Source organism: Pinus tabuliformis, chromosome J (genome assembly GCF_031772625.1).
Source record: "Pinus tabuliformis cultivar Carrire ecotype Pingquan chromosome J, CPIR1, whole genome shotgun sequence".
NCBI classification, from domain to species: domain Eukaryota; kingdom Viridiplantae; phylum Streptophyta; class Pinopsida; order Pinales; family Pinaceae; genus Pinus; species Pinus tabuliformis.
Window position 1 is genome coordinate 894,954,236 of NC_142295.1, and position 72,089 is coordinate 895,026,324.

Here is a 72,089-nt window from a genome sequence, read left to right on the forward strand (position 1 = left end):
TCTACTCTTTAATATAAACATAATTTTTAATGATGATACCATCTCTATTTTTGGTTGGTAGCATTGTTTGTTCCCATTCAAAGCCCAAAAATGTCATGAATACTAGTGAAAATACAAGGTAAGTTTCAAACCCTTTTAAAATGAAAGTAAAGCACCTATTTTTCTCTGCAGTGGGATGGAAAGTCTTTGGAAAAATCTTCTTAGAATAGTGTTTTATCAAGAAACTGATCTCTGCCCGCAACCTATTGCCTGATTTCTCTATCTTAATGGATCATGTTATGTTTGAAAACACAGATAATGGTGCACCTCAAATCTTTGATCTTGATATCGATCTTCAGATCGCATCGCCGAGGTGGATTAAATATAGGATCTGAATGCGACTAAACTTGAAAGTGAATATATTCTTGGTTTTTTTATTCGACTCTTTTATAATTCTTTGAATCTATTATACCTTGGAATTCATTGTTTTAGGTTGGTAGTTCCAGTGGTTGGTTGGAGCTAAGGTTCGTTTTTCCATTCACCATAGTTTAACTTCAAAGCCATATTTCACTGTAGTAATAATGATCTCTCAGCATCTGCTAAATCAAAATTACTGATATATGTAATTTGCCAGTTTTGGAAATATTTCAATAGTATCATAATAGCCTGTTTAAATATAGTTTTTTTTTAATTGATATATGTAATTTCAACAGCCTAAGTTATTAATAAATAGTATATCTAAATATATAATAAGTGAAATAACTACCATGACCTTGCCTCTACTTCCATAAAATCAATTTTATGGAACCCATTTTCCTTTACTCCATCTCACATGTTACATATCTGTAATTAGGATCATAAGGGTAACATAATTTATACATGAGTAGGGTGAAAAATAATTTCTACCCAGGTTGTTACTATCCCTGACCAAGATTTAAATTTCCAAAAGACATGTTCAACATACCCATGTATATGGGCTGGGCTATATGTTCCAATTAGAGCCAAATACATATCTTGTGGAAATAGATATCTATAGTAAGAGTTGCTTAGCCAACACTGAACAGTTTTCAGAACATCAAATTCCCTCTTCTTACATGAGAAGTAGTCCTTTACTCAACTGAAAAGAAAAAATTGTCAAATTATTCAATGCAATCCTTCACTACTATACCTAATACATGAACGTGCTTTTGGTTGTTTAATATGCCCCTTTGTACAAACCTCTAAATAAAGTAAATGAATTCATTAATGGTTAGAGAACTGGAATAAAAAGGAAAAACATATATGATAAGCAAGATAGCCTTACAATATCTTCAATATAACATAACTCCATGCCTATTTGAATTGTAAGAAATGTAACAATTTATTCGTACAAAAAAAAAATTATGGTACAGAGTATATTCGTGCTCTTACCTGAGAAGACTACCCTTTCCATGTCAGACTTGTACATGTTGAGAACGGCATCTCCATGTACAAAACACAAAAATCTTGATACACTAAAAAAGAATTCATGAATGGTTAGAGAAATGGTATAAAGAAGGAAAAACAGTTATATTAAATAAGAGAGGCTTATAGTATCTTCTTTATTTATAATATTTTGAATGCAATAAATTATTCTTAAACTACAGATAATACCCATGTGCTCATACATGAAGCGGAAAATATTCTTAACAAATTTACTTGAAATACATGTTTAAAGCACCAGCCACATCTTTACACTTAATCATCTTTAAGGTATCAAGAGCTGCAAAGACTTACCAAATACAAAGGAAAGACTGTCATTGTGTCAACTCAAAAACAAAGGAAAGACTATCAGCACAAAACCAAAGACTTTCAAAACAAAATCCTTTTAGCGAAAGATCAATAGAATGAATACCTCTCCCAAATGCAGCAATCTAGACATCTAACCTGTAAAACTCTCTTATCTTAACCATATATGGATATTTCCATAAGGTCAGTTGGTTTTAGCTAAATCCATGTGAGAAGATAATACACTTGTTCTCATTGCTGAAGGAGGAAAATCTGCTTAACAGATATGTGAGAGATACATGTTAAAAGCACCGGCCACATCTTTACTCTTGGTCCTCTTTAAGGTATCGGGAGCTCCAAATACTTTCAACAACCTAAGAGTCTCAACCCCTATAGCCGATGCAATAGTGTACCCATCTCGACTTTAAAAATACAAAACAAAGGAAATACTATCAGCAAAAAGGCTAAGAGTGTGAGCACAGACCCATTTAGCGATAGATCAATAGAATGAATACCTTTGTTAGATGTAGTACTCTAGACGTGTGACCAGTAAGCTCTACTATCTTAACCATAGATGGATATTTCCATAAGGTTAGCGCGTTCTAGCTAAATCCATGTGAATTCAATATCTCACACTCATGCTTATTCCATAATAATGAGAAAACCTTGGAGTGAGTGTCAATGGTATTTAGGAAAGCTTCTATATGAGTATTCCAAAACTTAATGCAACGGTCAACACTACCTCCACCAGATGCCAAAATATTGCTCTCGAAAGGGCACCATGCCAAGGCTTTTATTGCAACACAATGCTCATCAAGCAGGTGAATATACCGAGTTACAACATTAAAAGACGTCATTCTCTTGTCCCATACATGAAGTGAATTGTCATCCCCCCACTTGCAAGCTGTTGGCCAGACATAGACCATTTCAAACCACACACTTCTTGCACATGTCCTCTGTATGTTTGAACAATGGAATCATGGATGTAGACATCGTGATTAAATATTAAACCATCAAGGCCACCAGTTGTAAGAATATGACCATTCCAAGCAAGCGCACCTACACGGGATTGGTGACCTTTTAAGGCTCTCAGCTGTGTTCATTGAAAAACATTACCAAGTGAATGAGATTACATCTAGAAAAAAATAATGAAACTGAAAATATGAGAACCAAAATTTATTTAATATACTTGTCTATTAAATGCAAAATCCAATACATGTACAACAGAATTAGTCAAGCCAACACGAATATGTCTTCCATCAGGTGCCCATTTAACACTGGTTATTTGACCAACATCATCATCGACTGTTAGGAGATTAGAAGTTGTGCTCTTGGAGGCATCCCATAAATACACCGTATTATGGAGGGCTATCGATAAACTGTTATTCGAACTCTAGTCCAACAAATTCAAGTAATAATGATCCACAAGCTCAGGGGCATCCAAAGTTCACTCTGCACACTATAAGTAAGGATATGAAAGTTAAAAATAGAATACAAATCTTAAAATCAACAACTGTCAATTTTTAATTATCTAGGTAACATCCTAACATCCCACCGGAGTGTGGTCTTGGGGCAAGCAATGAGGTACTCAGGGCTTGGGCTTGAATTAAGGCAGAGATCAGTGTTCCACAGCTGAGGCCAGTTGCAAGTCGTAAGTGATTGACCTTTGTCGATACATCCCAGGGTAGCAACTTTTCTATAAGCAATATTTCTTAAAAGATAAATTATATAGTTGACAAAAAGGTAGAACCCCTGCAGAGATAGATATAGTAGTGGATCTCCATCATCTTGACTCCAAGAGAAACCCATTTAGAGATAAGGGAGGATTTGTAACTTGTCTAGTTGTCAGTGCCAACCTGAGATGTTTGCTCAAATATCAAAATCTATCTGTTACAAGCATTAAGAGACAAAAAACCCGAAAACAAAACATGAAACTAACATGGAAGTATAACATTGTATGTTCAATATACAAAGACAGAGTCGTAAACTGGGGTTGGCTGAAGGATCTATCCAACACTAAACAGTTTTCAGAACATCACACTCACTCTTCTTACCTTAGAAGTAGTCCTTTATTCAACTGAAAAGAAAAATTGGCCAAATTCATCAATCTAATCCTTCACTAATATACCTAATACATGAACATGCTTTTGGTTGTTTAATATGTCACTCTGTACAAACCTCTAAATAAACTAAATGAATTCATGAACATTTAGAGTACTGGAAGAAAAAGGAAAAACATATATGATAAGCAAGATAGACTTACAACATATTCAAATATAACATATTTCCATGCCTATTTGAATTGCAAGGAATGTAGCAATTGATTCCTACAACAAAATCACAATGGTACATAGTATATTCGCTACTCTTACCTGAGAAGATTACCCTTTCCATGTCATACTTGTACATGTCCAGAATGACATCTCGATGTACAAATCACAAACCTCTTGATACACTAAAAATGAATTCATGAATGGTTAGAGAACTGGTACAAAGAAGGAAAAATTGTTATGTTAAACAAGCTAAGCTTATAGTATGTTCTTTATTTATAATATTTTGAATACAAAAATTATTATTATATTGCAGATAATGCCTATGTACTCATTCCTGAAGCAGAAAAATCTGCTTACTGAATCAGCTTGAAATACATGTTTAAAGCACCAACCGCATCTTTAATCTTGGTCCTCTTAAAGGTATCAAGAGCTCCAAAGACTTACCAAATACAAAGGAAATATTGTCATTGTGTCAACACAAAAACAAGGGAAACACTGTCAGCAAAAAAACAAAGACTTTCAACACAAAATTAATTTAGCAATAGATCAATAGAATGAATACCTCTTCCAGATGAAACACTCTATAAATGTGGCTTGTAAATCTCTCTTATCTTAGCCATATATGATATTTCCATAAGGTCAGCTAGTTCTGGCTAAATCGATGTGAGAAGATAATATCCCCTTGCCCATTCCTGAAGGAGGAAAATTTTCTTAACGGATATGTGTGAGATACATGTTAAAAGCACCAGCCACATATTTACTCTTGGTTCTCTTTAAGGTATCAAGAGCTCTAAAGACTTGTGAGAACCTAAGAGTCTCATCTCCTGTAGCTGATGCATCTATGTACCCATCTAGACTCTCAAAATAAAAAACAAAGGAAAGACTGTCAACAGAAATCCTAGGACTGTCAACATAAACCCATTTATCGATAAACAAACATGATTGAACGATCTCATAATACATGGGAAACAATCCTCCACATAATATTTCAATAATTTAAAAAAGAAAAAAAATTAAAAAAAAACAATTAGTTGATGGAACATTGATTTTTTGGAGAAGCCATCGCTAACTATCCTTAGAACTTCCAAACCATTTGGTTAGGGGAAAATAAGTATATTGGACCCTCAAAACAACAAATAAGAAAAACATTAGTTTTCTACACAACAAAAATCCTATGATAATCTGCACTTAGCAGCCTCATATTTTTCTTTTCAGGAATATGCAAGAAATACATTCTGAAACTTGCATGTTCATTCTCTAAAACTTTTGATTGCATAAAAATGAGATCTCTGAAATAGAACCTGGAAATTAAACCCAGAAACTACAAAGGAAAATAAAAAAAAACTCTAGAATTGGAGATCTGAAATATTAGTTCTAATAACCCGTTGAAACTAGAAAATATTTGGAGAATTAGGTTCTGAAGCAGGTTGGGTCAATTTAGGAAAATTAGTAGACACTTGAAATAGAAAATGAGAAAAGCATTAGTTTTCTATAGAACCAGAAGCCTATGATAATCGACACTCTGAATCCTCATATTTTTCTCTTCAAGAATACACAAAAAAACCTCTCAAAAAATGAATATATATTTTCCAAGCCTTTTGATTTCATAAGAGCAAGAATCTTGAAACAAAACCTAGAAATTAAACTCACAAATTAACCAAGAAAATAAAATTAGAATTGGACATATGAAAATCTAATGCTAACAATCCCTCAAAACATTAATTTTCCCCTCACCCAAAACATAACTAGAAACTAAACCCACAGAAACCACATAAGTTTCAATTGGGCATCTGAAAAATTAGTTATAATAACCCCTCGAAACTAGAAACCCTTGACCGTATGCACTAAAATATTTATAGTAAAACCTTTAAGATAAACTCATCAGGAAAACATTTTAGCAATACTAAATTGTCAAACCCTACGAAGTACCTAAGAAGACAATGAAAATAAAACCTATAGCAGTACAAATGTGCCGAGAAAAGCATCAATTAAATTAAAAGAAAACCATATAATTTGGGCACCCAAGAAAATAATTAAATTAACCATTAAACTTGAAAAACAGAAAGTCCAAACTTTAAATAGAATCCAATTGAGCATATTGTATCAGATATGGAAACCTTAATGAGACCCCAAAAAAATTCATTAAAAATATATCCTTCAACAATATCCAGAAGACAAAAATAATGCCTCCATAGCTCTCCATCTGATCGCGTGCTTTGCTCCCGTTGCCGCCTGCGGACTTTAGGTCTGAACCATTGTTTGGCCGCTTAGGATGGCCCCTCCGAAGTCTTTACTGGAGGAGGTAGCCCTCCAACACACCTTCTCTGCCTTGATCAAGTCCATGCCTCAGCGAGCTCGCCCTTCAGTCTCAAAGTTCGCGAAAAAACTTGATGGGTTACAGGAAGCTTCTCTCCCTCCAACTTTACCCAGAATGGCTGAACTTGCCTCGGCAGAAAAAGGACTTATTGGGAAATTTACAGGACTTTGGCCCTCTCCAAAAATAGTGTAGAGGTGGGTGGAAAGGATTTGCGCAGACAAAATACAAGGCAAAATCTCTATTAGATTTTGTGGAAAGGGATATTTTACATTTCATTTTGAGAGAAAGGAAGACAAGGATTTAATCTTCTGTAATGGGCCTTATTTCATGGATTCCAAAGCTTTATATTTAAGCAAATGGACTCCGAATTTTGACCCGGAGCTTGATATTCCTAATGCAGTCCCTGTTTAGGTCCGACTTCCTCACCTCCCCTTGCATTGCGAGGGAGACAAAACTGTGCGTGCTATTGGTAATGTTGTTGGGAAATACATTGATAGGAGTGAACCGAAAGATAACATGCAGGCCTGTGCCTGCATCTGTGTATAAGTTGATTTGGGTAAAGGCTTGCCAGAAGCCATCAAGCTTAAGGTTCATGACTCGACGCAGATTCGGCAAGTTGACTATGAACAGACCCCCTTCAAGTGCAAGGTATGTCACGAGTACAGTCACTTTGATAATCGTTGCACTAAACTTTATAATGTAGAAAATAATTCCCAAGAAGAGCAATGGGAAACCATTAAAAAGAAAAATACAGCCCCCAGTCTTAAACCATCCCATGAAGCAGGTCCTTCCTCTCGACCTCCCCCACTTTCCCCTCCCTCTTCTCCCCCGTCTTCATTTCCTCCCCCTTCTTCCCAAAACCTCTCCTATCTTCTGATCGGCAGCTAGGTCCCCTTACCTCTCCTCCCTCTTCCAATCCCTTTCACATCCTCTCTCTTCCTGAGGAATCCCCTCCCTTGATTCAATGTGATCCTACCTCTTCTCCCCTTCCCCAACTCTTCCCTCCCGTCTGATCTTGCCCCTCTCAGAATCACTAGAAGCAATTCCAAGGAGCATGGATCCATTCTAGACAATCAAAAGAAGCCTGGAAGAAATTCTACCAAACATCACAGGGATGAAAATGCGCAAAAATACATAGCATTGGGGCTCCAGAACCCCATTGAATCATATATTCAAGGACCAATAGACAAAGACATAGCAAAGAAAGATAAGGGAGGGAGAGCAACTTCTCGCACCTCTCACCTGAAACGATTAAAATCCTCTCATGGAATAATAGGGGACTAGGGCACCCCTCCAAGGTAGCAGCCCTAAGGGATCTTATCATTTCTAAGAAGCCAAGAATTATTATGTTACAAGAAACAAAACAAAATGAAAAGGAAATGAGTAAAGTCATTGAGCAACATAGACAGTATAGAGGAAGCATTAGTGAGGCAAGAGGAGCCTCAGGAGGAATAGCAACAATGTGGAATCAAGGTATATGGAACTATATTCTAGAAACAATAAATCAACACTGGATCAAAACAGCTCTAGAAAATAAAGCAGATCAGCAAGCCATTATCATCTACAACATCTATGTGTCGAATCACTGCAAAGATAAGGATAATTGTTGGCATGATCTAAGAGATAGCCTGCATGAAGAAGAGAACACTAACATTATTCTAGGAGGTGACTTTAATTTAGTCCTCCATGCCAATGAGAAAAGGGGAGGTAGTTTTACACCTGATCCATATAGAATATAGTTAAAAAATATCATGCAGGAGCATGATCTTATTGATGTCCCTCCAAAAAACTGTAGATGCACTTGGAACAACCGCAGGATGGGTGCAGGTAATATCATGGAGCAGTTGGACATAATTCTCATCAATATTACACTTCTCTCTACTTTCTCTGTTGGATATGCTAACATTCTAACGTGCTCTACCTCCGACCACTTCCCAATAACTCTATGGCCGGAAAATCATAGGCCACTTGGGCCCATCCCATTCAGATGCAGTTCTCTCTGGAATGATATACCAGCAGTTGTAAGAATTTTATATAGCTCTTCGACCCAACACGTGGAAGGATCTACCCATTTCATTTGGGAAACAAAACTACGAAAAAAAAAACAAGCCATCAAAGAATTGGCTAAAACAAAGTATCAAGAACCAGAGAAGGTAAAAAAAGAAATTAAGAACAATCTGCAGAGTATCCAAAGAGCAATAGAGGAAAATGGCCTTTCCCAAGAGAACAAACAGCAAGAAAATGAACTCTACTTATAGCTATACTGAGTTAACAGAGAAGAGGAAACAAAACGGAGGCTCAAGTCGAGACAATTATGGTTACAAGGGGGTGACAAGAACCAAACTTTTTTTCACAACAAAACGACACCGAGAAAGATAAGGAATAATGTTAGCTCCATCCTAGATGTAGAAGGTGATAGAAAAATCACTCAGGAAGCCATTCGAAGAGCTGCTACAGATCACTATCGAGACCTACTGACTGAAACAAAGGAAGCAAAGGATTATACAGATTTATTGCAGCATCTCCCAATAGGTATAAGCAGGGAAATGAATGACATTTTAAGAAAGGAGATAGATGAGGAGGAAATCAGGAGATCAATTTGGACTCTTCAACCTGATAAAGCCCCAGGACTGGATGGCTTTCCCATCTGCTTTTATCGAGAATTCTAGGGAATTATTAAAAGGACTTTACAAAAATGCTCAATCGGATTCAACAAAAAGGAAAAATAGGAGGATATACCAATGCTACTCATTTAGCACTCATCCCCAAAGAAAATAGGCCATCTTCATTTGCTCGTTTTAGGCCCATATCACTCTGTAACTCCTCCTATAAAATCTTGACAAAAATCATTGCTACCCGCCTAAAGCCTTTTCTCCCTTCTCTCATTTCCAAAAATCAAGGGGGATTCTTAGCCAACAGACAAATATTTGATTCCATTTTACTTGTGCAAGAAGCTATCCATTCGAGTCAAACAAGAAATGAGAAAGGTTTTATCCTCAACCTTGATCTGGCCAATGCATTTGACAGAGTTAGACACTCCTTCCTCTTGGCAGCTTCGAAGAAGATGGGATTTGATGACCGCTTTCTCAACCTCATTCGAGCCTGCATTACGAGGCCATGGATCTCCCCTCCTATAAATGGCAGACCTGGAGAAGCTTTCCAATCCTCCAGAGGCCTTTGACAAGGTCGCCCCATCTCACCTTATCTGTTCATTCTAATGGCTAAATCCTTCAGCGGAGCGTTGGAATTCAACCAGTGAGTTGGCTTAATCACGGGAATAAAATTTGGAGACAGGGTCAAGAACATAAATCATTCACAATTTGCCGATGACACCCTGTTGATTGGAGGGGCCTCCACCACAATAGCCAAGCGTTTCAAATCTCTCCTTGACAAATACATGATCTATTATGGCGGAATGGTAAATAATTTGAAAAGCTGCATATATGGCTGGAAAAAAATAGTACAGGTGCTTCACAATATCACGAACATATTTGAAATCACATGAAAGTATGATTGGACTCACCTCTCTTACTTGGCCATGCCTGTAAGTGTTGGACTTTTGAGAGTAGAAGTCTGGGACACAGTAGTCGACAAAATGAAAAGAAAAGTGTAGCAGTGGGGATCTATTTGGCCCAACCCAGCTGGTTGTCTCACTCTTCTTAAGTCAGGTATATCTTCTCTCCCCCTATATAATTTTTCTCTTCTTCAAGCTCCAGCCTCCTTCCACAACAAAATGGAAATCGTCCTTCGCCAATTCCTATGGCAGGGAGGGGGAATGATAAAAAGAAATTCAACTTTATTAATTGGAAGCAGGTGATCCAGCCCCAAGACCGAGGAAGTCTTGGAATTAGATCTCTTGATTTTCCTAATTTAGCCTTTGGAGGAAAAATTATCTGGAGACTCATTACTGGACTCCCAGCATGGTGGAAAAAAGTTCTGGAAATTAAATACCTCAATTTTCCTAGACAACAGCTTCTTGATCGAGATATTCCCAATAGAGGATCCTCCAAAATTTGGGGATTATTCAAGAGAGAAATCCCACTAATCACTCAAAATACTTCAAAAATCCCCAAGGGAGGTGCAAGCATCAATATTGGAGTAGACAGAATCATGGGTCAGCAACCAATAAACAAACATGGGGGAGTCCACCCTATCCTTTCCTTTTTTGAAAGAATAGGCATTCATTACCTGGACCAAATCTCCCAATGGGATCCTCACACCCTTCTTTGGTCAGGTTGGGCCTTCCCAGCCATACCCAACAGCCTTAACACAAGTCTTTTTGTCCTTCAATCCCATTTGCACAGTAGAGCCCCTATCAAAAAGAACGATCTTGATGGGTTTCATTGAGATCCATTCAGATCCTCTTACACCATCCAAGTTGCTCACCATTATATTTGCAACATCAGCTACCCCATTCCAAGTTGTCACCACTAGAAGGTGGTTTGGAAATCCGAGGCAATTCCAAAAATCAAGTTTTTTCTTTGGACCCTCCTCAAAGGGAAAGTCCTCACACCTGAAAACTTTCAAAAGAGGGGAATTAATGGCCCCTCTTGTTGTGATAACTGCTTAGTTGCTGAAGAATCAACACATCATCTCTTTATTGAATTCCCTTTTGCCATCAACTACTAGAGGAACTTGTCTCATAACAATCAAATCCCATGGAACACCCAAAACACCATAGGAGAAATTCTTTACAAATGGAAAAGTAACTACCCCTGGTAGAACAGGAAAAATAACATAGTGAAGAGAGTTTGGGACATTCTTCCCCACAATATACTATGGAATATTTGGCTGGCACAAAATCGGAAGGTTTTTAAGGATAAGGACTCGGCTGTTAGAAGCCTTTGCACCAAAGCAAGGAGTCTCACCCTTGAGATCATCTTAGTTAAGAATCTAAGAAGTATAAATGTCAGTGAACTCAACATAGAAGAACGCATTTTCATTGGACACCTATTAGACCAAAACACCAACAATCAGAAGGGCAGCATTGATAGCAACAGAAACAACAATGTTTCCCCTAACCGGAAGATCGGGCTAACAGAAGAAGAATTTGCAGGTTGGCTCAAAAATAGAAATAGGCATTATCTCTGTTTCGATGAGGCCTCAAATTTGAATCCTGGGGTAGCAGGGGTCAGAGGAGTGATTTTTAATGCTAATGGGGATACCATACACTCATACGAGTGGGGTCTTGGCCATACTTCCAATAACAGAGTAGAAGCCCTAGCCCTTTACCAAATTCTTATCCAACTTGGGAAGTTTGGTATAGACACGGTCACGATATTGGGAGACTCGGCGATAGTCATTAGTGCAATGGTTCAGAACAGGGATCTTCCCAATGATCTCCTTCAACAGATTATCAGATGGTGCTAAATTTTAGGACACACCATGAAAGATGTGCGCTACTATCATGTTTTGCGATTGCTCGATAAAATTGTTGACAGTCAAGCCAACAAAGCTTGTGCCAGATCACTAGGCTTCCTTATCTGCAATGGCGTGCAATCATTTTAGCATATACCATAATGAAGAGACCTCCTAGATCTCAACAACATCTCAACTCATCCGATATACCTTTGGTTTCTGTTGCTCCCTTTTCCCGAAGAAATAGCAGAAAAGGAACAAGAAAAAAGGAAAAACAGAAAAGAAAAACATAGCTCCAACAAGTTTGTCAAGCCTGAAGCAAGTCAGCGCCGATGAAAAACCTGAAGAGTCCACTACTCGACACATCAACCACAGTAATATAGATTGATATGCTTTGTAAATGTTGTTATTTACTACTACAATTTGTTAGGGTTTACCTTTGGTCTTTGGTTTTTAGAAGCCCAAAAGGTAGGATGAAGGAGGAATTTTGTTTAAGCTGTAACTCCTTCTTCCCTATCTCTTCTTGGCACCTCAGCATGTTTTTCAGGAGCTCAATCTCCCTCTTTTTTCCAGATTTATAATAGCAACCGAATTTGTGAAAAAAAAAAAAACAATATCCAAAAGACCAAGCGTTCAAATAGGAGTAATGGAATAAGAAAATTATAAGTTTTTGATGAAATTAGGCCCAAAACTAAGCAAATACCAAAAATAAAGAAGCCCTAATTTGGGTGAACAAAAGATATCAATGAAATAAATGATCAAACCTAGTATCAAAAATAAAATATTTAAAAACCTTTTAGTTCAATCACTCAAAGGAACCTCTTAAAAATCTGTCCAAATAGATTGCAAGAAACCTTGAAAATTTTCATAAAAGTCTCAAATTTCATGCCCCAAAATATCCATTAAAAATAAGCTCAAGATTATTGAACAATTCTAAGATTTCAAAAAGCCTGAGATAGAATGCCTCAAACAGGCCAGCAGTCCACAAACCCTGCAAACTGTCCCAAAAAGCCCCAACCGCAGGTCCACAAGAGAAAATCTAGAAGGTAAACACAGAGAAAACTTGAAACCCTAATTAAATGGGTTTCTTGAGAGATAGAAAGCCATTGAATCCTTACGAAACGACTGAATCCTTAATAATTTTCATACCAAATCCATAATAAAATGAAGTTTTCTGATAAAGTAACAACCTCTTCAAACCATAATTAAATCAGGCTTTCAAAGAATACCAAACCATCAAATTCCTAATTAAATAAGGGTTTCTGACAGAATACCAAGATAAGGTCACACAAAGTGGCCTCATCAACTTTAACGAATTCTTGATCCGAAGCCTTGATTTGAATTTAACTCTAGAGAGCTAAATGTGATCATCAATCAATTGAATGTATGAGTGCTTGTTGTTTTTATTGGGCGATTAGAATGTTATAGATTGATATCTGCAAGATAATGGATTTTTTGTGGAGGTAACTCATGTTTCTGGAGGTTGTTTGTGTGAAAATCAATTTGATTGTTGAATTGGTTTGTACCTATGCATGGTGGAGTAACGCTACAGGAAGAAAGCATAGTTATATAGTTCAATTGTGGAATGGGGAGTATGGAATGGAATAATCAATTTGTAAATCGATTTTTGGAGTTGGCATGTAGGGCAGCAAGCACAAGGTCTTAAAGGTTAATTTGCTGATGTATCTGGTGAAGAAATCTTTTCATATTTCATTGAAAGGAAGTTAATTGACCATAGGGTCAATCTAGTAGGAAATCGCTACTTGGAGAAGGAGACCTTAGCTAGTTAACAAAGAGCAGCGATCTCTAGTTTTCAGAGGTTGATTATTATTTGAAGAAGGGTGATTTAAATCTCTGTGTGAAGACAAAATACATTGAATGAGCCATGTCATTCCAAATTTTTGGAAGTGGAGATGTTGCAAAGTGACTTTGAGAATCAAAGTTAGTGGATAGTATATGTTCGATTGAAATGGAATAGCAAAGAGTTCCTATGAGAATAGTTCAGATTCATGATCAAAAGAGCACAAAGAAAAGTGTTGACAAAGTCGTTGCAAAATCATTTGGCAGCATAGGAAAAGAAGGTTTGGAATGGGCACTACATAATCTATGTGCGGCATGACAACATTAAATAATTTAAAGATTGTAGAAAGAATATGTGAGCAAAGTATTCATGCAATAAACAGCCACTTAGATCAGGACATAAATGATTATCAGAGAAAGCACCTAAAGGGTGCATCACATTATCATATAAATTATAAAAGTCAATAAAAAAATCAATAATGAACAATTTTTCCTTAAAAATCAATAATTTCTCCTAATGCCAACACTGAATAGTTTTCAGAACATCACTTTTTCATAATACAAATAAGTCGAGTCATGAATGATCTGTTTACGAAAAATCATTTCTCAAATAGAAAATGTTATGAATAAGAGGGCGAGCTTTTGTTCTGTAGCTGATAGTTGACAGTGGACTCAGAAAAGCACTACTTATTTCCACTATGTTATGGCTCAACTCCACTCCCTTCATGACCAAAGCTTCCTTCTGTTTGTTGGATATCCTATCTTTCAATCACTTTCTTTGATTCTATCGTACATGACAGAGTATGTTGCAACAAAATAAGAAACACAGAAACAGAGTAACCACAGACAAAATAGACTTGAACTAAATTAAATCGGTTGAACATGGCAGCTAATACTAACGATGCTCCCATCTTTTATAATGATAAAACCATGTGTACTGAACGATTACCATTGGTGAGTGTAATTTTTTTTTTTTTAAGTTAAGAAAATCTATAAGCCACAATGCAAACACCTTGCAACTACTTAAACCCACTAAAATTTTGATAATGAGCTATAATGTTTCTTCTCATATAGTTTTTAAGAAATGATAACTCACAATAAATATAATCCGATGAATTTTTATTTTGTAACATACCATGTGGAACAACACAATATAATGTGGGACAAACGACTTACCTATGATGCTTCTGAAGAGTACTTAGATGTGGACAAACACACCCTAAATAAGTTTCTTCCTTACTAATGTTCACCATGTGCACTCCTCCAATTTCCTATATCCCGACATTTGGAAGCCTCCTGTCTCTTGATTTGTCAATCATATAAATTTAAGTGTTCACATATTTGGACAAAAGAAAAGTTGAGAGACATCATTTTGAAGCTAAATTATTACTAGAATGATGATTTGGGTCATTAACATTTAGAATGTTATTGTCATAAATTAATTTTAAAGGCTTAGTATAATAATTGTGACATAATTATAGGATTGGGTGTTGGGTTCTAATTGAAGCCTAATGGAAGTTGAGAAATTTGAATGTTAAGGGACAGAGAAATATATGGACTTGTTTCTACATAGTTTTCTATGAGATGGATATCCTATAAATTACTAGAGCCTAAAAAAAATAGAGAATACTTCAAAATTACCTGAAGTGCTTCATATTTTACCCTCCAAAAATTGAGGTGATTTCTTAGAGGATCCCACACTGCTAGCATTATCTATATGAACCAAGGAATATCAAGAATGCAAAAATTTCCCAAATGGATAGAAGCTCAGTGGATCCATTGAACTCTAAAATGAAAAAAAAAAATAACCAAAGAAAACCCTAGCAGACAAAGAAGGAGATACAAATTATAGCCATGGATATATAAAGCATGTAAGGGAATGAATACTATTGAAAACAACCAAAAAACAACTACAACAACGAAAGAAAAACAATAACAAATTGTATGTTACCTGAAAATATAAGGACTATAATGAGGTGTACCGATTGACCTAAGGAATGTTACATATGCATAGGTTTCCAAAAAACGGGCATGCCTGTGGCATTTTGTCTTGTAGCGGTGAAACCCAAAAATCACATTAATAAGTAATAACATTAATGAAGGTTGTAGACATAGTAATAAAAAGGAAATAATAAACAAAATGAATCCCTCCCTAACATGATAGTTGGGCTATCTCTTGGAAACAGAAACAATAATCATTTAATTAGAATCCCTCCCTAACATGATGGTTGGGCTTCCTCTTATAAACACAAACACAATAGCAAGCATTAAACTCAAAACATGCCTGATATAAAATATAATTCTTGACAAAAAATATTCAATTATGTACTATCATAAGTGTACAAAGTTGTATAGTCCATAAGGTTGTTGTAGGAGTTCCATTGAAGGAAAATATTGCTAACCCAAAGTCACAATATATTGAATTCATCATGTAGAGTCAAGACATTGTTTTTTTGTGACACTGAAATAAAAAATAGTGTTGCAGGAAAACAAAGTACTTTCAAAAAACAAGGTGCCTTCAAAAAAAAAAAAATTCCACAAAGTTCAAAAAACAAAGTATCTTCAAAATTTGTTTTGTTGCACACAGAATTACTTTATGTTGGACCCTCACAACCTAATGCACTCTTGCAAAGCTAGAGTGATGCACGTTCAAGTTACTAAAATTCAACACATATCAATCCTTTTGTCGTGTTTTTGTGAGGCGCTACAATAATTGTGGCTATGGAATGCTCATCACATTGAACAGCCTCCTCTTTATTTTTGTCTCCCATTCACTGAAATCAACAATGGTTTTCCTAGCAAGGTTCAGGAATGACAATTGAATGATTGTGTGCAACAAACAAATCATCATGTGCCTGTATCTCCTCCCCATGCTCACTCTGAGATATCTCACTTGATTCCTATACACAACACACTTGAACTTGTTAGAATAACATTATACCTCTAATTGAATTATTACATTATTCATAAAATATTATAAACAACTAACCTTAGATCCATAACTAGTAATTAATTTTTCCCCTCAATTTATCATGTGTTGATGAAGACCTTGGGAACCATGTAATAAAGCATATTTTAAGTCTTCCTCTGAAGCTTTCTTTTGAAACTGGTGAACCTACATTAACAAAGATAATCATATTTATAACTTGAAATAACTAATAAGATATAATTAACTCAATATGACCATGGTTATTATACCTAAAATAGAAAATTTAATAGATGGAAGTATCACTTACCATGCCACCACGAATACCATTATATCCACCAGACGCTAATTTGTGAGATCCAATTTTTGACACCGTAGCTTGGGTTGCTTTTCCTGTATCTTGGAGGCATCTCATAGCTTTTGCTTGTGCATATGGCTTGTAGATGGCATAACATGACCCTCTATACCAATAGATTGTATACCTGTTGGAGTCACCCTAGAAACATCCTGCAGGGCACAAATATAAATAATAATATGGAATAATAAATGAATAATGTTGAAATATGTAACTAGGTTCAGTCTTCATAATGACATATGTAATCACAATTCTATGTAATTTATGTAAAAAAAGGAAAAATAAGATTATTTTTGTTATGCTTGAGGCATGGGTTTCATGCTCAAGGAATTGTATTCTAGATCAAGCTCCCATTGTGAGCTCTTAGGATTGGTCATTGAGTCATTGTCATAAAGACCCATTTCGGCATGTTACATATTGCACATAAAAATTTTGTTTGAGTCAAATAGAGTCAAATGACCCTCCAAGACCAATTTTAAATGTTCCATAAGAAACCATACTATAACTTGATGGAACACATGAAGAAGCAAGTCCCATTATAAAATGACAATATCTCAAAGACTCATTAAAAGAAGGTCATGAAGATGGCAAATGATCAATGAAATGTATAGTACCATTGCAAAGAATCATGGCAACCAAAATACTAAGCACTACAGATAGGTGTCCATGAGGTATGTATAATAATTTTCTTTTAAAGGGTCCATCATAAGATGTAGTAGGGTTGAATTTATGGGTTTATATTTTAAGAAAACCCTAGTATTTAGAAACCTTAATCTTAAGGTATTTGTTCCCTATGATTTGATTTCTAGGGCATGGGATAAACTCTAGAATGACATAAAGGGAAAAGAGTATGATCTAAGGTTTGAATTTAAGAAACCCTAAAATGACCTCTTGATTACATAAAAACCCTAGAAAAGTAACTTGACATCATGTTTTGGAATAATATATTGCTTGGGTTACTTGCTAAAATAGTATTGCAGGTACAAGAAGTAAAAAACGGATGGGGTGATCCATTGAAAGGCATGATGTAGCTCTTGGTAACCTCATAAATCATGGAGTCGTTGTGAAAAAACTTTATTAAATATATGCCCTAGATTTCTCAACAAATAACATAATCAAACTCACACAAATAGATGGTTGAATCTTACATTTTGCATAACATTGGATGTATATGGGGGCATTAATGATCCCTGCATGCCAACATTGGGTGTATTGAGGGGCATAAATGAATCCTGCATGCCAACAAAATACATGCTTAGAAAAAACAAAAATATTAATCACAAAAATATTGATCAAGTTTTACCACTAGCATTACCTTACATGTATTAAAAGGTGTTATAGGGGTTGGAACGACTTTAGAGATTATCTACATGCCACAAACATAAATTATCATAATATAATAAGGAACATAAGATAATTGAACCTATAAAAGACAATAATCAAGCTTACCTCATGCATCATCATAGCAGCGTCTTACCCTCATGCATCATCATAGCAGCGTCTTACCCTCATGCATTTGTTAATATTTCGATAAAATTAGTTAATATCATTGAATCCTCCATAGTAGCATCGATAACACACATGGGCACATTCTTAAAAAAACACATAATAACGTAAAAATAAGAAAACCTTGATCAAAAAATTGATAAGAAAATAGAATCGGTAACACCAAATATATATGTCTTTAAAGTAAAACCTTAAACATTCAAATTACTTGATGTTCATTACAATTAAAAACTCATTACTTAACTTGTAAGAAAAAATTATATTGTAGTGAATCCTTACAACTATCTTAAAGTTAACATAGTGATCCAAAAATGTCATTCTCATAAGTAAAATATTAAACATTCAAATTAGTTAATGTTCATTACAATTAAAAACTCAATGCTTAACTTGTAAAGAAAAATTATATTGTAGTGAATCCTTAAAACTATATTAAAGTAAACATTGTGATAAAAAAAATTCCATCCTCGCATGAAATCTCCTCATCTGATGGTATATACACCCCATCATTAATAGACCCTAAATCCACAAATAAATTAATACTATCATTTTCATAGTCTTCATCACCTTCAACTACAGGTAAATTAAAATCAATGAATTCATCATCTTCATGGATTTGACGCCCATGTGGTTTCTCATGTCCTTCAGACACTTCAGTAAACTCACCCTGGTCTTTGTCTTGGTCATATGCATCATTGACATTAATTATTCATCACCTCCATCTTGTCCATCTATGTCTTAAGGCAGAAATTCTGCATCTTCAAGTAAATCACGGTCCTCTACATCTTGAACAAATGTTACTCTTCATCCTCTTGGATCATAATCAATCACAAATGACCAACTAGGTTGTTCTAAATTTGGAATGTGAAAATTTCGGTCACATTGACTTGGAAACACATAAGGTTCAAAAGTGGCTTCAAACCTAGATGTATTAATTGTATGGAACCCATTATTATGGAGCAATATAGTTTTTTCTTCTCCCACTTTGATAAGCTTGTACCATTCAACATGAAAAATTACTTTCTTGAAAGACATAAAATCATGCTCTGTAATGTCATCCAACACTCCATAGTAGAGAAGTGTTCTTGTAATTGGTTGTTTATCATTTGCATGTGAATGACATTCCACCTCAAATGATTCTGAAACTCCACAATCATAAGTTTTTCTCTTTTCATCAACTTTTCTGATGCGAAAATGATAACCAAAATTCCACATCTTTTTCTAATATCTTACCTAAATTCATATAAATATCAACTAATTATATTTAAGGATATGAAATCTAACAAAAACTTTATTAAATATATGCAATATATTAATATATATCACCTACCCATTTATAGATCCTTTAATGAAATTCAATTTTTGTTGTGTTACTCTACCATTCCCTTTTGTTTCCTCATGTTCAATATTGGTCTTTATCCAATTCCACTAGCATCTCTCTAGCCACTTTCTTTTATGTCTTGCAGGCAATCCTTGAGTAGTGTTTTCACCATGTCTATTATATATATCAGGCCATGCATTTTCATCTTCTAATTTCTTTTTTTCGGCATACTTCTCCATCCATTCCAACATAATGTCAGAATTGTATGCAACATACAGACGTAATGCCTTCCGCTCCTTAGCATCTACCATGAAAAATGTATTTTCAATGAATTAATAATTATTTAAAGACATGTAATATAAACTTAAGATACAAATACATACTAACATTTTTTTATACCTTTTATCCTATTTGAAGTCCCTTCACCCTCTATTTTTTCTCCTTCAAATGATTGAGATTGTTTATAATTCCATAATCATTGAGGTTCAATATGCAATTGAGGTAAGTACTAACTCAAATCAACCATGGCCTAGAAAACCATGTACCCCTCAACTATGGACCCTTTTGGTCGAGCCTTTTGCCTCACAAATTCTTTTAATATCTTCATATATCTCTCCATGAGCCACATTGTTCAAATATGAATATGACCACGTTGTTCAATATCTTCTACTAGGCGTACAATTGTAGTGTTGTTTAGAATTAAAGAAGCTTGGAGGGAAGCACATTTGAATATCACACATCAAAAGTGAAACACTCATCTTCCAATACTTCAAGTCATCCTGATGTATGTCTTTAGATGAGACCCACCTACAAGTATTACAATAAAGACTTGTTATTTCTTGTAAATTAAAAGTAGAAACTCATATAAAGGCATAACCAATGATGGACTTCAAATGATAAGAGTAATGGAAGAGTATGCATGAGGGATTGAAAAATACATCAGATATTTACATAATTTGTAAATAGTCAAAATAACATTGTGGTCAAAAGTACTTGGTATTGCTGCAGGCAACACATACCACATCACCATTAACAAATAACCATGTTCAAATATGCATGAACTGATTTTATCACTATACTAGCATGACTATTAACAAATAACCATGTTCAAATATGCATGAAATTATATTATCACTAGGATATACAATTTTCTAATTAAGTTTCCAACAAATATAACATGTGACAATGTCACCTTTATCCAATTGTGCCAATCATGTGTTTTTAGGCCTGAGAACTATAATCCATCTCTTGTGAATAATTTTTTTAATGTCACACCAAATCCAAAAGGAAATATTATCCTTTTCATAGTAGAAATGATGTTTTCTTTCTCATTTGATGTAAATGTCCATGAAGCATGAACATATGAGTCTCCTTCATGCAACCACATGTTTGGCATGATATTGGTAACTCGAAGGTCCTTTCTTAACTTTATTTGTGCTTCAATGTTATTTCCACTTAGATGTTTCCACAAGCACTCTGCCACATTCTTCCCAATGTGCATAGTATCAAACAGGTGGGCTATTGGCAAGCTCTCATAATATTCTAATTTGTAAAAAATAGAGAGTCTTTTCATTCATAGGGGAAAGCCTATCCCTTCTTTTTTCTCTTACATCAGTTTGTACCTAGCAGGGGTCACTTTATTGGCTTCCTCATTTCCACTTCCTTTCCATTGAACTTATGTTTATCACACACTCGATAGCGATGATTTTGTCATAAGAATTGTTGATACTCATCATAGACAGTTTTATTGAGATCCCTTGACTACCTATGCAACAATTTTGGCCCAGATGATGGACAACCGTGTTTCCCCTTTGTTTGTAGTCCTAAAATAAGATTGGAAGCCATATTTAGTATATTCTAAAATGAACACAATAATTATAAATGTAATTTATATTTTATTATGACAACAAATAGAGAGCCTTGGGGCATCATGAATTGTCCAGATAAGAATTGCATGAAATAGGAAGTTTCTATCATTGACAGGTATCGATACATCAAACATATTTACACCATCCCATAATTCATGTAGCTCATCAATGAGGGGCTCCATGTATGCATCCATATCCTTTACCTCATATTTCCCTAAGTGAACAAAGAGTTCTTTATTAAGATTAACTGAATTGAAATATTTTTATATAATATTCAAGAAAGCATTGCATTCATATGTTCTAGTACCTGGTATGGTAAGAGTTAACATTGCATGTTCCTTTTTCATTGCCATCCAAGGGGGAATATTTTTTTTTATAATTAACACTGGCCAAATAGAATATGTTGTTCTAAGATCTCCAAAAGGATTGATGCCATCTATTGCTAGAGAAATTCTTGCATTCCATGGTTGATTTCTTAAATGCGGTCATTTTACCTCAATCTCTTTCCAATATTTACTATCCTCAACCATACGCATGACACCATCTTGGCTCCTCCCTTATGCATGATGATCCATATAATTTTCCAACTGCTTGCATTTGAACATTCTCTCAAACTTTGGCTTTAGTTGAATGTATCGTAATACTTTATAAGGAACCTTCTTGGATATTTGATCTTGACGATACCTATTTGTGTGACACATTGGACATTGTTGTAAATTTTCATTATTTCTATAGTACAATATATGATCATTTGGACATGCATCATATGTCTTGTACTCCATCCCAATGTTTTTCATTATTCAAGATACTGCTCTATGAGAATGAGGCAACTTATTGTCCTTTGGAAGTATTTTGTTTTCCAAAATTCTGCATAGTTTAACAAATGATTTTTATAATTATACACAATATTCAAAAGTTTTAAGACATCTAAAGCATTAATTTATAGGAATATCAGTCCAACCTTAATATATCAGTAAAGCATGTGTTTGTCAATCCGTGTGTAACCTTCAAGTTCAACAGCAACATAAGTGTCGCCAATATAGAAGATTTAGTATTTGCATAAAGAGGTGTCCTAGCCAAATGAGCTAGGGGTGAATCAACAACTTCTTCAAAGGATGTGTAGAAGTCTTGGATAAATTCATTCACACCAGCCTCATTTTTCTGTGAAGTGGTTTCATCCATAAATGTGTCTTGTCCTTCATCTTAAGAGTCGTTATTATCAATATCATTTGTTGGTTCTTCAAGAGTATTGGGAACCGGAAGCAGCTTTTCATATATAAAAAAATCAATTGAAATGATCAACAATAATTTATTAAATAATGTGCATATTTGTTTATTATAAGACTACCAATCTTTTAATTATATTATAACTCTTCTATATAAACTCCATGGTCTAATATGTGGATACCAACAAGCCTTCACTTCTTTAGTTTCCTATTTTGGCACATTTTGCAGCTGCAATATATTATTTCATTGAAGTATTCATCTGTATGTGGAGTAGGTATGGTTGCCCATTCGTTTGAATATTCAGATGACGATGTGATATTTACCTAAATGCACCATGCTTTTTAAACAATAATAATGCAATTTTTAACTTGAGTATTACTTCTTTTTCAAGACAACATGACCAATGAATAATACTAGGGAGTGAATCTATGAATATGTAATCTTTGAGTCTATTTTCTGGCTCTTTGATCACTTGATTGTTTGTACTTTTGTTTTTTGTTGTTTCAAGGTAGTTTTTGGTGCTTCTGTAGGAATTAGATATGCAAAAAATTAAGGTCTAGGTTCAAAACCCTGAACAAAACTCTACCAATGTGTTGAGTGAACATTGAAGATCTGTCCAACACTTTGAGGCAAGCTTATTAGAGTGTTCCAACAAGCATCTAACTGGTCACAAACAAACTTTTGAAGTATCGTTTTAGAGTTATTTCTAAAAATAAATCCAACCTCTAACTAAATCAATAACACAAATACTACAAATACCAAAAGCAACATAAATACCTGGTGTTCGATTTTGTATAGAATAATATAATATAATTTTGTGAAGAAAAGTTTGTGTACACTAGTTAGGATCAATACATAAATAAATGTTGAAATATATGACAACGTGTAAAACCATAAAATTATTCTAAAATATGTTGGTTTAAACTTTTATGCATGTAATACTAATTTCATTGAGGCAGTTCTATGATTAAAATGCATGTAGTGAATGTAGACCAATTCAAACTTTACAAGCTACTAAATTCACATGATGTAGTCTTACTAAATTTACTAATATCTCTATAATATTTCTCAAAAACTTATATATATAAATACATTCTTTATTTTATTTTAATGTACAATTTTCTTTATCATATTTCCATACTATATAGACTGATATCTATAATAATACAAACTAATATATGACTAATACATTATTCTGGGAGACATCTTAAGAAGAAAGAAATGAAAATCAAAGTTGTAGAAACTAAAGCAAGAGTAGAAAGACAATTTGTTCAGGATGAAGAAATTGTGGGTGAATTCGATTCTTAATACAAGTATATTCAAATAGTTAACCTTTATTAGCACATGAAAGCCATCATGGGAAAAGTGTCGGTGCAAAGGAGTGAGTGTAAATCCAAAATTCTAGTATGCATTGATGATCTTTGACTCCAACTGAAAACGTTGGATCTCCTAAATCATAAAGAGGATAATCAATTTGAAATTCCCTAGTTTTGAATAGAAAGAAGAGAATAGAGTGGCAACACAAATAGACTCACCCTCAAGCTAACATGTTAAGAATTCAGTTTTTGTTCTTCTTATAATCATTAGTAAATCTCCTAATGAGTATGATCACAAATATAGGCTAAGTCATGCAAACAGAGTATGATCATAGATATAGGCTATGCAATGTAAATTCCACGCAAATTTATAGAATCTCAGACTTGTGATTTTATTTTATTATGGCGCACTTAAAATTTTGATTACAAGGACAAAGACAATGAACTTATGCTATTGGTATGTGTTCCATGTGGTATGCCAAGAAACAGTAATGTATTTTTTTTATTTAGATAAACAACTAATAAATAATAATATGTATTATCTTTCATAACAATGTAAACTTTGAAATGGGAACTATAAACTCAAAACAAAAAATCTACCCAAAAATCCTTTAAAAAACATGAAAAATAATGCCAAAAATGAAAGGTATGTATACTAGAATGATGGTTTTTTTAGGGTCAATTTTGAACGTGTTTTAAAAATGGCAGTGAGAACGAATTTTTTGTTCAAAAATTGTGCAAAACATAGCCTGAAAATGGAAAGTGCTAATAATGGAATGATAGATTTCTTTTTTTAGGGTCAATTTCCAAAATTTAAAAAAAAAAATGCGAGTGAAAACCGAATTTTTATGTGCAAAAATTGTGCAAAAAACACCCTCAAAACAAAAAGTAACGATGATGGAATAACAATTTTTTTTTGGAGTAAATTTTCAACATTTTGAAATAATGGTGTAAAAAATTTTGCTATGACTCTGAAAAACATTAAAATTTCAAAAAAATAATGAAAACATAAAATTAAAAATAAAAACAATGAAAAAAACAAAAAAAATGTTAAAAAAAATACACAAACGTAAATAAAAATATATATTAAAAACAAAACATAAAAGTAGAAAAAGAAAATCAATCATAAAAAATAAACAATAAAAAATAAAAAATAAAATTAACCTATAAAATATAAGAATTAAAAAATTAAAAAAATTTAAAGAAATAAAAAATAAGAAAAACATATTTTCAGAAAAACAACATTTTTCTTTAATGTGGCAAACCATAAAAAAAAATTGTGAAAGAAAAATAAAATTAAACGCACTATAAAATTATGTAAAAATAGGAAATTTTATAAAAGCAGAATTAAGAAAAACTAAAAAATAAAATAAAATTAAAAACAAACTAGATTAAAAAGACAGAAAAATAACAAAAAAATGAAAAAAAGAAAATTTTCAAAACTACGAAAATTAAAGTTAAAAACATTTTCAAAAAACCCCAAAAAACAAAAATATGCTGAAATTAAAAATAAAATAAAAAACCGAAAAACAATTAAAATTAAAAAAAAAAATACATATTTTCAAATTAAAAAATAAAATCAAAAAACATTTAAAGAACAAAAAACAATATATTTTGATTTAAAAAAAAAAAAAAAAAACAAAAAAACAAAAAAAAAAAAATCAAATTTTATATTAAAAAATTTAAAATTTTGATTTGACAATTATTTAAAATTGGGTTCAAAAAAATTAAAAACAAAAAAAAACAATAAAATTAAAGAAAGAAAAATATATTTTTGATATTTTTTAAAATAACATTCAAAATATATATATATATATATATTTAACAAAAATTATTTTTTTATTTAAATAAAACAATTTTATCAGCCACCGCCCCCATGAGCGGCCGAGCTGTGTCTATTTGATTCAGAAAATTGAATAGCCACTTCCCGGCCACCCCCAAGGGTGGTTGGGCAGTGGCTATCCAATTCTCGGAATCAGATAGCCACCACTTAGCTGCCTGTGGGGGTAGTTAGGTGGTGGTTATCTGATTCTTAGAATCAGATTGCCACCGCTCGGTCGCTTGTCGGGGTGGGCAAGCAGTGGTTATCTGATTCTGAGAATTGGATATCCACCTCAAGGGCGGTCAGGGGGTGGTTATCTGATTCCGAGAATTAGATAGCCACCGCTTGACCACCGGTGTGGGTGGTTAACTGATTCTCGGAATCGAATATCCATTGCCTGATCGCCTGTGGGGGTGGCTATTTGATTCTCAAAATCGAATAACCATCACCCACATGTGTGTGGGGGTGGCTATCCAATTCTCGGAATCGAATAGCCATCGTCTGGTAGCCCATGGGGGTGGCTATCTGATTCTCGGAATCGAATAGCCACTGCCCAACAACCCATGGGGGTGGTCGGGTGGTGGCTATCTGATTCCCAGAATCAGATGGCCACCGCTCGGCTGCCCATGGGCGTGGCTGCACGGTGGTTATCTGATTCTAGAGATCAGATAGCCACCCCCACGAGCAATTGAACGGTGGTTATCTAATTCAGAAAATTAGATAGCCATCGCCTGACCTCCCATGGGGGTGGCTAACCGATTCTCGAAGTTGTGTACAGATATATTTTTTAATGTTTTAATCGTAAATATATTTTTTTTTAAGTCTTAAATGTTTTTTATTTTTTAAAAATTGAAAATATATGGTTTTTTTTTTTTTTTTTTTTAAATGGATTTTTTAATCATATATATATATATATATATATATATATATATATATATATAAAGAAAAACCTGAAAACGTTTTAAATTAAAACAGTTTAAATTTAATATATATATATATATATATATATATATATATATATATTAATTGTTTTGTGGGTTTTTTTTTTTAATTTGACTAGATTTTGTTTTTAGGTTTTTTTTTTTAATGTTTTCAACCTTGATTTTAATAGTTTTTTATATTTTTATTGGCTTTTTTTCTATTTCTTTTTTTTAATCTAGTTTGTTTTTTATTTTTAATTTTTTTTTTTTGTAGTTTTTCGTTAATACTTTTTAAAAATTTTCTATTTTAGTTACTTAATTTTATAGTTTTTTTAATTTATTTTTGTTTTTTTTTGCCAAACTTTTTTATGGTTTACACACACACACACATACCTTTTATGTGCTTTTTTGTCTTTTTTTAAATATATTTGTATATTTTCCTTTTTTTTTTAATAAAAATTTTGACATAAAAAATATAAAGTGTCAAAATTTATTAAATTGAGAAAATAATTATTTACATTTCATAGATTAGAAAATTTAAAGTCAAAAAATAGGTCTTTTAAAAAAAGGGCCTGATGAAGAATCACCACTTTTTTAAATAAGCTTGCATATTACTAACATCCTAAAATGTAATGGACATAAAAAAATTTAAAGTGCCAAAAACTATGATCTAAAAAAAATATGTGTATTCTGTATCCCCCCTTTTCAAAATTGGGTCATTCTTTTTCCATCTCTACGAAACGAGTAACAGTATCAGTTCCCGTTTCAAAGTTTACATTGTTTCATTTAGATGACGAAACCAATGGAAAATAATATGTATTTTTTTGTGTAGTTGAAATATAATATAATTGCCTCACTTACCAACATAAAGAATGATGCAAGATTCTTTTAAGATTTTGGATTGACGAATTTGGTTTGAAATTCATGGGTTCCTCGTATATAACAAAATAGTTATATATAGGGATTGTTGACTGATGTCACAAATTTTCCTGGATGGAAGATTTCTTGTCAGAATGTGGATTTCTTTTTTCAAAACATTAGAATGTTGGAGTGTTTGAATTGTTTTTTTATGGTGGAAATGGATTCAGCACCATCAAGAACTCTTGGGGCACCCAAAATCCTGAAATTTGACAAGTGTAACCAAAATTTTCAAAACTTTCTACTAGATTTTGTCATAATCTTGCCATAATTTCCATTATTTTCTAAGCTAATTTGTGGACTCTTTAAGATTCTAAATATATATTATTTTAATAATTAAATAAATTTTTAATTAAATTAACTATTAATATAGTAATTAATATTTCTCTATTAAATGAAATGTGAATTTTAAGAAGAAATATTGTTATATTTATAAAATGAATTGTGAATATTTGAAGTGAAAGTAAAATATGATAATAATGATAATTTTGATGATTTATATTGGGTAACATAAAATCTGGTTTATCATATGATTTATCAAATTTATGAAGGGTCAAAAAAACTGTTTAATTTGATTTGTTTTTAATGAGTGAAAAGATCACAAAGGTAGGGGAGGTAGGAGCGGGAGGGGCTACTGTTCGCCTTGAGAGATTGAGAAAAAATTGCATGTGGGTTAGGCATAGCCTCAAATAATTAGGCATAAGTCTTAGGCCTTTGGCAAGGGATAAAAATTTCACTTGCAAATGGTATCTATCACATAAGTGTATTTGAAGACTCATTAATTACTATACAAAAATGTTATAAGATGAAGGATTGTAGGGGGAATGATTTTCCTCCAATATACCACTGAATAAAGCTCCTTTTAGATAAGTTTGAAAGTTTTGATCTCTGCCATATTAAAAGGGATACCAATCAATTAGAAGATGAACAGGCCAATATTGGAGTTAACTTGGCACAAGGAATGATTATGGAAGACAAAAATAATCTATCTATATGCCATATCCCATGATTTCACCCCTTCAAGGGAGGATAATCCCAATGAACCTCATTAAGAAGAAATTAAGTTATGACAACGTGCATAAAAATGTTTTTAATTCCAAGAAGTAGAGTCTCGAGGATTATCAATTTTGGATGAATGAGCCCACTAATCAGGAAACTAGATGGAAACAAACGAGGAATATGGAGAGGTATCAGGAAAAGTGGAGAAACAATGATAAAATATTAACTTCCTATTTTAAGGATGGACCTGATAGTATTGTTTCAGAGTTAGATTGGTCACCTTTGTTCATGTGTTCTCTCAAAATGTTTGTTTCAGTAATGGATCTTCAAATTCATTCTGAGCAAGGACATGATGTAAATATTGAATGTGAGCAGAGCTACTCTACAATTGTCTCAGGCCCAGACAAAGATATAAAGGGTTGGATACAAAATTTAAAAGTGTAGTTGATTATTATTAGAAAGTGAAGAGCAGACAGTATGGCCTTAGCTTCTGGGAATTGTATTGATAAATCCCTAGATGAGCAACTAGAGATGATGAAAAAGGAAGTTTCAGAGTTGATATCTAATATAGGAGAGAAGCTAGTCAGTGAGAGACGTTCCCACTTTCTTTTGATTTCAAATCAACTTGGTGATCTAAAAAATGATATGGAATGCCTACATGCAACAGTGGATTTAATAATCACCAAAATGGATAAGTTGGAATACAAGGTAGAAAATTTGGAAGCGAAAGTGGAAACAACCATCATTAAAGTTCTGAAGGAGGTTTTTCTCACATTGAAAAAAAAATGTCTCGAACAAAGAGGATCATCTAGAGTTGAGTGGTGGAGACCTAGAAAATCCACCATTGCAGTTTGAAAAGAACATGCAGTTGTATTAAGATGTCTCCTAGAATAATACAAACTAATATATCTCGTTGGTTGACTCTCTACAATTATGGATTAAAAATATTACACAGTTGAGATCCATATTCAAAAGAGAATTAATAATGCCCATCTCACTGAGTGAAATGAAGATTGGGAGGACTAGAGTTCCTCAGGATGGAGTCATCCCTATTGGTTTTTTGGTGGTGCTAGCTATTTTGCTGAGTTGCCGAGGTACATGATTGACCTTCCCTTTTAATCATGCTCTTGAATATTCCTTTCATGAGGGCTATATTCTCAGTAGATTTAGAAAAGAAGAGGGCATACTAAAGGCCCTAAAGATATAGTAACACATATCCCTCGACATTTATGATATATCCTTTGAGACGTGATGTGATCAACATTGTTGCCAATTGAGGGTTGAGACATGGTGTGACAATGATTGACAACATTCTCTTCCGAGGACTCTAAATCGTATGATGGATAATTCTTCATGAGCAACAGTATCAGGGCAAACCCTTTGTGTTCTTTTGTTTAGGATTTATATAACAACATTTAGAAGTTGGATTAAAGTGAGATATTGCAGAAAATTAAATGAAAGTCTGGTTGGTTCACTCTCTACAATTATGGATTGAAAACATTATACAACTAAAATCCATATTTCAAAGAGTCATCCTTGTAGGATTTTTGGTGGTGCTAGTTGTCTTCTTCAGTATCCTAGGTACATGATTGACTCTTCCTTTTAATCATGCTCTTGAATATGGCTTTGATGGCAAGGGCTAGACAGTCCCTAGCTTTACAAAAGAAGAGGGCATACTAAAGGCCCTGAAGAGAGAGTAACACCTATCCCTTAGCATTTATGATATATCCTTTGATACGTGGTGTGATCAATATTGTTTCCAATTGAGGGTTAAGACATCGTGTGATAGTGATTGACACCATTATCTTCCTAGGACTCTAAATCATATGATGGACAATTTTGCATGAGCAAAAGTATCAATGCAAGATATCCCTGTGATTTTGTTTAGGATTTATATAACAACATTCAAAAGTTGGATTAAAGTGAGAGATTCCAGAAAATTAAATGAAATTCTAGTTGGTTGACTCTCTGCAATTATGGAATGAAAATATTACACAATCGAGGTCCATATTTAAAACAGTCATCCTTGTGTGATTTTTGGTTGTGCTAGTTGTCTTCTTGAGTATCGCAGGTACATGATTGACTCTACCTTTTAATCATACTCTTGAATATGCCTTTGATGACAAGGGCTAGATGCTCCCTAGATTTAAAAAAGAAGAGGGCATACTAAAGGCCCTAAAGATAAAGTAACACCTATCCCTCAGCATTTATGATATATCCTTTGAGGCGTGGTGTGATCAACAATGTTGCCAATTGAGAGTTGAGATGTGCTGTGACAGTGATTGACAAAATTCTCTTCCCAGGAATCTAAATCATATGATGGATAATTTTGCATGAGCAACAATATCAAGGAAAACTCTCCCTGTGATTTTGTTTAGGATTTATATAACAACATTCAGAAGTTGGATTAAAGTGAGAGATTGCAGAAAATTAAATGAAAGTCTAGTTGGTTGACTCTCTACAATTATGGATTGAAAATATTACACAACTGAGATCCATATTTAAAAGAGTCATCCTTGTGGGATTTTTGGTGGTGCTAGCTGTCTTCTTGAGTAGCCCAGGTACATGATTGACTCTGCCTTTTAATCATGCTCTTGAATATGCCTTTGATGGCAAGGGCTAGATGCTCCCTAGCTTTACAAAAGAAGAGGGCATACTAAAGGCCCTGAAGACAGAGTAACACCTATCCCTCAACATTTAGATATATCCTTTGAGACGTGGTGTGATCAACACTATTTCCAATTGAGGGTTGAGACCTGGTGTGATAGTGATTGACACCATTCTCTTCTGAGGACTCTAACTCATGTGACAGGGAATTTTGCATGAGTAATAGTATCAGGGTAAAATATCCCTGTGATTTTTTTTAGGATTTATATAACACCATTCAAAAGTTGGATTAAAGTGAGAGATTGCAGAAAATTAAATGAAAGTTTGGCTGGTTGACTCTCTGCAGTTATGGATTGAAAATATTACATAACTGAGATCCATATTTAAAAGAGTCATCCTTGTGGGCTTTTTTGTGGTCCTATATGTCTTCTTGAGTAGCCTAATTACATGATTGATTCTGCATTTTAATCATGCTTTTGAATATGCCTTTAATGGCAAGGGATAGATGCTCCACTAGTAGAAAATTATGAGATTAGTGACTAGGTGACTAAAAATTTTAGTCACTATAGCTTTTCCAAGTGAAATACTACCAAAATTAAGCAATCTCAACTGACCCACCTAAAATGACTAACATAAATGACTAATTTAGTCGCGGATTAAAATATACGACTAGCTAATAAGTAATACAAATAAAATGACTAAAAATAATGACTAATTTAGTCTACGAACAAAAATATGACTACGTAGCAAGTACTAGAATAATAGAAATTATACATTTAAGTTAGTCATTTTAATTGTGTGACTTCTTCAATCTAAACTTATAAGTGATAGGGGATTCAAAGGTTTTTATAGATTGGTTGAAAGGTTATACTTCCTTAAACACTTCTTTATTGGATCAGTGGATGGTTACAGTTAGGGAGTTGATTAGAATCTTAAAGGTTATATCCTTTCATAACATTCACAAGGAATTAAATTCAAATCATTTGTCAAGAGTGAATGCACATAACATCCTTGTGAACCCTCAACCTCAACAACAACCTCACACAACTTCCATACATCCTCTAGAAATACTAATAGACAAATATAACAATTCTAACATGCAACAAAAACCCACGTAATGAAGAGGAAACAGCAATAAACACACACAGAATGCTCAATCATTGGTTCTAAATACTACGCAACCCTGAAAGATGCTCAAATCAACCAAGAAAAATCTAGGATATGGGTTATTAACGTGGTAATATGAATGAGAGGGGAAAAAGATTAGCAAATCATCGACTCCAACTTCACTCTCACCCTCCACATACCACCAAACATAACAATTTTTCAAAAGAATCTACAATACTAACAAGTAGTAGTAAATAACTATATTATTGTATTCCTATCATAATTATATTTAGTCTCTCTAACATGCTCTTGGTTTTTTAATTTATTCTATATATGAGTTCACTCTATATCTAGTTTAACATTATAACAAAAAAAAACTATTATTTTAATTTGCAAAAACTAATAGGATATAGTTTACACTCAATGAAAGAAAGCATTGGATTATAACTTACAAGCAAGAAGATATTTTATATCAATATAGTAATCAACATTTTGAAATTGTTTTCCATGATGAATCCATTTAATTTAATCATTTGTGTTATCAGTGCACCAAATCATTACAATTTTAATTGCAAAAGCTAATAGGATATAATTCACACTCAATTAAAGAAAGCATTGTATTATAACTTACAAGAAAGAAAATCTTTTATATCATAGTAATCACCATTTTGAAAAACAATTCGATGATGAATCCATTTAATTTAATACTTTCTGTTATGAATGCACCAAATCATTTTTCAATTTACTAATAGTGAAATCAATACACCTTATTGATTTGCATTTTATGATTATATTTTTTTCTTAAGTGAAAGTGTTTTCATTCCATCAAATCATTATTTTACATCAAAATAGGTTGAAATATTTCATGGCCGACCACTATAGAAACCAAACCAGGCACACAATTTCATTTTCCTTTAGAGACACACAAAAAGTTTACTATTAGTGTACCAAAAAATGAACAAGTTTGTCAAAAATACATGGGCTATAGGGATATATTGAAGCAAAAAAACAAAGTTAGTGGCACTTGATATAGTAGATAACTAGAGAACATAATTAACATTTATTATTTTCTATATTCTGAGGCTTCCATAGGGATAGGATCCCTTTCACTCCTAGAGAACAACCTAGAGTAGGGGGCAAGTCAAAGTGGGCTTTAATTTTCCCTAGTTTGTTGTCCATGAAGCACATTAACACCTAAAATTCATCCAATTAAAAGCCATATCATCTTAGGTAGTGTTCTTCTCCATCACCATGCAACTGAAAAATAACCTAAGGTGCCAGTAATGATTGCCTATATGTATATAGTAATTGAGGAAACTCTAGTACTAGGCCATGCTTGCAACCCATCTCTCCACCTTAGTAAGCACCTCAAAGTTAATAATGGATTTTATTTTATCTACAATGTCATGTTTATCTTGAAAAATTCCCTCTTGAACACTTCTAGGAGTAAAATCATGATAAGGAGTAGCAAATATTTCAACTCATTCTTGGGTTTTGGGGCTTCCAAAGTCCCTATAATAGGCAGTTCCATGGTAGACTTGTGCTCTCTATATCACCATGATCTCCATACGATAAGGAAATGATAATAAATCATAAATAAATATTTTATAGAAGGGACAATTCCACAAAGATAGGCTAGTGGGAAGTGGAAGGTGAAATTGGTGGGTCCTGACGAGGTTAGAGGGCGAGATTGTCTGCCTAAAAAGGGGAGAGGAATTCAAGGTAAGAAAATATAGTGAGTAAGTAATTATATAAAGGCCAAGAAAAAATGAGGAAAATTTAGTAGAACTAGCTCTGATGGACTGGGGGAATGGTCTCAACATAGTAAGTTTAGTAAGAAATACCACGAAATTTATTTAGTGGGATGAATCACTGCAGGGTCAGAAGCATAAAATGATACAAAAATGACTAGTGTTCCTTCTAAATACCTATGATCAGGCTTGAAACTCACAAAATATACTAGACACCATTACACTATTACTGCACAATATACAATTGCATACAAAGTATTAGCCTAACCCTCATGTATAGAGAGATGGCTCTGGTGCCATCATAATTGTTTACCTCCTAGAATGACTAATGTGGAAATTTAGAGTAGGATTACAAACCATGTTAGTCTTCCAAGTAGAAGAGGGATTAAATACGGCATGACTAAACTCATGTCACATGAGGCTGAATCAAAGGATCTACAATTTGTGTTCACAGATTATCTGTGTGTACCGGCAGAGAGAAAGGTATACAGAGTAGTAGTAGAAACTTAAAAGAGTCTTTAGGATGGATATCAATATTAATATTTTTTACAATATTTTGTATTTTGACATTCTATGATATCTTTTTTAGATACCTGGAAGAAAATTTCCAACAAACAACTTTCATGGAAATGCAAAAGGTAAAAAATTTGAAAAACTGCATAGTTTTTTATTAGTAAGAGTTGTAATCTATCATCTCAATTCTTTGTCACGGGAGATGCATATAGAAGGATAAATGAAATTTATATTCCTGTAGAGATAGTCAAGACAGTAACATTTGCATAGTATGCAAATATTTACAATAGGGAAAAATTGCAGAAAATTGTAGACTATGTTGACAAAGGAGGTAATTATTATTCAAATGCATTCACAAAAGCAATGAATAAAGTTGAAATTGGTCAAGTGATCAACTGTGGACTTCATGATTGGGATTTTGTTTTGATTAGTTGTCCTCCAAGTGTCCAAAATCATGCACTGTAGGCATTAAAAATGTACATACATATGCAATCTAGAATGATTATTAATCCTCTCATAAGTTGGCCACTTGGTGCAAATTTTGATGGGGATTTCATTCATATTTTTTATCCCTAATCTTTAGAATATTAAGATGAGATTTTGCATCTTGTAAGTGTGGATCAACAAACATTATTTCCCATTGTGGAGAGGTAAACATAGCACTGAGTGTTGATAGTAGATACGTTATTGGTTGGTTACTCATGAGTATATGATCCAATAGTTAGGTGGGGAGGTTAGGTTCCCACAGTTGTTAGAAATCCTAGACAGGACTATGTACACTGCAAAGCTACTCTAAACATTATTTCTTCAGTTGGAAGAAAAAAGATACATTGTTGGATGCCAAGATTCTATCCAGAAAATCTATGTTGGATAAAACCACACTAAATTAGCTATCATTATGGAATTTTGGAACCTTTCCTGAACTAGCAGTCACTAAAGTGCATGATGGAGGGCCAATTTCGACAATTAGCCAACTTCTTCAGATGGCTTTACCTCAGAATTGAACTGTGAGGAGAATTGGATTCTCATAAGAAAGAATTCAATAATATTATTCAATGGTGACAAAACACAATTTTGAAGTTCTCTGACTCAAATTTTTAATGCAATTGTTAAATGAAAAGGTCGAGGAGTGACAATGAATTGTTTGAATTTAGTTCAATTTTTTTTAATTGAATTTTTAACCTTAAATGGTTTTAGTGCAGGTTTGGAAGATTTGGTTCTTACTCATTGTGTTTATGGGAGAAAGATAGCTATGGAAGAGTTAGGAAATGAACTTAGTGAAATTTCTAGGCTTAAGAAGCATGTGAGGTGAGGAAGATATGATAATGTCATCATTTCCCAATTGGAGAATTATCTACTTGGAGTGCGGAAAAATGTTACCAAAGCAATTTATTCTTCAAGTTCATTTTTTTTTTATTGTTGACAGTGGAAATGCAAGATCTACTAAGAAAGTGGTTCAACAGCTTGGCTTCTTAGGACTTCAAATATTTCGAGGAAAACGTTTCCTAGAGATTGGATTAAAAATAGTTTTTTCGCATCTTCCATCCAATGGTTCTCATCCTTTCGATCCACACAAGAAAGATGATTCACCTATAAGTTTGTGGACTCATTAAAACATCCTATGTTTATGGTTTAAATCATTGTGAGGCACTTATTCATTATATCTCTTCCAGAGAAGCTCTTTTCTCTTAGAAGATGGGAATGAAAAACTAGGAATTCCTTTTAAGAATCTAATGGCATTTCTACTTGATCGAACGATTTTCTATGATGGGACAGTCAAAGATTCTTGTGGAAAATTTGTCTTTCAGTTTGAATATGGAAACATAAACTCTTCAGCGGCATATAATTCCCTAAACAAGATGGACTCTGGGAGTAGCTTGGATCATTCATCTCTAGGAGAACACGTAGGGACTCTTGCTACTACAACAATTGCAAACTCAGTTACAAAGAAATTTTTGATTCCTATTTCCCCTTTGGACATCCTTAAGGTAGTTACAATCAGGTTCCTTACCTATCATTGACATTCGATTTCAGTACGATTTGCTTTTGTACAATGAGAGGGTTGAATTTGAAGCCAATGAGAACAAGAAACGTTAATGAGTAGATATAATTCTACCTTACAACCAAATGATAGATGGGTAGTTATTCACGTGAGAAGATGTTGTTCTAATGAAACACATTTTGAGGAGAAAGCTGCAAGAATTAAAGAATCTTTGAAGAGGATTCCTTTGAAATTTTATTCTCTCCAATTTGTTGTTGAGTAAGTGGATCTCTATGTTGCACCTTTTTTTTAGTTGTGTAAACCCACTCACAGCAGAAGGGAAATCATCATATTTAAATAAGGATAAGATAAATGCTACCCAAGGAAACGAATTTGGACCTCTGGATAGTCAAGAAGAGCAATAGGAGTCATGAGAGGAAAATGACAATGAAAAATTAACTCTGAGAACCCAGGGGCAAGGAGCATCGAAATCCCCCTCTTGGAAGTCATCCATTCCAAATCAAGGAATGAAGGGATGCAAGAGTCTTCTTCTCGCCAATAATGCTCCATGCAAGCATTTTGAAATGTTTCCAAGAAGTTCCAAAGTCCCAAAAATATCAGAATAACCCTCCTTCTTCATTGATTTCTCTTCAAGTGTTATGCTACCCTAGAGCCAATTTGTTCTTCTCTTTATAGAAAACATTGGGTTTTTGTTGGTTCCAGTTGATTCTCTCACTATTTCTTGCAACTCTAAGAAGAACCAGTTCAGTGAAAACATAAAATACAAGCACAAGAAGATGTTAAGGAATCAGTTATCCTACAATATATGTCAATTATAGGGAACTAGAACAGGCATAAGTTATAGAGTTTTGACAAACTATGGCTTGGTAAAAGTGGTAGTTTCAAAACTTCTCCTTGCCAAAGGTGATAATAATACAAATAATTTGAAAATGGGACTAGAAACAAACAAATTTTTGTCCATGATGAAACAAGAGGTTGAGGAAATGATAAACAGATCCAATTGTGTGTCCATTTCACCAAAATATTTGGGTTGATTGGAAGCCTAAAAGTTTATTTCCATTGCTACAAGGATGGGAAAACTTTAAGTCCTTGTTTCTCTACATCAACGATTTTCAATGAGTTTGGGTTTAGGTTCATTTGGTTCCAAAGATAATTCTCCAAGGTTCCCTTGGATGAATCCTAAAATAATTTGATGAATTATCCTTCAAATATCACGTATCTAATGAAAACCGGGTAGAAATGGGTAGAAACAAAAATAACACATTTGTATTAATCCACATACTAGCACAAACCCTGAAAATAAGAACTAAATAATGTAAATATAGCATATATAAGTTCAGCCATTCAAACCTTTTCATGCTATATTTTCAATTACTTTTTCATTGAACTAATGAACTTATAAAATCGTGTTTTTCTCTACTGGTTTAAAGTATTATGATGTCATAATTTGATTAAATATTATGGTTTAAATATGATTTTGTATCCATATTTTGCACACTTTTTTTCACATTACCACAAACTTTGAAAATATTGAACCCAAGCCATGCAATTACACCCTGGGACTGCAACTACAATGTAATAATCTGTAAAATTATATTTCCACTAGGTTCTCTTGGTCTCCGGGCAAATAAGTGATAGCTAGATTAAAAATCAGAGAGTTTGAGGACAGACAAACCGGCAAGAACGAGCTCTTCCTGTGGACTGCGAAATGAATGAAGTGAACATCCAAAAAATACCTATAGAACCTTTAAAAAATATTAGTTCAAAGTTTTCGGTGAATTTCACAAGTGTTAGGTAATCCACATGAAAATTCCTTGACATGATATTTGATTAATCTCAAATCGAAGGTGGGCAAAATCAAGTAAAAAGTACATTAGTAGAATAAGGAAATATAATATCAACGATATTGAATAACTTTAGAGTTACATCAAATACCTAAATAGAAGCAACAATTAAAACATTTGCTTTCAAAGAACATGCATTTGTATTATCATTTTTATTAAGGAGCTTGTACTATTATCATTCCAATAACATGATGGTAATAAATCATATGTATCAGATCTTACGAATATGAGATTACTATGAATCATTTTCATATTATGGTTGAGGAGTAACGTCTTTTGATATTTTACAACTTCAACTAGCTTCATTGCCTGATTTTGCTAAACTTATATCTGGAAAAACATCACTACTAGGCTTTGATGATAGCCCTCTTGCTACCATATCTTCTATGTACTTACGAGGTAAGGAAAATCTACCACACTTATTGAGAGTGAAAACTAGAGCCTCATAAGCACACTTATCTGGACTACAACATGTTTCTTTCATTTGATTCCAAATTATAAAAACTATCCTCAAAAAACCCCATCTTCCAAATTTTCTCATCAACAAGACATAAGTATCAATGGCTGGAATGCATCCACTTCTAACCATTCTGTCAAAAAGTTCTAGTGTCTCCTTCAACCTTCTTAGTTTACTGAAGAAAAATTGATAAGTGGTGGCATTGGGAATGCACCACTGATGAACCATTTGTTCCAATAGCCAGTAAGATTTATTCATTCTTCCAGCTATGTAGAGATTCCTGATTACTGAATTGTATGTCATAACATTGGGACGACATCCTATCTCCAACATCTTATGCATGACCTGCAATTATTCGTTAACATGGTCTACCTGGCGAATAACATGAATCAGAATATTATACACTTTGAAATCTTGCCGAATCCCTATTTCCTCCATTTCCTGAAATAACCTAAGTGCCTTCTCTGGATTCCCCGACATGGCTAGTACATCCATAAATATTGAATAAGAAAAGATGTTTGGGCAAAAGCTATCAATTTTGTTTGCTTCTTTCCAGAACCTTTTACATTCTTGCTAGGCTTTTCTCTTACACCATCTTGTAAGAAGAATGTTGAAGGTCTTCGTATCCGGAGAGAATTTCAAATTCTTCACAATAGACATGTTCTGCCTCTTCAACATGATTGCGCTCAGACAAAAAATTGATAAAACTATGAAAAACAGTCTTGTCTGGTACAAGATTAAAATCTCCCATCCTATGAAATGTCTCCACATCTTCCTTCACCATATGGGTAGTAGCGTACCTCCTAAACATGATTCCAAAAAAAATTTTAGTAACCAAAGAGCCTTCCTTTTCACCTCTACTCATCTGTTCAATCACTTCCCAAGCTATAACAAATTGTTTAACTTTACCGAGTATGTTTACCATCGCATTGCACACCTTTGTGGTATGTTGATATCCAGGTTGCCTACTAGCCCAGACAAAGAAACAATATGAAATTTTCCAACTATTCACATGCATAGAAAGAATGGTTCCTACCAAATAAGCATCAATAGTCAACATATTTTTATGTAGAGCAGACTCCATTTCTTCCTCAGACTCAACAACATTTCTGAGAATCCCATTGATATTTTCCAAGGCCTTTGCGATACCATCATCCTTTTGAGAAACTTTAAGCTTTTCACCCACTTTCTTTGTATGGATGTCCCCTACACCTAGTTGGGAACCAAACGACAATAATAGTGTTACACATAATCATAAAGGTGTCTTACTCTCCATTTCAATCATCTAACCAATCTGATTCAGAATGTATTTTTTATTTGAAGGTTGACCCTAATTAGAAATTATATATGAACTGCTTGTTGTTTGAAAGTTTCTAGTTTATAATGTCTTCAACATTAATATTAAAGAAAAATACACCCTAGAATCTTTGATATGCAAATTTCTCATGTTTAATGAGATCTCTTTAAAAATGTGTTGTTTGAAATTTCAAACTAAAGATGAATATCACATCCATGATAATTGACAGAAAATGTAGTAATTTATGTTTTGATTCTCTTTGTTCTTTTATCTTTTATCTTTTAATGCAAATGCAATATAAAATGCGTGCATTATAAACTAGTTTTGATCTTCTACATGAAAAAAAATAATTATCCATGGTAGACATGAGTTTCCTTCACACAACATTCACACTAGTATAAGAGACAATCATTTCATGTTCAACTTTTTCTGAATGTTTCATTAAGGATATGAGTTGTTCAACCACATCCCTCTTCAAGTCACAAACACCTTTGCATTTGAAGTACAAGGCTGCAAATATATTATTATTTTTAGATGTTTAGTGCAAGAATCTAGTGTCATTCTGAACCCAATTTGAAATTCCCAATACCAAATCTATGATAATTGATAAAAAATGCATTAGTTTCTATTTTGATTCTCTCTGTTCTTTTATATTTCAAATTTTAAAGCAAACAAAATAGAAAATGCATGTGTGATAAACTATTTTTCATCTTCTATTGCCAAAAGGAAGATTTATTCATGGTAGACATGGACTTCTTTAACATAGCCTTCAATGGTATAAGAAACAATCATTTTACCTTCTAACTATTGAGAATGTTTCATGAAGAAGAAATTGATTTTCTCAACCACATCTTCCTTTAAGTTACAAGTACTTTTTCATTTTATGTACAAGACTGGAAATAGATTTTTGTTTTCAGAAGTTTAGTGCAAGAATCTATTTTCAGCCTAAATCCAGTTTGATTTCAATTATGAGGTTAGCTGGAAATCAATCTAAGCTCATTATAGATTTTGATAATCATGATTCCTTTGATGCTACAACAAGAATCTATTACGATGCTAGAACATCTCTCTTTAGATAAGAATACTTTCAGACCATTGAGGCTTATTGAAACATTCAAGTAATATGCAGTACCCTTTTATGTTAGTTTCAGTCAATTGCCCATTTGCATCATGTTCATGGTTATAGGAAAGTACATGGATGATAATTCGTTTAATAGTGGTAGCAAGGAACTGCTTTTCAATGATATTCCTTATAGTGCAACTGCAACTGTTTCAGGTGAGTTCCTTTATGCTGTAGTGAGAAAGTATTTGATTGAAGAGGATGTTATATTCTTCAAGGATGTACCTCCATGATACCATTGAGGCTTCTTAAAACATTAAGGTAATATGGGTTCCCTTCTATGTAAATTAGATTATTCATTCCTCTATCTGCATTATATTCCTTTCATGGTTTGGAAAAAGGACATGGACAAGGTGGAATTTTTATAATGTTAGCAAGCTAAAACATTCTGATTATTGTCCTTGTTGCTCAAGAACTATTATAGGTGAGTCCCTCTGAGATTTAGTGTTAATTGTTTAGTGTTTAACAGTTGTAATATATGTTATCGATGTGTTGTCATGGGAAATGCATATAGAAGGATAATTGAAATTGGTATATCTATAGAAATAGCCAAGAGAAGAACATTTGTGGAGTGTGTAAATGTTTACAACATGGAAAAATTGTAGAAAATTGTACAAAAGGGATAGAGTAGAACCTATGTTGACTAAGGAGGTAAGTTTTGTTCAAATGCGTTTGGAAAAACAATGAAGAAAGTTGAAATCAGTGAAGTGATTAACCATGGACATCATGATGGGGATTTTTTTTTTATTAATTTTCCTCCAAGTGTCCACAAAAATTCATTGGAGGCATTAAAAGGATACATACATCTGGGCTCTACAATGATTATTAACCCTCTCATATGTTGGCCACTTGGTGCAAATTTTGATGGGGATGGCATTCATGTTTTTAACCCCAATCTTTAAAATCACAAGCTGAGCTTTCTCAGTCTCTAAGTGTGGATCAAAAAATGTTTAGTTCCCATTGTGGAGAGGCAAACAACACTTAGTGTTGATAGTAGATACATTGTTGGCTTCCAAGCTTCTATCCAGAAAATCTATGCTAGATAAAGCCACACTGAATCAACTATGAGTGTAGACTTCTAAAAAATTTCCTGAACCAGCAGTCACTAAAGTGCATGATGGAGGGCCTTTTTGGACAACTAGCCAACTTCTTCATATGGGTTTACCTCCAGAATTGAACTGTGAGAAGAATGGGTTTCTCATAAGCAATAGTGAAATAATATTATTCAATGGTGATAAAACCCAATTGTTGAGTTCTTTGACTAAAATTTTTAATGCAATTGTTAAGTGTAAAAGTCTATGAGTGGCCATGAAGTGCTTGAATTCAGATGAACATTTTTTTAATTCTTAGATGGTTTTAGTGCAAGCTTGGATGATTTGGTTCTTGCTCGCTGTGTTTCTTAGAGAAAGATATTTAGGGAAGATCTAGGAAATGAACTTACTGAAATTTCTAGGCTTATAAAGTATCCGAGGGGAGGAAGATATGATAATTCCATCATTTTCCAACTGGATAAGCATATAATTGGAGTGAGGGAAAATGTTACCAAGGCTATTTCTTCTTCAAGTTCCTTTTCTCTAATGGTTGACAGTGGAAATGCAAGATCTGCTAAGAAAGTGGTTCAACGACTTGGCTTCTTAGGGCTTCATATGTTTCTAGGGAAGAAAAAATTTCCTAGAGATTGGCTTAAAAATATTTTTTCACATCTTCCATTCAAGGGTTCTCATCATTCAGAGCCACACAAGAAATATGATTCACCTAAATTTTGTGGATTTGGTAAATCATCCTATGTTTTTTCGAGTAAATCACTGTGAGGCATTTATTCATTCTATCTCTTCCAGAGAAGCTAATTTCTGTGAGAAGATAGGAATGAAAGAACAAGGAACACCTTTTAAGAATCTAATGAATGTACTTGGGAATCTGATACCACAAATCTTAAATCATACAAAAATTATTGTTAAAAATGTTTTAATGAGGCATGATAAATATGGAGTGGCTATTAGTAACCATGGCAGAACAGAGCCAGAGAGGCCTTGTTATCACCTCAAAATTACAGAACTTCTAATAAACGTTAATAACACAAAGAGCATTCATGCTGCATTTCAACCAAAAAATCATAGTTAATGCCTCTTGCTCGGTATTAATCAATTCTTGTTCAAAAAGAGTAGCCTTTCTCTCGGCAACCAATACCCTTATTGCAACCTCATTCCCTATGTGTTGGATGATTCCCATCGCTTCCTACTTAAGGGATGATAAGATTTGTGGCTCACTAAATTCAACAAACAGTCGCATCACCAATGTCAATTAGCTAGAACATCAATACAACATCAAACCATAGTGGCATCAATACAAGACTTATCTAGCAGCATAACACCATGACAATAACACAACAACTATGCAGATTAGCACATAACAAACTTTGGCATATACAGTCACCAACACAACGACCTCAACCTCAATTACAATAACTCAATACAAATTGCTCAATACCTTAGCAACAAAAAATTTAACCATACAAGCAACAATTACTAGCATTCATACAGTGACAAAGCCCTGGCTCATCATCATTTATGCTACCAACCCCAGATTATTACCCCAACAATAATAGCATAACCTCTACTCACAATAATACCAAATATCTCTGCATCATAAAACCTTTCTGCCCATCGATTGTGACAATCCCTAGTAGCATACATTCATAAAACCCTATCATCAATCATACTCTTACCATGCACGAAATTTCCATGTTAACGAGCAACATACACTGAAATGCGTAGGCGATAGGATTTTACAAATCTACTCAGCCATACCCATGTTCTTTGACAAAATGTTTGTACTTGTACCATACAATAGATAGTTACACAATTCATTAAATACATAATAGTATCATTACAAACCATAAGGCAACCGACGACTCATCAAGGTATTAAACCCATACATTACTTCCTCTTTTAGGTAAACAACATATATATGAACTATATCAAACTATCATACAACACTCTATCCCTATAACCACATCAATAAGTACCATGAATAATGCCTTTCCATCAAACAAGTTTTATTATGCCCTCAAGAAAACTCATCCAAACACCTCATCCCTTAGCCATACATATTAATAAACTTATACTTTGCCCTTAGTAGCATATATCTCAACATGGCTCACACTTAGCTAAAACAAAACAATTCTGCCATAATGGGAAAAGGACACACCATAGCAATATATCAATAAAATGAGAGCTATAAGATCATCTATGGCAGCATGATCCCTGCAAGAATATTGTTAGCACATGGAATACACAATAGTAGAAATCCTCTAACTCTATGGTCTACTTATTATATTTGCTTCAGGTGTCTTTAATATTTGTCATGCACACTGGTAATTATCTTAGTCATTAGTTCTGGAATAATGCAGCTTCATTCACACCAGCAACTCATTCTAACGGACATGATCATGCACATAGTTACACTTATGGTATGCATTGTCTAACAATATTGTGCTACAAGTGCCATACTCCATTCATTCGAAAATATTTTTTATGATCACTTTGCTATCATACACAAATTTAATCTTTCCATGCACACAAGCTCCTTTTATCTCAAGTCAATCTCTACTAATTCCACTCCAAACTCAAATAATGTTCTCATGCTACATTCTGACCAGATTCCATGCACACAAGTGTATTAGAGACTGCATACACACCATCATAATATGCTTTGACAATCATGCCTCTAATCCTTCATACCTGAGCAAGAAAAATTCAAAAGAAACCAAAACATAAAATATATGTGCCTATGTCAAAGTAATCAGAAGTTAGAAAGATCCATCTTTAGAGACAGACCAATCCATAGAAAAGGTAGCCTTGAAAATGCTCAGATTGATCACCCTAAAGTGCACTACCAATTGTCTAATCACCTTGCATATTTAACCAAGTCGATTTGTTGATTAGCATGCGAAAATACCATAGATTCTTTGATGACATTTTGAAACTAATGATGGACCAATTTAAGCAAATTAATAAAATAATATTTAAGTGGGGTGCTTGGACAATAATTAGTCATCAATGACCAAAATTTGCCAGTAAATCCACTATATGCTATCTCTAGAAATTGATTAAAAAAAATGGACTTAGTCATGGAAAAATTCTAGGGGGATTACAAGCTCATCCTAGGCTCATAGATAATCTTCTTAGTAGTAGCACATAGTCCATCAACATTACTAAACTAAATGCACTACTTGATGGGAAAACATTTTTTTTACAGGATTGTATTCTCACCCACTAGGCATTTGTTTAAGGTGACTGGAATTTTTGCAAATAAGGGGGGCTGATATGGCAAGGATTTGAAAGCATTCAAATTGAAATAAGTGGGTGTGTGGTTAGAGAGAGGTCTCTTTCTCATTCATTTCCACCACTCAAATACTTCCCTGAGAGTAATGGTTGAAAAATAGGAGAGAACCCAATTGGTAATTATGCATGAGCAAGTCTTAGCTCTAAAAGACAAGGTTTCTGTGCTTGAATATTGAATTTCAGATGCAAACATCAGGAGCATGAGTTTTAAGAAAACCTGTAAGTTTTGACTACAAACAAAAACTCAAAGATTGACCTGCATATTCAGGGTCTCAAGATTCAAAGGCATGAGTCTAAAGCTCATAACTTTGAAGATAATAAAATATGAATGGGGATTGAAAGCCAGAAAAGAGGAAGATGGATGTAGCACCTAAAAGATAACCAATTCAAGTAACCAGTCAATAAAGTTGATGATAAGAATTGCTGTTGCCAATGCAGGTAGAGTGGAAGTATCGAAAACTGAATATTGGATTCCTTCCATTTTTTCCCTGTATAAAACCCATTTCATTATCAATATTCTCTATAATTTTCCTTGAATTTCATGTATTGGTTGGTGAATCTACAGTGGAAAGCCTAATAGAGAGTTTGAAAAATGGAATGAATTCAGCCCAAATACAAGAGAAATGTTGAATTGTCTCAGAGAGATCAGTTTAGGACCTGCTAACTTGCTCCAAATATTTCTAGAATATATGAAAAAGTAATTTCACACAAATAGAGAAATCTGAAAACCTGAAAGTGTAGTAGCCTCCACTAATGTGGAATCAAACTAGATACATGAAGAGCATAACATGGTCAAACTCGATAGAGACAAGAGAATGGAAAAATATTAACATAGAATCAAAGCCAATAGAAGGAACATGATAATTACTGCATCTATTAGATCTGATGTTGAGAAATACAAGGGGAAGCCCTCTATTTATAGCAACCTAGGACGAGTCCAACATTTAAGAAGGATATTTGGAAAGTATAAAAGTATTTAATGATTTACCCCAGTTAACTTACAACTATCTATACAGTAACAAACGCCTTAAGTGAAACTTAGGCGAGTATTTAAGAGGAGGCTAAATTCCAAAAATGGGTCGTGGATACATGGCCATGATAGGTACCCATGTACAAAATGTTTATAACAAGTGAAAAGAGAGGGAGGATCATTTTGTTGTGGATAGTAGAGCACAATATGTTGCAAATGAATACAATCAGGACAAAATAATCTTCAAGAAAAGTGTCAAAAGCCTCACTTTTGTTCTTTAAAATGTAGACCCAAGTTTTTTTGGAGTTTTCATCGATGGATGTAAGCAGATAATGGGCTCTTGTAAATGACAGGGTAGGAATAAGACCTGCAACATCATTGTAAACAAGTTGAAGACCTTTAGAAGCTCTCCAAGATTTGTCCTTAACAAAAGTACCTTGAGGATTCTAGCCAAGACCATACCCAGTACAAACACCATCAAAAAAATAAATAAACATAAGATTAGTGACCAAAGTTTACTTAGTTGATAATCATAGCAAGAGTGTAAGTAACCAAATCTCATGTCATCATTTAGTTAACTCATTTGAGTGACCTAGTAATATATTGATAGGAGGCTCCAATACAAAATGAGAAAATAAGTACAAATGTGCATGATGATCCACTTTCCCTATGGCAATAATGTGTGAAGGGTACTCAATTTCATGAAACAAACATAAAGAGTAAATAAGATTGTTTTCCTTGAAACAAAATTTGTAATCTCATAAATTGAGAGAAATTTAGTTGAAAGATTAGAAACATATAGAATATTGTTGATCATGTCATATATCATCTCAATGGAACATTTCCCCTGAAGAGGTAAAGGCGAAGAGTTTCCCATAAATATATGCTTTGTATTGCATGAATTAATGGAAGCAAACAAATTCTTAGGTGCAACCATGCGATGGTTTGCTCCATAATCAATTATCCATTTAGGTAAGAAGAAACTTGCAATAGCAGAGATAGGTTTATGATTTCTTGTATGATCGTAAAAATAAGATAGATTGACAATTAAATTCTGTTTCTTCATTTCTGAAGCTAAGGAAACGAATTTCTACAAACAAGATTTTGAATTAACTTTCCATAAAATTCACATTTAAGAGGTCTATTATTTCCTTTAAAATCTTGTTTCAGTGAGGGATTTGAAAAGTTAACACTCCTTTGTACTTTTCATTTGTTTCCCATAGATGCCTTTTTATGTTGTATCCTTGAATTTGATGGCAAGATAGCTATAAAAATTCCACAGCCAGGAGCACCCATTTCCATGAGTTTATCCTCCTCGCAAGTATTTGTTCAATAAAAGCATCAAAATCAGGTAGACTCAGACAAGATTGGCCCAAGGCATCTTGAGTTCAATATAAATGTGGAAACAAACACTGAGTAAAAGTCACCTAACTTACAGAGCACTCCCAAAATGAGTTGTTCATCACTTTTCTCAATTTTACAATTTTTAATTAAGGCTAGAGAGATAGAACTTGGAAATGAAATCTTAAGTACTATCAAAATTACTAGGATTAAGAGTAATTAATTCATTTCCAATTGATGACCACAAATTGGATCCATTTTTGCATGATGCTTCCATCACTGTGTTTATCATTTAGAATCAATATACAATACATTAATCTATTTGAAATCTGAGTGCCTTTAGAGCTAGAACTTTGTAGCAGTACTTGCAAGAGTATTGAACTTTAGGGCTACCTATGAAGACACGAAGAAACAGGAGTGCATAGGGAAGTACAGGACACATGGTTGATACTTCCACATATTTTGGGTGCATTCCAATAGAAATGTCATTGTTGTTGGATACACTTGCGTTGGTTAGTTTCAGAAAATTTCTCTGTCAAATATGTTGTCTTCATGAAGTAATATTTCCAACGTAGAGGATAAAGACTTGGCATTCCTAGGACATAGTGGTGTTATTTCTTTAATGTATTTGTGATTTATTAGTATTCCACCACTAAAGAATTCATTACGTAGCTGCTCATTTAGTAATATATTACAACAATGACTTGTTAAAGGAAAAAGATTTTGGTTTGTTTGAATGCCATAAACTAGAAGGAAATTTAGCTTTGAATTAGAAAAATGGAATATATTTTGAATAATATGTTTTTTTATAAAAGACTATATAGGCCCATTTCCCATAAAGATATGCTCTATATTACATGAGTTAATGGAAGCAAACAAATTCTTAGGTGCAGCCATGTCGTTAGGGTCCCCCCCTAACCCCCTTATTTATGTAGTGGGATCGAGTCACAGTAAAGAGTCAATAAAGCCCATATTAATAATTGTAAGTGGTTAACCAGTAATTATGATGGGACCACAGTTAGATGCAAATGGGCCATGGTATTAGATAGATGGTATTAATAAAACCCATGGTATTGATCCATTGTATTGCATGTATGAGTCATATATAAAGGATAGAGACTCCCTGCGAGGAGCACCGTGTCTTATTTTTTTATGGAGCTCTGCTCTATTGGAGGTTTCCCCCTCGAAGAGGCTAGTGAACATTGCTTTCTCAATAATACAAGATTTTCTGTTGTCTCTCACTATTCTATGTTCTGGGTATCTTTCTGCGCATATTCTGTATTTGGGTATCTTTTGCAGGTTAAGAGCATAACAAGTGGTATCAAAGAACTTTCCAGGGTCAGTGGGATCTCCATTTCTTAGCAAAAAATTTTTTTTGCTAGAGACGTGTTCCGGAGTCTTTAAACCACGGGATCTATCTTTGAGCACATAAACCTGCGGATTTGAGGAGGCATGCACGCAAGAAATACAAGAGGTGGTCGCGCTTGTTGGACTCCCTTGTAACCCCTGTGGGTACCCCTTCAAGTAGTAGCACATTAGACAGAACCGTGTACGGATTGTCTTCCAAGTTCCTTCTGGGTATATCGGAAACCCCTTAGCTCCTCTACAACCTCGCCATATATAAACCATCGGTCATCTTGCTGCTATAGTACACCGAGAAGGGCACCCAGAGAGATTACTCACCCGTACAATAGGGTAGTCCGGTTGTACGGCTAAGGGCATGGTTGATCCTCCTTAGTTAGAGCCATGAAAGATTGGGCCGAGTACTACTGTCAGACCCTTATGTATATGGTGATCTGTAGCACCTGACACTCCTCGAGACTATAGTTCCCGGGGCGCTTATTGGTGATCTAGCCCATCAGAATCAGGACGACGAGCTAAACACGGTGGTACCATTCAATTCTTAGTGAAAAAAAAAAATGGGCAGTCCCAATTTTCAAGAACATCAGGTCGGTGCATGGTAGAAACTAGAGCTCAAGCTATGGCCAATGAAAGGATGGACAAACTTGAGTCTAGCCACTCTCTTCACCTCGGGGGCCCCCACCAACAATCCCGTCCGTGACCTCCCAAGTTGGATATGCATAAATTTAATGGTTCTCACCTGGCAGCATGGATAACACAAATGGAGCAGTATTTTAATCTGAAAAACATCTTAGATAATGAGACTGAGCTTATGGTGGGGAGCATGTACTTGGAAAATGAAAGGTGGCAATGGTGGGAATGACATCAATGTTGCAATGGACCTTTTATGACTTGGACCTCCTTCAAAAAAGCTCTTACAGAATGCTTTGACCAGGAATCTTCTTTTTTGGGTCGTCTTACTAAGCTCTGACAGACTGGCACAGTGGATGAATATATTACAGCCTTTCAAGCCTTAGCCTTCCGCAGTAGGGGTCTCTCAGATGTGTTCTACACGGAATGTTTTATCAGCAGTCTTAAAGAAGCCATAAAAGCCCACATCTTACTACACCACCCTCCCACATGGACGGAGGCTTGTAAGATAGCTCGTAACGTGGAACGTGCGTTAGCAACCCAGTATAGTCGCCCAAATTTCACCGCTAAGGGTCGCCCCCCACAGGCTCACAGCACAACTCAAACACTTAAGGTTCAAAAGGTGTCACCTGCAGAAATGGCTAGAAGAAGAAATCAAGGATTATGTTACTACTGCGATGAAAAATACTCCCCAGGTCATAAATGCAAGGAGCCCAAATTTTTTCAAATTGATGCCACTGATTACAGCTCATCGGAGGAAGATCCACTACTAGGGGAACATGAGGCGGTAGAAGAGGACAACCAAAAGGACAATGTCCCTGACGAACCAGTTATTTCGCCGCATGCTTTGGCAGGGATTTCTTCACCTCAAACTCTCAAAATCAGAGGTTTTATTAAACATCGCCCAGTAGTAGTCTTGAGTGATAGTGGAAGTACACATAATTTCATCCATCAAAAAGTCGCGTAAGCAGTGCATTGTTTTGTACGAGCAATTTCTGACTTCCAAGTCCAAATTGCAGATGGGGGCACAATGAAATGTGAAGGCCACCGTGAAAATGCCAAACTTCAAATGGGGGATTATTAGTTGAAGATCAACATGTTTGCCATACACATGGGAGGGTGTGACATTGTCCTCAGTGCTGAATGGCTTTGCACTCTTGGGCCAATCACAATGGATTTCCAGGAGTTATATATGAGTTTTAAGCAGAACAACTCCACACATACCCTCTGTGGACTCCAAGCAGGAGCTCCCTCTATCATTAGCTCGCATAGGATGGAAAAATTGCTAAAAAATGTCCATCATGGAGTTATAGCTCAATTTAATGCCGTCCAGGTAGTCAAAACCAAGTCTCTGCCAATTCATCCTGAGATGCAACAGATTTTAAATAACCATCTGCCGATCTTTGACAAGCCTCATGCGCTTCCACCCTCAAGAGGGGAACATGATCATAGCATCACCTTGGTTCCAGGGGCCCAAACCCCAAATGTGCACCCATATATATATTTGTTCACCCAAAAGAATGAAATAGAAAAAATAATCAAGGAACTTTTGGAAGCAGGTGTCATTCGTCCCAGCATTAGTCCTTATTCGTCCAGCGGATGTGTCTAGACTTCAGGGCCCTCAATAAGTTGACAGTCAAAGATAAATTTCCCATCCCAGTGGTTGACTATTTGCTGGATGAACTCAATGAGGCTCGATTCTTCACTAAGCTGGATCTTTTCTCAGGCTACCACCAAATTCACATGAAGGAAGTCGACATTCCAAAGACTGCTTTCCGAACTCATGAAGGCCATTATGAGTTCCTGGTCATGCCATTCGGTCTTTGTAATGCCCCATCTACTTTTCAGAGCCTTATGAACCACCTTCTCAAACCATATCTTAGGAAATTTGTCCTTGTCTTCTTCAATGACATCCTCATCTATAGTTGCACTTGGGCCACACATCTTCAACATGTAGATCTATTCTTGCAACTGCTCCGCAAGCATAAATTATTTGTCAAGATGTCCAAGTGTTCATTTGGCATGGAAGAAGTTGAGTATTTGGGCCACATAGTGAGGTGTGAAGGTGTGAAGGTGGACCCCAAAAAGATCCAGGCAATGAAGGATTGGCCTCAACCTAAGACCTTGAAGAGCTTGAGAGGATTTTTGGGTCTCACAGGATATTATTGCAAATTTGTCCATAATTATGGTCGCATAGTGAAGCCCCTCACTCAACTCTTGAAGAAAAATTCATTCTTCTTGAATGAGGATGCACAACAGGCATTTACAGCTCTAAAAAATGCCATGTGTTCCACTCTAGTCTTAGCACTACCTGACTTCACCAAATATTTTTTCATTGAATGTGATGCTTCGGGTACGGGTATTGGGGCAGTCTTAATGCAGGAAGGGTGACCTTTGGCCTTCACAAGCCAACAACTAAGTGGGAAGAATCTGGGCCAATCTACCTATGAGAAGGAAATTATGGCCATTTTACATGCAGTAGAGACCTGGCAACCTTACTTATTGGGGCGACGTTTCCAAATCCACACAGACCATCCCAGTCTTAAATATTTTTTGGAGCAATTCCTATCCTCCCCAAAACAAAATAAATGGCTCGCCAAAATGCTGGGATATGATTATGAGATCATTTACAAGAAAGGGCAAGAAAATAGTGTATCATATGCATTATCTCACCAATTTGAGGAGGGAAGTACCGTGCTAGAAATTTCCCTTCCCATTCCAGAATGGATTAAAGAAGCTCGCAGGGAATGGTTTTCACATCCCGGGCTCTCCCAACTCATTTCTCAATTGCAGGCGGATCCAAATTCCACCAAGGGCTACCCGTGGCAGGATGAGATTCTTTGCTATAGGGACAGAGTCGTAATATCACCAACATCCACCATCAAAAGTCGCATTTTGGCAGAATTGCACTCATCCCCCATTGCAGGACATTCAGGCTTTTAGAAGACGTATGCTCACACTAGAAGATCATTTTTTTGGACAGGCATGAAAAAGGACATCCTCACTTTTGTAGCAGAATACGATGTCTGTCAATGCCACAAAGGGGAGACTGTCAAAGCACCAGGTACATTACAACTGTCGCCCATCCCGGCAGCAATATGGACAGAGGTTTCTATGGATTTCATTACAGGTCTTCCAAAGTTAGGAAACAAGTCAGTCATCATGGTGTTTGTGGACAGAATTTCGATGTATGCTCATTTCTGTGCCCTACCCCACCCGTTTACACCGACTTTGTTCGCTCAATCTTTCATGGATCAAATCTTCAAATTGCATGGCATGCCCACTTCTATTGTGTCCGATGGCGACCCGATCTTCACCAGTAATGTTTGGTAGGAACTCTTCAGGCTACAAGGCACCCAACTAAAACTCAGTACTTCTTATCATCCACAAATGGATGGTCAAATGGAAGCCGTCAACAAATGTCTGGAAACCTACCTTAGGTGTTTCACTTCAGAAAAGAAACATCTCTGGGTACAATGGTTACCTCTGGCTGAATGGTGGTATAACACCAACTATCATGCCACCACCAAAATGACTCCCTATGAAGCAGTATATGGTCAACTCCCTCCTTCCCCTACTTCTTATATCAAGGGGGGATCAAAGGTACAAGCAGTGGATCAACTCCTACAAAACCGCACAACCATGCTCGCCCATATTAGAGAGAATCTTCATCAAGCTCAAAACCACATGAAGCAACAGGTAGACCAACATCGCTCAGAGCACCAATTTCAAGAAGGGGATCAGGTCTTTTGATGCTACAACCATATAAGCAAACATCACTCAAAGACAATGGTTGTAAGAAACTATCTCCAAAATTCTACTGACCATAGCAAGTAATTCAGCGCATTGGAGAAGTAGCCTACAAGCTGGCTTTGCCGCCTACTGCAAAAATCCATCCAGTTTTCCATGTCTCATGCCTCAAGAAAGTGGTTGGGAACAATTGCAGAATTCAAATGAGTCTACCTGAATCGGACGAGGAAGGATCAATCTGGCTCCAACGTGAACAGGTCCTAGACACACGAGAAAGGCATCTGCGTGGCCGCATGATTAGGGAAGTTCTCGTCAAGTGGAAAGACACCTCTCCGGAAGATGCAACTTGGGAACGAACCACTATTCTTCAATAATTTCTGCAACTTCAACGTTGAAGAAAAGGCTATTCTTAAGGGGGAGGGCATGTTAGGGTCCCACCCTAACCCCCTTATTTATGTAGCGGGATCGAGTCATAGTAAAGAGTCAATAAAGCCCATATTAATAATTGTAAGTGGTTAACCCACAATTAATGACGGGACCACAGTTAGCTGCAAATGGGCCATGGTATTAGATAGATGGTATTAATAAAACCCATGGTATTGATCCATGGTATTACATGTATGAGTCATATATAAAGGATAGAGACTCCCTGTGAGGAGCATCGTGTCTTATCTTTGTATCGAGCTCTGCTCTATTGGAGGTTGCCCCCTTAAAGAGGCCAGTGAACATTGCTTTCTGAATAATAAAATATTTGTTGTTGTCTCTCACTATTCTATGTTCTGGGTATCTTTCTTTGCATATTCTGTATTTGGGTATCTTTTGTAGGTTAAGAGCATAACACATGTGATGGGTTGCTCCCTAATCAATTGTCCACTTAGGTAAGAAGAAACTTGCAATAGCAAAGATCCGTTTAGCATTTCTTGTATGATTTCTAAAATAAGATATATTTACAGTTAAATTGTGTTTCTTCATTTTTGAAGCGAATGCCACTGATTTCTACAACCACGATTTTGAATTACCTTTCCACAAAAAGCACATTTAATAGGTCTATTCATTCCTTTAAAATCTTGTTTCAGTGAGCGATTTGAAAAATTAACACTCCTTTGTAGTTTTCACTTGTTTCCCTTAGATGCCTTTTTATGTTGTATCCTTGAATATGAAGGTGAGATAGCTATAAAAATTCCACAGAAAAGAGCATCCATTTCAATGAGTTTATCCTGCTCACAAGTAGTTGTTCAATAAAAGAATCAAAAGTAGGCATAATCACAAAATCTTGGCCCAAGTCATCTTGAGATCAATATAAATGTGGAAACAAACATTGATTAAAACTTGCCTAACATAGAGAGCACTGCCAAAATGAGTTGTTCATCTCTTTTCTCAATTTTAAAATCTTTTAATTGAGGCCAAAGAGATAGAACTTGGAAATGAAACCTTAAGTAGTATCAAAATTACAAGGATTGAGAGTAATTAATTCATTTTCTAATTGATGACCACAAATTGCATCCATTTTTCCATTATCCTTCGATCACTTTGTCTATCATTAAGAACCAAGATACAATACATTCATCTATTTGAAAACTGAGTTCCTTTAAGTAGTACTTGCAGGAGTATTGAACTTGAGGGCTTCCTATGAAGACACGAAGAAATAGGAGTGTGTATAGGTATGTTCATGACACGTTTTTTATTCTTCTACACATTTTGAGGGCATGCAAATAGAAATGTCGTTGTTGTGGGGTACACTGGCATTGGTTAGTTTCAGAAAAGTTCTCTATCAAATATGTTGTTTTCGTGAAGTAATATTTCCAACCAAGAGGATAAATACTTGGCATGCCTAGGAGAAAGTGGTGTTATTTCTTACATGTATTTGTAATTTATTATTATTCAACCACTAATAAGTTCATAACATAGCTGCTCGTTTAATAATATATTACAACAGTGAATTGTCAAAGGAAAATGATTTCAGTTTGTTTGAACACCATAAACTGGAAGGAAATTTAGCTTTGAATTAGAAAAATGGAATATATTTTGAAAAATATGTTTTTTTTTTTATCAAATATTATATAGGCCCATTGCATGATCATTAAAAAAAACACTGATGACAATAAGCAATGATTTTGGACACAATGAATCACATAACTCTCCAGCTCAAAAACATGTTAGCATATTCAGTTTTGTCTGCATTAGAGAAAAATGAATGAGTAACATTAAGTTTGATTTGAATATTTATAGAATCATTTCAGAGATTCTAAATGGAATTTTCATGTGCTAATCTTGCTCAATTAATTACAGGGAAAACAAGGGGCATACATAATTTGTTGGCTTCTGGGAATTGGATTCCTTTTCTCCCAGAATGGTACGCTGACAATTGAAGATTACTATGTTGAAGCTATATTCCTGGTTAGTATCACAATTTACAAAGTTTTGTCTTATTATTTTCTAGTTTATTGTTGTAATCTTGTGTCAGCAATACTTTGCTCCACCCATTAGATTTCTATTGACCAGTTTTATTGTTGAAGTGTCACTGCTTCTTAAAGATAACTAGAGGAAACGATACAACTAAAAAAGTGAAGCATGAAAGATTCTTAATATAAATTGCTAGCTCCAATGTGTTTGATTATGTTGGATAAAATGAAAATTGCAATGTACCATAAGCATGGGATTTCAAAATATTGGGATAGAAATGTGTGCGTCTATTTGCATTTATTACTTTAGTTGAAGATAACATTTCATGAACAAATGTTGTACACTAAGAAAATAGTAGGTACAAAATTTATCTTATGGTGACGTTCTATTTGCTTTGTTTATAAATGTCATCTGGCCACATAGTGGTCATTATTGCCCAACTAAAGGAAACTTGTTCGAGTTTCTTGCTTTTATGGGGAAAAATGTCATTAACAATATTGCTGATGTTAAGGTATATCCCATATAAATATTTTATAGTCTACTTTAGTTTATATTCCAGTGTTTATCGACTTTCATGTCTTATATTTTCCACTGTATCTCCTTTTTCAGGAAAGGAACTCAATATTGATGGTAAGAAGTAGGAGTTGAAGAAAGAGGAGAACAATAACACTAGAGCGACAAAATGAAAATTAAAGAGAAAGAGAAGAGCACTAGTTTAGTGGTACCCATAGATCCAATATCCTACATAAGACACACATAAAAACTAATGGTCAAATCTTAAGAGTTGGTGAATTCACCTGCAATGCCTTGGCAACACAATGATAATGTTTTGAAGTGATGAAACAACATTTCATGTGTAAATTGTACTCCAACTAATATTAAGTTGGAAACTCATATTCTAATACTTGACACTTTATATAATATAGTTTATGTTGTTGGAATGATTTATAGTTGCACTTGATATTACTTAGTATTGTAATTAACATATGTAACTTTGTGTTTTCATATTATATGAACATGTACATTGTATTCCATTTTTTTTTATTTAGTTGGAAAATCATATTAATTAATTTATGCTAGTTAATAATGAAAACATAAAATCAATCTAAAAGTACTAAATTAGTAGTTTATGTTTATTAATGATGAACACATAAAATGAATATACGACTAAATTAGTTGCTTATAATGATTATTAATGAAAATAAATGAAATGAATATAAACTCCTAAAGTAGTAATTTATGTAATGAATATAATTCTACCAAAAAATATAAATTACTAATGAAAGACGACTAAATTTTGCATATATACGACTATTAGTAGCTAATTTACAGTATCTTATAACACGACTAAAATTTAATTATATATCTTTGGTTATTAATTGGTTTCAAACGATGACTAAAATTTGCATATATATGACTATTAGTATCTAATTTCCAGTATCTTATAACACGAACAACATTTTGGTCATATTTATTTCGTCATTAATTGGTTTTCTTGGGTGATCTTTTAGTAATATATTTGTTGTATATTTGGTCATTAGTTGTGACAATTAATAACCAAATCAATGATTAAATCAATGACCAAATTAAGTACCACATTAATGACTAAATTAATGACTAGATTAATGTCTAAATTAATGACTAAATATAACACTAGACAATAAAATTGAGAGAACCAATTAATGACTAAGCTAAAAACGACTAAAAGTTGGTCGCATTATAAGATACTATAAATGCTACTATTGGTCATCAACCAAAAAATAGTCGTTTATATGCAAATTTAAGTCATGTTTTTAGTAATTAATTAATCATTTTATACTAGTGCTTCCTATATTTGCAAAAGAAGAGGGCATACTAAAGGCCCTGAAGGCAAAGTAACACCTATCCCTTAACATTTATGATATATCCTTTGAGACATGGTGTGATCAACATTGTTGCTAATTGAGGGTTGAGACGTGGTGTGACAATGACGAACACCATTATCTTCATAGGAATCTAAATCATATGATGGAGAATTCTGCATGAGAAACACTATGAGGGAAAACTCTCCCTATGCTTTTGTTTAGGATTTATATAACAACATTCAGAAGTTCAACTAAGGCGAGAGATTGCAGAAAATTAAATGAAATTCTAGTTTATAGACTCTCTGCAATTATGGATTGAAAATATTGGTGAGCTCCAGTATTGCAGAAATGATGCTGCAACTCCTGGGACTCCCTACTTTACTTTTATCAACTCGGTAGTTCGTAACAAACTTTGAAGCGACGGTGTTGTATGCACAAGTACTAGCTCTTACTACAAGTTATCACTTGATCAGCTGGCGCAAGTTTGTTAGGAGCTTAAGCCAACTTCTATGAGTTCTCAGAAGAAGCTTTTAATTGTGATGGATGAAGGCTAACTCAAAAGAGGTTAGTATACTTGCAAAAAGGAGATAAAAGCTGAAAGGAAACACAAACCCTAGCAAACCCTAGTTTTACCGACTAACCCTACTTGTGCATGAAAAGAGATGAAAGCCACTGAAATGGATGCCATTGACTCTTGAAAAGTGAAGATGCATGTGGTTAAGCTACTTATGAAGGAAAATGTGGAAGAATCAACTTTTTGTATTTTTTATTAATTTTATGCAAAATTATTATGCATGTTTTTTTAACTATTTTTGACTGTATAGAGTTTTATTGGAAAAGGGAAATAGAGTGGACATTTGCAGGAGGTTGGGAAGGTGAGAACAGGGCCTAAGGGATCCATAACACCCTTCTGGAGAATTCCACAATGATCAGATCTCGAAAAACTTCTTGTGTGACCTTCTATAAGAAGTCTAGAGGGGATCTACAGGAAGTTCTACAGGAATAGGCCAAAAGTGGATTTTAGAGGGTTGATGGTGGAAAAACGGTGGGAACATGGGAATGAAGGATGGATAAGGATGTTAAGGGGTGTAGGATTTGGTAGATGAAGCTCAAAAGTGATGAAGATGGTTAGATCTATTCAAGGATGAAGGAAGAAATGTTGCACAAAAATGTAGAAATTAGGGCAAGTTGGGAAAGTATGGTGAATGGATAAAGGAAATCTTGAGAGAGAGACTGGAGTAGGTTGTATGATGGAGGAAGAGTAGGTTGGACTATCTTATAGGTGTTATGTACACTTCTTTCTGACATTGATTCAAGCAAAGGCTAAAAAGAAGAGATTTATCTACTTTGACATAATTCTGACCTAGAAACAAGAAACATGATGATAGAAGTTTATAGACAGGAAATAATGCAAGAAAGCTATGGAAACTAAGCAAGAACATATCTAATCATGAACAAACAACTGATATCAACATTTCTAACTTAAAACCTAACACTAGAAATTGCACTAGAAGGCAAAAGCAATGTTTTTGTGGCAATAAGTGTGCCTTGGTCTCAATTCATGGTCCCAAGGAGGGAGAAGGGAGATCAAGGATTTCATGGTAGCCTTTTATGGATATTTTCTGTTATCAAACTATCAAATCAACCTGAAGCATGAACAACGATCTTAATCATCAAAAACAACCTAAGTAACAAAGCAAGATTTTAACCTAAATAACAAAAATTATTCTATGAATGCAAGAAAAACACATAAAAGTACACAAAGGAGGTACTGGCCACCGGGGTTGGGCCCAACCCCAAGAGCTACATCCTCCTAAGAAAGCTCAGAGCTGGTGCAAAGCGGAATTCATCTTCATTGATCACAAAATAATATTCATGTCACAAAATTATTTACAGAAAGAGCTTGAAAATGAGTTGAATGCAGAGCTGCACTAAAGTGTGAAAAATAATATGTTCAATAGCTAAACTACCAATGCTTGAAGCCTTCCTACATATGCAAACAAGGACTCCCAACAGTCCTCCTTAACTTTAGGAGCTTGGCTAACCAAAGCTGCATTTAATCGGCCACTTCACTAGACCTGCTCGGCTGCCCCTTGAAATCATCTTTAGTGAGATGTTGAACTTTGAGCTGATGGTGGAGAACTCAAGGAAGGGGCCATTTAGCGTAGGAGGCACACCTCCTTAAATCCTCAACCTTGTTCCTTCATATTTGGTTGCCAATCTTCTCATAAATGCCCGATCTTGGTCCAAAAAAGTCCAAAAATTTGCAATAAGAACGTATTAGACTATGTGGTCAAGTGACTATTCGCATTCACTCAATTAACATAAATATATTGAAAACCATGCATAAAACTATGGAGAATGGTGGATTAAATGAGAATAATAGGAAAAATGAGCCCATAAAGTTACCCATTTTTGGGGCTCATCATCACCCCCATGCTGAATGTGTTGCTCATCCTCTGAGCAACTAATCCAGTTCGTCATCTTTGATTGCTTTGACTACCTCTCTAACATCCCAAGCCTTTGAGGTGATGTCCTCTTCTCTGTCATGAAACCCTACCTTTCTGTCTACTTCCTCCCATTGCCTATGTTATTCTTCTTCCTTGACCCCTTCCAGGAGTACTAAAAGTAGTGGAGGACTGAACTTTAGGCCAATCCTATTGGCCTTAAGGTTTTGCATTGACTGTTTGTAAAGGGGTACTCTTGCCAAAGCCTCCCTCATTTTGGTTGGGGAGTGGTACTCTCTTATCTTCAGACTATGTGACAATTTGTTCCATCTCCTTATGCAAGCATGAATGCAATTATCACCAAATAGTCGTTCCATGTCTTCAAAGTGAGCAATGGCCTGAGCTTACCTTTCAACATAATCCGGAAGGACTTGAGTGTTGTTGGCAAGGTGTTGATGAGCATATACTAAAGCTGAGGGATCTTCTGGCTCTGCCTTGATCATGAGTGGCTCACTTAGCTCCCTGGCCATAAGCTTCCAAATTTCTACTGCCCTCTTTTCCTCATGGCTTAAACAAGAATCCATAACCATGAGTTGTACATCTCCTAATGCAGAATTAGGGTTCCATAGATTCATATTTGGAAGTGCCAAGTTGTGTAAATAGAATTCTGCTATCTTGGCCTTATCTTCAACTGAGCTATTGTCACACAAATGCATAAACTGATTGTGATTCTGGAATGAAATGGTGCCCTTTTTGGCCAATGTGCTAATTTGAAATTACAACCATTGGTCTTTAAGATATAATGCATAGGACTTAGAAGGTTGCCTACATTGTAAGGCTTCTATTGCCCAGCTGGCCATGCAAGCCATTTGGGCTCCTTTGTCTTGCAACTGTTGTTTTAAAACCTGTATTCCTTTTGCTGCCTAAGACTCCTTTTCTTGTAGCAGTTTTGTCAGAATCTCAACATCAACTTGTAGCTTTCCCTATTTCTGCTATTCCTCGGTTGTTTCCCTATCTGCTGGAGGTCCTTCTTTTTTATGAGCCAACTGAAGAAAAGATAGAAAAGATAGATCCACGCCTTAGAATTCAATCTCTTCGAGGGGGAAACCTCCTTTACATTACATAAATGAACAATTCTTGGATGATACAAATGAAAAGACCTCCTTTATATATATAGGAGTCTAAGGGGTCATAACATAATCAGAGCCGACATAACAATAATAATGTAAGGGCACAATAATAACAATAGTGGGCTTCTATGTGGTACAATAGTAACAATATGGGCACTACATGGGTACATCAATATAATAAGTGGGTTGTACTACTAACAATAAGGGGTTAAACTAGTAGTATAGGGGCCTAACATCTACCTGTTGTTTCGTTTGATTTTGCACCAAAGTGGCGTTATCCTTTAAAAGTTGGAGAACTTGTTGTTGATGCTCGATGTGATCTTTCTCTACTTGAACCTTTTTCTTCTTGATATGTCCTTCTATCTCTAGAGTTTGAGGAGTGGTAATTTCTTCCAATCCTTTACAAGATATGGTTGGATTCATTTCTTAATGCTCAATGTGATATTTCACTTCTTGAACATTTTTCTTCTTGATATGTCCTTCTATCTTGATAGTTTGAGGAGTGGTAATTTTGAACAATGAATTACAAGATATGGTTGGATTCATTTATTCTTTCTCGATGTGATCTTTCACTTCCTACACCTTTTTCTTCTTGATATGTCTTTCTATCTTGAGATTTTGAGGAGTGGTAATTCTTGCCAATGCTCTACAATATATGGTCTGATTCATTTCTTCTTTCTCTGGGGTGGGGTCTTGGCATATATCCTCTTCTTATGATATTTCTTGATCCTTTTCTTCCTCCTCTTCATATTCTATGTAAAATAATTTCTTCTTAGCACACTTATGAAAATAGTGCATTTGCTATCACAATTGTAACAAAGCCCTTTTTCTCTTTTTTCTTCCAATTGTTGTGGTGTAACCCTTGTAGGTTGTGGAAGGCTGGGAGAAACAACACTTCCATCTTTATAGTTGTGAGGGGTATGCTTCCTGGTTTCCATAATTTTGCTTTCCACTATGTCAAAAATCCTTTTTACTCTTTCCAATTGCTGTGGTGTTTCTCTAAAGAAGGTTTTACGCTTTGTATCATCATAATGTGCTATCATTTCCTCCATGAAAATTTACCATGTGACAAGTTGTTTACGAGAACAAATCCCTTCATAACATAAAAATTGATCCGGATCTAAATATGAAGATGCGATACATACCTTTTGTAACAGTGGTACACCATGTAGATCAAAATATTGCTCCATCTCAAGTATCCAATTTACCGGATCCTTGCCATCAAACTTCCTCATCTTTCTTTTTCTTGATTTTAGGAGCTCGATCTTGAAACGACTGTAACTCTACACTTTCAGATCTTTAAGTTCTGAAATTGTGATCTATAGTAGCCCTCTATGACCTCTTTCCAATTCCACCAGATTGATCCAAATTGGATTCTCCAAGAAATAGTTATGCACAATCTCCCAAGATGACCTAATTATAGACCTTTCCAAAAGAGCGAACTTGTATGAAGTGACATGTGTCACTGTTTCGATCTTTGGCTCTAAAAAATATATACAAGAAACTATAGTCTGTCCTATTTCTATACCTTGTTATGAAATTTCAATCCAATGCTCATAGAAAAAGTTATGACGATTTTCCCCAGGTCACCTATTTGGAATGTAATTCAGAAGTCTGCAAAAAGACCAACTTCCGCAGATCATATCTCTGCAAATATAGCGCACAAAGCTTTGAAATTCGGATGCAAGGTTCAGCATGATTTCTTCTCAAGTGGGTTTTTTATCTTCTAAAACATCGCAGAAGAAAAGTTATAGTGAAAATGCCACGATGACCTGTTTGGAGCAGTGAAACCCTAAAATCCAAAGCTCTGATACCAAATGTTATGAACCCGCTCAAGAAAAAGATAGAAAAGATAGATCCACGCCTTAGAATTCAGCCTCTTCGAGGGGGAAACCTCCTTTACATTACATAAATGAACAATTCTTGGATGATACAAATGAAAAGACCTCCTTTCTATATATAGGAGTCTAAGGGGTCATAACATAATCAGAGCTGACATAACAATAATAATGTAAGGGCACAATAATAACAATAGTGGGCTTCTATGTGGCATAATAGTAACAATATGGGCACTACATGGGTACATCAATATAATAAGTGGGTTGTACTACTAACAATAAGGGGTTACACTAGTAGTATAGGGGCCTAATATGCCCCTCTCCTTCAAAAAGTGTTGTCCTCAATGCTTGAGTAGTTCTTGATGCTTCTGTATAAAATTATTGTCCTCCCATCTCGAATCTTCAGCGCGTAAGTTCATCCACTTGATGAGATACTCTAAAATTGATCGATTTCATAGTTGTTGGGTTCTTGTTTCTGTGACCGCTCCAGGTTCCAATATGATTTTTCCTTCCTCTTCAATTTCTAGCAATATTGTTTGAATTGGGATCTTTTGCAACTTTTGAATAAGTGGCCATACTTCTTCGTCCTTCTTCCATTCATCCCTTTCCTCATTTATCTAATCTAGTTGGATAATAGAAATAACACAAAACAATGCTTCCACATCCTCATCCTTGAAGAGTATTCCCATGCGGTAAGGTCGCCATTTTTAGGTGCATGTAGTATTGCTAACATTTCCTTCACATAAATAGCTTGCTTGAGATGTAGCAGTAAAAATACCCAATCACCTACATCACAACATTTTTCACTACAATGTTGATCTACCTGTTGTTTCGTTTGATTTTTCACCGAAGTGGCATTATCCTCTAAAAGTTCGAGAACTTGTTGTTGATACTCGATGTGATCTTTCTCTACTTGAACCTTTTTCTTCTTGATATGTCCTTCTATCTCTAGAGTTTGAGGAGTGGTAATTTCTTCCAATCCTTTACAAGATATGGTTGGATTCATTTCTTGATGCTCAATGTGATCTTTCACTTCTTGAACATTTTTCTTCTGATATGTCCTTCTATCTTGATAGTTTGAGGAGTGAAAGTTTCGACCAATGAATTACAAGATATGGTTGGATTCATTTCTTCTTTCTCAATGTGATCTTTCACTTCCTGCACCTTTTTCTTCTTGATATGTCCTTCTATCTTGAGAGTTTGAGGAGTGGTGATTCTTGCCAATGCTTTACAAGATATGGTCTGATTCATTTCTTCTTTCTCTGGGGTGGGGTCTTGGCATATATCCTCTTCTTTTAATATTTCTTGATCGTTTTCTTCCTCCTCTTCATATTCTATGTAAAATAATTTCTTCTCAGCACATTTATGACCTTTAGTGCATTTGCTATCACAATTGTAACAAAGCCCTTTTCCTCTTTTTTCTTCCAATTGTTGTGGTGTAACCCTTGTAGGTTGTGGAAGGCTGGGAGAAACAACACTTCCATCTTTATAGTTGTGAGGGGTATGCTTCCTGGTTTCCATAATTTTGCTTTCCACTATGTCAAAAAGCCTTTTTACTCTTTCCAATTGTTGTGGTGTTTCTCTAAAGAAGGTTTTGCTCTTTGTATCCTCATAATGTGCTATCATTTCCTCCGTGAAAATTGACCACGTGACAAGTTGTTTACGAGAACAAAGCCCTTCATACCATAAAAATTGATACGTTTCTGAATATGAATATGCGATACATACCTTTTGTAACAGTGGTACACCATGTAGATCAAAATATTGCTCCATCTGAAGTATCCAATTTACCGGATCCTTGCCATCAAACTTCCTCATCTTTCTTTTTCTTGATTTTAGGAGCTCGGTCTTGAAACGACTGTAACTCTGCACTTTTAGATCTTTAAGTTCTGAAATTGTGACCTATAGTAGCCCTCTATGTCCTCTTTCCAATTCCACTAGTGTAATCAAATTGGATTCGCCAAGAAAGAGCTATGCACAATATCCCAAGATGACCTGATTATAGACCTTTCTAGAAGAGCGAACTTGCATGAAGTGCCACGTGTCACTATTTCGACCTTTGGCTGTAGAAAATATATACAAGAAACTACGGTCTGTCCTCTTTCTATACCTTGTTATGAAATTTCCATCCAATGCTCAGAGAAAAAGTTATGACGATTTTCCCTAGGTCACTTGTTTGGAATGTAATTCAGGAGTCTGCAAAAAGACCAACTTCCACAGATCATGTCTCTGTAAATATAATGCACAAAGCTCTGAAATTCGGATGTAAGATTCAACATGATTTATTCTAAAATGGGTTTTTTTTTATCTTCTAAAACATTGCAGAAAAAAAAGTTATAGTGAAAATGCCACGATGACTTGTTTGGAGCAGTGAAACACTAGAATCCAAAGCTCTGATACCAAATGTTATGAACCAGCTCAAGAAAAAGATAGAAACGATAGATCCATGCCTTAGAATTCAGCCTCTCTGAGGGGGAAACCTCCTTTAAATTACATAAATTAACAATTCTTGGATGATACAAATGAAAAGACCTCCTTTCTATATATAGGAGTCTAAGGGGTCATAACATAATCAGAGCCGACATAACAATAATAATGTAAGGGCACAATAATAACAATATTGGGTTTCTATGTGGCACAATAGTAACAATATGGGCACTGCATGGGTACATCAATATTATAAGTGGGTTGTACTAATAACAATAAGGGGTTACACTAGTAGTATAGGGGCCTAACATTCTTGCTGCTGCTGCCCTCCCAAAATGGACAACCTATCTTCCTTATGCACTTCCTATAGCCGCAACTACTTTTTCAGTATCTCATTCTCCTCCTGTAGCTGGGCTCTTTTACTACTTTCTATGTGCCTCACCAAGGCCAGCTCTCTTCTCAATTCTTTCAGCTATTCTTCCAGGTGGCCCATGTCTACAACTCCCTTGGATTTAGCAATTTTCATCCAAGTGTGAGTCCTAACCCATTCCCGTTCCAATGCAAAGAAAAGTGGTACAACAAATTTCTATGGGATGATCTTCCCACTTTCTAACAAGTTGTAATATGAGCCAAAACTAGCCTGAGGGCTTGGTTCAAGTATCTCCTCAGGCTTGTCTGCTTCTTGTGATTATTTCGGTGCTTCCTCTTCCAATTTCTTAGTTTCTTTTAACTTGGCTAGAGTTTCCTGTAGAGATCTTTCAGCCTCCTGTAGAACTGCCTTTGAATCTATCAGCTTAATTTTCTCTTTCCATGTGGAGGTTTTTGGGCTTCCTCTTTCATAGGTGATGGATATATTGGAAGGAGACTCTTCCTTCTTTTTATGGGTGTGTCCTCAATGATAATTGGTTCCTTTGATGCTGGCTGGGGTTTTCCCACTTTGATCATTGTGCTTCTTCTGGCTTGAAAGTACATGGACGTTTTCCTTTTTCTTTTTCCTTTTCGTTTTGTAGGTGTGCTTAATGCAGCAAGCACAACTGCTGCTTCCCTTGCCAACTTTTCTGGGGATTTCTCTTCCTAATGTTCTTTTCCTTCGCTTCCTGTAGAAATCTCTATGCCCACTATTTCTGCATGTGTAATTGATATCTCAAGGTGTGTCTTTTCCTTCTCTTGCTGGGTGTCGGCTTTGGCTGTGGTAGTCTTCAATTGGGCTTTATTGGCCTTTTTATTTCCAATCTATTTCCTTTCTCCCTTCTCTGTTCTTGTTGTTGTCTCCTTCTCTATCTTAGGTTTAGCAGTCTTGTCAAATTCCTCTTTTTCCTTATGTTCTTCCTCTATTTTGCCTTTTTCTTGAATGTCCTATGCTCTCTTATCATTATTCTTCTCAATTTCTTTAGTTTTCTCCCCTTCATCACTACTGGATGGGCTGATGTTCTCAACCAAAATTCTGATGTCATCATCTCTGGAGATATTTCTGAAGATTTCCCAAGTGATGGGGATAGTATAGGTGTGCAAATCATCTTCCACCAACAGTTTGACGAGCCCATGTTCGGGCAACTGATATGGGACCCCTTCATTTAGCTTTGTACCACATTCAATTAAGGACTGAAGGGGAAAATAGGGGATGCTTAGTTTTCTGGCTGCAGGCAAGTCCATCACATACCTTAATTCATGTAACAACCTGAAATGATATCCATAAATGATGGTGAACCTCCCTTCACATGTGATATACTTCATTATTTGATAACTGACTTCACTCCAGAGAGGAGGCAAGCTTGTCCTTTTGACCCCGTTTTTATCTTCTACAGGATGCTCCTCAGGCAGAAAAATGTTTTCTTAGCAACTTGTCCCAACGATCTCTCCTCTTTGCTCCAAGGGAGCCCTAATGGTAGACCAGTAATTATACTGATGAGATCAGGTGTAAGTTCTAGGGTCAAACCCCTAAAACTAACTATGTCATGTTTCTTCGAATGTGGTCTCAGGGACATCAAAAACTCTTTAGTTATCTCATCATCATAACCCTAAATTTTGTTAAAGAAGAATATCCAGTTTGCCCTGGTGAAAAGGTCCACCACCTCGAGGTGCTCATCTAATTTGCTAGAATCTAAGGGTTCTTTTCTTATGAATCCTCCTGCCATTATGTTGAGTGCTCTTTTTCTGTTTTAACCAGAAAAGAAAATGCTCAAGTGGGAAAAAACAGTAAATCACTGAAACAGAGGATAGTTGAATTTGGTTTTTTTCTGAACCCGAGAAGGAGTTTCCCATGTGTTTCTTTACAACATCAAATGGCAATAATTCCCATGTTTTAAACTACTATCACCTTGAATTTTACTTTTTGTTTTTGAAAAGAAAGAATTGTTTCCACAGAATAAGAGATAAGGACACAGGTTCTTTTCTCAGCACGTAGATAGATAGGCACATTCGTTTTTTCACACACACACACACACTGGTTGGCCTTTACTGTTACATGTATCTTTCTTATAGGAGAATTTGAAAAAGGATAAGGATATTTGAGATGCATAGAGAAAAAGAAACCTTGTGGACTCGGGGAGATATGCAGGCAGACTTTCACTTTTTCAATGCACAGACAGACTTTCACTCTCTTTTTCAATCTACTTCCGTGTTCAATTCACCACCCTACTGAAACAAATCATGCACAGAGAGGGTTTCATGAGCCTACCTTGTTTTGAGCTTGAATTTAAATGAAAATCCTGGGTTTCCTTTTTACAGAGCTGTACTCTGCCTTTCCTATCGAACCCTTCCTGTAGAAATCTCCCGGCTCCTGTAGAATGGAATTGTGCTTCCTGCAGGGCCCAATGGATGGAAGATTTTCAAAAATAGGTAGAAAAATGGCAGAGGATGACTAGTTAGCTACTTTAGAAGTCATAGATGCATACTTTAGTCGAGGACGTCATGAGTGCAAAATGAAAGAAGGGTGGTGAATGTTCTGACTGAGCTGTCTTTTAACTGCGGGTGTGATTCGTGGTGAGGAGATGAGGTGGCCAGACCAGACCGTTGATCCGATGTCATGGTCATAATGTTTCTACATGCTATCTGACAACCATCACCTCCCTTCTCCTGTTATCCACCACCACCACTACCAATCCCGAATATTTCTTACTGAATGGACATACCACACGTGTTGGCTGCATATCTTACCGACAATTTTGAATTGGACGAGGCTCGTTTGGATGCCACAAGGATGTGTAACTCACCGAGGGTGTCGAGTTAACTGGCCACTGATTCTGTTCAATCCAAACCATTCCCATAGTCGTGCAGCCTTAAAATATGATTCATGTAAATGAGGAATAGTTTTAGGCACTTACCTATGTAGTCGCGGTCGTGTTATGCATATTTCGGATGTTGGAACCCATTTGTTCATTGTTGTAGCTTCTTGCACTCTACATGCTCATCCTTGGGTGGCTTTTGATGTTCATATGTTCAAATATAGCTCCATGCATGTGTCATGTGCCATACTTTGCTATCCCTATCTCTAGAGTATGTCTTTCGGAGGGATCAGCTGCTACAGGAATCATGTAGGACTTCCTGAAGCCACTTCTCCTTCTGAAATTCAAGCTAAAACGAGCAGGGTTGCAATTGCTGATGAGGGTCTTGTTTGATAAGGAATCTAGATGGAAGGTATTAGGTATGGTGAGTGGAAAAAACTGCTGCTTTGATTCGTCAAAAAAAAATTGTTTGCAGCATGAAGGAAAAAGGATTTCTGTGTGTGTCTGCGCAGGGAGATAAAAACAAGTACCATTGAGGTGTACAGAGATGGAAAAAGGGTGACATATGGTGATGGGTGGAAGCAGAGAGGTTTACAGGCCTCATAGATTCCCAACCCTCGGGTCCTCTTCGGTGATTAATTCTTTCTTTTCCCTAGATTCTACATGATCCTCCTGTAGAAGATACAAAATTTCCTGTATAAGGTGAAATCTTAGCCCGAATGAGACCAAATATTAAGAGAGGGTAATGGTCATGGAGGAATGGATTGTGAGGGATGCATGCAGCCTGGTCATGTCCTATGTCTTTGTCTTGTGCAATCCTCCTAAAACCTATAATGACCTTCCTGCAACCTACAATTTATTCAATAGAAATTAGGTTTATTTTTTCTTCTTCTTCTTCTTCTTTTTTTTTTTTTAAGTTTCAGATAGTTGGGGTGCCTCCAGGAGGTTTTCACCCTCCTTGTTTGCCCTAGGCAGCTCCAAGAGGTTTTCATCCAAGAATCTTTTATTCCTTTTTTCTTTTTTTGTGTTTATCTAGTTTTTTCATTTTTTTTTTTTTTTTTGCTCATGGTGTAGGTGGAGTGGAGATAGGGACCTGCTCCACTACCAGCACTGATTTACCTAGAGTTTCAATGAACTCCTGATTCGAAAGTGGCTTCCTCTAGATTTTCAATTGATGCCCATTGACAAGCATGGGGATGGCTTCTTCATCAATGGTCTTGATGAGGACTGAACCATTGTCATTCCATTTCTCCACTATATATAGTCCCAACCATCTTGTCCCCAAATTTCCCTTGAAATCCTTGTATCTTGAATCATATAACAGCGCTCAATCTCCTGGCTGATATTTCTTTTATTTGAGGTGCCATTCATGCCATATTTTTCTTTGAAGTTGGACTACCTCTGAGTGGAGAAGGGCTTGTATTCTCTCTTCATCTAATCCATTTAGCTGAAGCAATCTTTCTTTTTGTGCATGGATGAGATCTAGGTCTAGCTGAGCAACCAACCTCAATGTGTTATATTCAAATTCTATGGAAAACAAAGCCTTCTTCTCGTGGACCAGCTCATAGGTTGTGAAACCTGTTGTAGTTTTCCAGGTAGTGTTATAGGCCCAGGTAGCTTTAACCAATCAGCCTGCCCAATCTTTTATTCTACTACTCACCAATTTAGTTAAAATCTCTTCCAAATCTCTATTCGTGACTTCCACCTATCCATTTGTTTGCGGATGATAAGGGGTGGAAGTTATGTGCTTAATCTTGTGATGGGTGAGCAGGTCTTCAATCAGGTTATAGGTAAATTGACTTCCTTGATCTGTGACTAATTCTCTTCGGTAGCCAAACTTGTAAAATATATTTTCCCTCAAAAACTCACCTATTTTTTCCTCTGTTGCTGCCTTAATTGCCCTTGTTTCTTCCCACTTTGTCAGGTAGTCCACGCACACAATGATGTAAGACTTATGTTTTGAAGGAGGTTTGGTACGACCCACAAAGTCCATACTCCACTTATCAAATGGCTCGAAAGTCACTTGAGGTTGTAGGGGCATCTCATCCCTTGGACTTTGTTTCTCCATCCTTTGACATCAGTCACATTGGTTGATGTATATTCTGATATCTTGATGAAGAGCAGGCCAATAGTAGCCTGCCTGCAAAATCTTAAAATTAGTCCTCTTTGCTGCAAAGTGGCCCCCACAGGGCCCATCATGATAGGTTATGAGGATGTAAAACACTTCCTCCTCCCTGACACACCGCCTCAAAATCTGATCTGGGCCAAGTTTAAAAAGATTGCCCCCAATCCAAGTGAATGGGGCTCTTTTCCTCACGATCTTGCTCTTCTCTTTTGAAGACAGCTATGTCGGGAATTGAGTTGAAACCAAATAATTTTCTATATCAACAAATCATGGAGAAATTACTGAAATAGCAAATAGGTGTTCATCTGGAATTTGATCATCCACCATCCCTTCTTCACTTGCAGGCAAATTTAGTCTAGACAGAAAATCAGCAACAACATTTTCCTTACCTGGCTTATCGACAATGGTCAAATCAAATTGCTAGAATAAAAGCAACTATCTAATGATACGAGCATTTACATCAGGTTTATTCATCAAATACATAATTGCAGCATGATCAGTATGCACAAATGTTTGATAGCCAGTGATTTAATGTCGGAACTTGTTTAGGGAATGGACTATAGCCAGGAGTTCTTTCTTTGTTATAGTAGAGTTTAACTCTGCCTTGGATAGGTTTTTACTGATGAAATATATGGCATACAGTAGCTTCTCTTCAACTTGTCCTAAGGCTGCTCCTATGGCTTTGTTCAAGGCATCTGTGTGAATGTGGAAAGGTAGGGCCCAATTTGGACCTCTCAAGATTGGGGCAGTTACCAGCTTATCTTTCAATGCATCCAGAGCCTCTTGACAGTTGTCAGTCCATATAAACTCAACACCCTTCCCCAAAAGACCAAACAATGGAGAAGCTAGCTTACTGAAATCTTTAATGAATCTTCTATAATATCTTGCTGAGCCTAGAAAAATCCGAAC